The following is a 72,089-nucleotide window of genomic DNA, read 5'->3' on the forward strand; positions in this document are numbered from 1 at the left end:
TGGAACTTTTATATAATTAAAAATAAAAAGCATAAAGATTCCTTTTTGAAATACTGCCACCTGCTGGTCATTTAAAATATGTCAATTCATTCATATCTCTGCAGCTTTTAATTTTAACAATGGAGGGGGCAGTAACATGATTGGAAATCACTAATGCACTTTAAATTTATTGGCTGAATTTGAACTGAGCTTGTATTTAAGCATTAATTAAATATTTTAATGATTGTCTGATGAAGTCCTGACTAGTGAGGGACGAAAACGCAATTATTGGAAAGAGCGTTAATGTGCTGTCAACGTCGTACTTGTGGCTGTTTTTATTTCGTGGTTTATTAAATTGAGTGTACTAAAACTCTCGGAGTTGCCTTCTTGTTCCTGGATACCTATTGGATTTTTTGAGTTACCAGTTCTAGTTCTTGTTGGATTTACCCTTTTTGATTCATTTAACTCCTTCCCAGGTCAAAAAAGGGGGCCTTGCTTTCAAAGCAGGTACAGTCATCCCCAGTTCCTCAGGGAAAGGTGTTACATTTTGTGTGTGTGTGTGTGTGTGTGTGTGTGTGTGTGTGTGTGTGTGTGTGTGTGTGTGTGTGTGTGTGTGTGTATAAATATGAGCTACTTGATTAAAGTGAGTAGACCTATATATATATATATATATATATATATATATATATATATATATATATATGTACAGTCCCAAAACGCTGGTACGCGTTGCAGCCCTTAATGTGCTCAGAGCCAATAACACAGTTCCCAAAACATACTCCAGCACTGTAATGCAATAAAATGTAGCAAAATGCAAATAAATCTCGGAAGTCACAAAATACTTATTCCTCCATGTTTATTCAACAATGCAGTCCAAGCCACAGACTGTTTTTGCCCACTGGCATCAGTATAGTAACCCACAATGCATTCCTTCAGGTAAATAGTGCTACCCTTAGGAAGTCACAGTGCATGTTTATAACTTTTATATCACAAGCATTAGTGCTCAGCCTTATAACAGTTAGACATTAAGATTTGTTACATTACATATCAATTTTTAACAAACTAGAAAAACCAAGAATGTTCACCAATGGTCATTTAAGCCCAGTTTATGAAGGGCCCTCAAATTAATGATCCATCGACGCTCCTTACTGGTTAATATCTTGTGTTTTATGTTATCGTTATTGACTCTTGAGTCAACTTTATCTATACCAAGAAACACAAAATGGGCCCCCTTATGTGTAAGTTTGTGCTTAAATAATGCACTTCTAGCCCTTTGGCAATTTATATCACTTAAATGCAATGCTATCCTCTGTTTTAAGGTACACGAAGTTTGTCCTATATAAAATGCACCGCATTGACACACTGCCAAATATATGACCCAAGTGCTGGTGCATGTTCTTATTTCATAAACTTTTCCGGTGTTAACCGAAGTGAATGACTGCATTTTTGTTATAAGTTTACAATATTTACAACATCCACAAAAAGTAATACCCCCTCTAGATTGATAAGTGTGTCGTGGTATAGATTGACCTTTCTTAAAAGAAGCAAAATATTGACCCAGAGATTTGCCTTTCCTATTCCCAAATTAACAAACATTACCCAACAAGTTGGAAAAAAAAGGATTTGTGTTCAACACATGCCAGTATTTGTTAATAATATTCCTGACCTTGTATGTATTGCTGCCATAGGTAGTGATAAATCTTGGGGTATTTGAATGGGACTCTCTCTTGTCCTCAACCTCCTTTAATAGATTGATTCTCGTTTCCTTTTTAGCTTGTTCATATGCTTGACTTATGATATTTCTTGCATAGCCCCTACTAATAAATCTAATAAATCTAGATTTTAAATCCAAAGCTTGTAATTCAAAATCTCTTTCCTCCGAACAAATTTTTTTAACTCTATGGAACTGTGCTGATGGGATGTTGTGGATGGTGTGGGGTGGGTGACAACTTCCTGCATGTAAAATTGAGTTCTTGGAAAAAGGCTTTCTGCATAAATTGGTAATTATAGTACCATCAATAGCCTTTGTAACTGTTACATCCAAAAACTCAATAGTAAAAGGCTCCAGTCTGCCTATAAACTGTAAGCCATATGCGTTCTGGTTAAGATACGCTTGAAATTGTTGCCATTCTGTCTTAGAACCTCTCCACACCACCCAACAATCATCTAGATATCTACACCACATTAATAACTGGGTATGGAACTCATGTTCACCATAAATATATTGGTTTTCTAAGAAACCCATGAAGAGATCAGCATAAATGGGGGCAAAAGTTGCCCCCATTGCTGTCTCTTTCATCTGCAAATACCATTGCCCTTCAAATGTGAATGCATTATGTTCCAGAACCAGCTTCAATAGAGAACAGAAATTCCATCTCCTTTTCAGCATAGATTCCTGACTGCTCCATCCAAAATTGTACTGCTGCAATACCCCCCTCATGGGGTATGCTAGTGTACAAAGACTGCACGTCTAATGTACCTAAAAAATCTGTATTTGAAACCTATAAATCATCCGTAAGTACTAGAAACTATTTAGTATATTTTATCCTAGCTCTAACTAAAGACAAAAGACATTTTAATTTAAACTCCAAATATTCAGACAGGGGTTCAGTCAATGAACCCCTGCCTGCCACTATGGGTCGTCCAGGTGGACTTTTTAAAGATTTATGAATTTTTGGGACCAAGTAAAAATATTGAGAAACCGGAAAATCAACAGTCAGTTGTGACAAAAGTTGAGCTGAAATAACATAAGCCTCCTTAGCCTGCTGTAAAAAAAATCTATCTTATGTTTAAAACCCCTTATTGGGTCTAACGGGAGGGCACAATAAGAAATGGGATCTTTCAATTGTCTTAATGCTTCAGACCTATACTGGTTCCTATCCCATATAACTATTGAACCTCCTTTGTCAGCTCCTACTATAACAACTTGATCATTAGAAACCAATAATCTGAGAGCCTTTCGTTCTTCAACCCCAAGATTATCACCTAGAGGACAAAAAACTGAAGTCTGATTCATATACAAATCATGCATAACAAGTTGTTCAAATTTTCTGACTGTACTACGGTATGGTGGTTGAAAAGTAGACGGTGCAAAATGAAAAGATTGATTTACATTATAAACTGCATCATCTTGTTGGTGCATAAAGTGATATTTCAAATAAAGCAGTCTGCTAAACCGCTTGACATAATTTATTACATCATATTGAGAAACATAAAATGATGGTACATTTCCAAGACCTTTATTAAGCAAGCTTAATTCACGTGATGAAAAATTATTCTCAGTTAGGTTTATAACCAACTGATTCACTTCACTAGAGTCCAATAATGTTAAACTTCTTTCTGTTATTCCTGTAGTTGGGCCTGAAAGGCCTGCTTCAATTCTATTAGCATTGGATTTTCGATGCTTGCGGCCACCCCTTCTAAAGGGCTTTTGTACCTCTTGGAAGCTGATGACACACTCGCCCTTGCCTCAACCATCTCTGATTCAATATCTGTATTGGATATGCTAGATGAACCATCAGACATACTGGACATGCTGTTCCTCAGAATAGACCTAACCCTCTTCCTTTTAGGTCTATTTGAACCAGTTGAATCACTGAAACGTACCCCCCCCCCCCGTTTAGGCTTTTTCTTAACATAAAAGCTTTTCTCTGTTTACACCAATAATCTAGCCTCTGCCACCAAACATGGCACACTCATCCAATACGCAGATGACTCAACCATCATCTGCTCAGCCCAGTCCCTACCCAAACTGCAAAAAGTCACACAGGAAGCCTTTTCCTCTGTTGAAACATGGTTATCCGATGCCCAATTAATACTCAACCCAAACAAAACTAAACTACTCATCTTCCAACCCACCAAACATACTCAAAACAACTCTCACTTTAACATCACAGCAAAAGACAATACCACTATATACCCAACTGAACACACCAAATTGCTAGGAGTGGAAATAGACAATAAACTAAAATGTGACATTCACATATCCATGACCATAAAAAGTCCACAAAAAACTAGGAGCATTATACAGAAATAAACAATTTCTCACCAAAGCAGCAAAGATTTCAATAGCAAATTCCCACCTTATTGCCACCCTACTTTATGCCTCTCCAGTATATACCAACCTAAGGCAATGTGATCTAAACAAGCTAGAGACCTGCTACAACAAAATCGCCAAATTCGCCACAGGGGCATCCTAACGTAGTCACCACTGTCTCTCACTTGCTGAACTGGGCTGGCTTGAACTCCCTCACCTCCTTCAGTGGTATCAACTCTCACTCACCCACAAACTAGTAAACCATCCACTAAATGTCCCATCCCTCCAGAATCTACTCCAACCCTATCGCACCACCAGACCACTAAGATCCAGCAACAAAAGTCACTTGCAGATCACTAAAGACAATAACTCTGCTGGTGAAGCACTATTCTCTTGCGCCATAGCCAAATTATGGAACTCACTCCCACCCACAATTACCTCCGTACCATCATGCACCAACTTCAAAACTTTATTAAAAGCGCACCTAAAAACATGCTGGCTATGCCCTTGCAACTCCCACTCTAATATCATCCACCCCATCCAACTACTACCTTTCTTTCACCTCCACTAACTACCTTGATGATAGCAAGCTCAGATGCTCATAAGCCTAGTACTTATTATACAGCAGGAACTTCTCATTGTTACATTTGTTAATGCCTGTTATGTACTTCACAGATAAAGATTCTAGTTGTCTACTGATGTACTATGTTCTTCATCTGTAAATATGTTGTAAGTAATTTCCATGTTAAATTGTTAATCGCTATGTAATCCAATGTAACTACTGTCTGTTTATTTTACTGTGGAGCTTTTCTCCCCGGGCCTCCGCTGAAAATGGACCCACGTCCAGTCGGACACTCCCAGTCAACAAATTTAAATAAATAAATAAATAAATAAACAGTCTCGTTGTTAAAAGTCATTTAAATCTCTTGTATACACACACACACACACACACACACACATATATATATATATATATATATATATATATATATATATATATATATATATATATATATATACATACACATATATATATATATATATATATATATATATATATATATCTGTAGTTAGATAGATATAGCTATACATGTAGAGTAATAAATATAGATATACAAATATAGATATTTATTATTTATTTATTTATTTATTTATTAGCATTTGTTTACCGGGAAAGCTCACTGGCCCAGAATAGCCCATTTTCAGTGGAGCCCTTTGGAGAAAAGCTCCACAAAGCAGTTAGTATAAAAGTACATAAAGTTCAGAATTCAAAACAATTAGTAGATCATAAACAGTATTATATAACCAACAGCAATATTATACAAACAACAGAATACGAAGCATGTAAATCATATGATATGTACAGAATAATGCAATTTGGAAATGTAAACTAAGTAATTATATTGTTGTATGTTAAGTTATAATATAGTGATGAAGCAGTCAGATCAAAATATTTACAAGATATAGGAAGAGTGTTAGCCAGCATAGTATTGCAGCACAGCATGTTATTGACATATTAGCTGGTAGTAAGGGATAGCAAGATGGTGGGGCATAGGTAGATTGTAAGGTGTAGACAGATAGCTGTATGTAATTTAGCTAATGATTGAGGAGGATTTGAATGGGTGAGGATGTCAGTTAAGGGGAATCAGGTTATGGATGGATGAGAATTGAGACATCTACATTGTCAGTGGGTGAAGAGGTGTTGCCACAGAGATTTTTTGAAGGAGGAGATATTTCTGGAGGTTCTGATAGCTATTGGGAGGGAATTCCATAGCTTAGCAATAATAAAGGAATAGAGAATGTCACCAGCAGGAAGTTTGGGTTTGTCTACTTGCAGGAAAAGTTGTTTTTTAGATCTGACTGGCCTAATAGGGTGATAGTGGCTTAAGATAAAAGAAAGGGATGGACAGTCAGAGGGTCTGTAAATGATTTTATGTGCTGTCACAAGTTGTAGGTAGGTTAAATAATGTGGAAGTTCAAGCCAGTTAAGTGATTTTAATCAATGATGAGAAGAGTATTTTGCTTTGTTTGCAAATTTGGTGACCTTGTTGTAACAGGACTCGAGTCTGCTTTTTAGGGAAGATGGATATTAATAAGGGGAGGAGCACCATACATGAGAGAAGGCAGGAGAAAAGTTGAGGCAAGGGTTCACTTAGTTGAGAAGTTTAGAAAGTATTTATGTAGAGGGTGCCTAGGTTTGGGGGGGGTTGATATTATTGTGGATATGGAGGCCAAATGTTAGGTTTTCATCTAGAGTAACTCCTAGTAATTTGATGAAATAAACAACCTCTATGATAGTGTTGTTCTTGGAATGAATGATGAAGTCTGTCTTGTTAACCAATATGTTTTTCTTGGGAGTGAATAGTAGCACTTTGGTTTTGCTCAGATTTAGGGCTAGCTGATTATTGGCCATCCACATTTTAGTAACTGTAAAGGCATCCTGGGTTATTTTCAGAAGTTCTATTGCTGATTTAGCAGAGCAAATAATGGTTGAATAAACTGTGTATTGTATGACAGATCAGTTTTTAGGAGTGGAGCGAAAGTCATTTCTGAAAATACTGAAAAGAAATGGTCCTAAGATGGAGCTCTAGGGAACACCTGTGGAAGACTCCAGAAATGGAGAGAAAGAGCTGCACCATCTAGTAGATTATCTGTTTTTCAGGTAGTTAGTGAACCAATTTAGTGTTAGGGAGAGACACCTAGATTGCAGTTTACTAAGGAGTAGGGGGTGGCAGACTGTGTCAAAAGCTTTTGAGAGGTAGAAAAAGAGTGAGGATGCAAATTTACCAGAGTTTCTAGCTTGGTTGACTGTGTCCATAAAGGAAATAAGAGTGGTAGTTGTGCTGTGGTCTGGCCTAAACCCATGTTGAGTAGGGGAGAGGAGTTTGTTTAGTAGTAGATAGTTTAGTAGCTGAAGGTGAATGCATTTTTCCAAGATTTTAGAGAGGGGGAGAGAATAGCAATGGATTGGAAATTAGAAATACCTGTATTATTACCACTTTTATGGAGAGGAAGAATATTTGCCTTTTTCCAGATAGAAGGGACATAGGACTCTTGAAGGGATCTGTTGAGAAGTATACTGATGGGATAGGCAGTGGATTTTGCTTACATTTGGACATATTCTGTGGTAGGTTGTCGGGTGCACAGGAGCCTGGTTTCAGTTTTGGAAGTAGCTTGGTTAAAGTTCTGATGGGTATGAAGGAGAATGAGAAGGTAGGTAGTGAGGAGGTTGTAGTATCCTGTGAAGGAGGTGTTGGTGAAGGAGAGTTGGAATTGGAGTTAGATTGGGGGAAGGTAGTGGTGAGTTTAACTATTGTGTCGATGAACTGTGAATTGAAGAGGGTGGTTATTTCACTGGGTGTTTTCTCAGGGTATGGGTGGGGGTTGTTTTTGGTGCCAGGGTTAATTAGAGATGAGATAGAGTTCCAAAATTTATTTGGATTTTGTTTGTGGTTCCTTTTGAGGCTTAGATAATATTTTCTTCTATCATTAATAACTAGGCACTTTGCTTAGTTTTTGAGTTGTCTAAGTTGTAGGAGATCATTGGCATTCTCCTGCTTTTGCCATGTTTTCCATATTTTGTCCCTGGCAGTCATGATTTGCTTAGTGGCTCTAGAAAGCCATAAAGCATTATTTGATTTTACTCTTTTTTGTCTTACTGGAGCTAGTTTGTTTAAGGTGTTTAGGAATATGGAGTTAAAGAGCTCAGCAGCCTCATCTAGTGGCAAGAGTTTTAGCATATTCCAATGAATGTTTCTCAGGGTGTCATTGAAAGCTGTGGGACTAAAGTTGCTGAGATTTCTAGTTAGTTTGTATTGGTGCTGGGAAGGTATAGGGTTGGTTTTACGTAGTATATAGGCTGATAGGGGATCACTAATGCTGTTAGGAATTGTGCCTGCTGCTGAAATTTTGTTTGGATCAGAGACTAGTATCCAGTCAAGAATTGAGTGACTGTCTTTATTTCTGTTAGGTCTAATTGTTTCTGTTATTAGCTACATAAAGTTGAAGAGGTTGATATTAGCTGATGGAGAGTGATTGGAGAAATCTAGCCAATTTATGTTTACATCGCCTAGGATAATTGTCTCATTATTTATATTGTTTGCTATCCAGGCAAGAATATCTTCTAGAAGGGGAATATTGATACTGGAGGGAATGTAAATGGCTATAAGGTTTGCCAGCCTTTCAGAAGTACTGAACTGGCACCCACTCACACACCTATGAAAATAAGTGCTTAACTCAGCAACATAATCACACACACTTTCATCTGCCTTGTGTCCATGCTCACGAAACTGTTTTTTCTGTAAGTTTCAGGTGTTAACTTAAAACATTCCAATAAACATTGTTTATCTTTATCATAGTTTAAACAATCAGTATCAGACAATTTAGAAACAGCAGTTACATCTTTACCGTGGAGTAAGGGGGTCCCTGTTCCAAGTAGCTGACTCACAGACTTGGATATTTGATTTTCACACACACACACACACACACACACACACACACACACACACACACACACACACACACATACACACACACACACACACACACAATCTGGTCTGCCCAGATTATAAGGTAATTACACTGCCACCAGTCATCTGCTCTAATGCTCTTACAGGGGTAGCCAATTATACTGAGTAAAATTAATACTAATACAATGGTAGAGTTTTACCAATGCAGCAGGGCTTTCAGGAGCAGCCACAGTGTCATTAAAATAAGCATAAGTACTCTTAAGATGTTAAAAGTATTTTCTAAAAGATCAGCCACATTGAAAGGTATAGAAATATTTAATAATAAGTAATAAAATAGAAAACATGAGAATAATCAATATCTAGTTACAATAAACAACAGAGTTTCGATCACAGGAGATATAAAAAAATGACACAGTTGAATAGATTCACACAGATGCAGAAAAAAATGCTTAACTAATCTCATTATATTTTCCTGACTGACTAAAGAATTACTGTTCCCTAGTTAAGTTACTTACTACAGCAAGGCAAGATGATGAGTGTTGAGTTGCTTTCTACAGCAAGGCAAGATGAGGTGTGTGGTTGTATGAGATATCTGCCAGACATCTTGCCTGTCAGGTTCCGAAGAACAAAGTGCTGCTGCAAGAGTTCTGTTATATCTCTCACTAATATCTGAAGAATCATTTCAGTGCTGGTTATAGAATGACATTAGATCTGGTCACCTGACTGTGGTACAATACACACCCAGAGCTTTGCTAAGATCTGTTGCAGCACCTGAAAGCTATAAAACCAGCCAATTTAATTTTCAACCTAGTTGTCAAAATTAGCTTGACTGATATTAACCTCTTCGCTTCCAGAATTCTCTGTTAAAACATATACATTTAATCAGTTATAATAATACTGTCTGACAAACATGTATAGCTCTTTTCTGTCCATCAGGACCCACTGGTTATGCATTTTTAGCACAAGCAACTTTACAAATATATTTTAACACAAGCATCTGTACAAATCGCTGCGATAGTCAACTTATATGAAATTCTTTACAAAATTCCAGCTAGGCACTGCCCTACTCTCCCCGGCTCCCTGGCAAAGATGGCTCTACCTCATATTATCACAAACTATACATATAAATATATATATATATATATATATATATATATATATATATATATATGTTAGATATAGATAGACATATATATATATATATATATATGTATATATATATATATATATATATATATATACATATATATATATATATATATATATATGGTTCCCATTCAGAAGCCTGAAACATCATAAGCCTGAAAATCAAAAAAAAAAAACCAAAGCCTGAAAATTCCAGAATCAAAAAACTCAAAATCCTGAAAAACAAAAAATGAAAGAAAGAAAAAAAGAACAAAAAAAAAAAAAAAAACAAACAAAAAATGATAAGATCATTGTGGTGGCTTTGCTATTGTACCCTGTGGTGTTAGGTCATGGTCAGATGGTAGATATTAGTGTCTTTATAGTGACATATTAGCATTATTTGTGTTTTCAGGATTTTGAGTTTCAGGATTTTGGTCTTTCAGGATTTTGGGCTTTCAGGATTTTGAGTTTTCAGGATTCTGAATTTTCAGGCTTTTTGTTTCCTTATATATATATATATATATATATACACATATATATGTATATAGATATTGATATATAATGCTATAATTCTATAAACATGTTCTCTCTGCCTCACATCCACAACTGTTAAATGTTCCATCCTTATCAATGTTATATCCAGAATTTTCACTGTTGTTTTTTACACAACACAGCCACTTGAGAACAATGTTCACTTTCTAAGTTCCACATTATATTTCCGCCCTGCAATTTTTCTGTTTGCAGTCTATCTTCACTTGTCAGGAATCTTACATCTTCTAACACAATTACATCCATATCACATTTATCACACCATTCATTATCCCTATCCTTCTTGCATTTGTAATAGCATTTACTGAAAGTATTCTAAAATTGTTTATTTTCCTTTATTTCGTGTATAGTGAAATATTTTACAATTTTTATTTTCTTATTTTTATGATTTCCCGAAATATTTAATCCTTGATTCTCAGAATCAAGTTTTTCACTGGCTAGAACTTCAAAAATATTATTAGTATCAATGCCTTATCCTGACCTTTCTTCTTCCATGCATGCTCTTTCCTCATTTCCCCTCCATATAGTTTCTTCTTCTACAGTTTTTTTATTCACCTACTTCACCCTCTTCCCCAGCTTCTTCTTGTCCTTCCATGTGTATGTTTTCTTAATTTTCCCCTTCTCTTTTATTATTTATTGTTTGCCCTTGACAATCCATCCAAAAGTGCTACTTTTTTTGCACAGCCTGCATTTTCTTCTTCTTCTTCTCTCATGATTGGCAATGGAGTTTTACAGTGTCGAGTTGCCAGCCCGGTGCCCAAACTTCCACAGAAGGCACACACACACACCTAGGGCCAACTTAGAGTGTCCAGTCCACCTACTGCATGTCTTTGGGAGGAAACCAGAGCACCCGGAGGAAACCCACGCGACCACAGGGAGGACATGCAGACTCCACACAGAAAGCACCCCAGCCGAGAATCAAACCGGAGAACCTCTTGCTGTGAGGCGACAATGCTAACCGCTGCACCACTGTGGGCGCCCAAGGCAAAAAAATTGTATGCACAGTTCAAATTCCAGTCATATTAGCATAAACATTCACTTATTTTTTCTGGGAAGGGTATGTTTTCCCTTTGATATCTTGTCACATATTTTTACCCTAAGTGCCATGTGTTTTTTTTAATCCCAGTGGTTTGCAACTTTTATCTGGTTGAATTCAGGGTTCCTCAGTTTCAGTTACCATGGCTTATTCTATTTTTCCTTCATCTTAGACTGGAAAGCTCTCAGATCTATTTGCTTTTGGAACCTCAGAGAAAGGCAGTTGCATTGGTGTCGTTTTGCAGTGGCAGTCACAGCTCTGGAAATGCTTGCTAACTGCTCTCTTCCACACTGTCTTGTGTCTGATTCAGCTAATGACATACAGGACACACCATCAAATCCTCAGGCAGTATTAATTTTCTTGCCTTGTCTTTTGGATTAGCATCATTGTTTACCTCACTCCATACTGATTCTTTTCATTGGAGGATAACTGATTTTTGGGCAGATTTGCCTTCAAGAAAGATATGGTTGCCTTTGAATTAGCAAAAAGATTAAACTTGTCTCCCCATTTAATATGAAGTTCTGCCGGGTATCTCAGCTGTATGTCCATATTATTACTGAAACAGAGCTTTTGAACTTCCACATAAAACTTTTATGAGCGAGTCTTGATAACGCATCTCATTATGCATTCCATCAGGACTTATCTTTGTTCCTTTGCAGTCTGCAGCAGGAGCTCTTTATCACTAAAGTTAAGAGTAAATTCCATTCTTAATCTGTCTGAGAGAGTGGTATGCACAAACTTGGACATGGTAATCCAACATCAGTCCTAGGCCTGTTTGGTAAGTGTGCCTTGAAGGCATTTTATTCAATCTGTCCCTTCATTATTGTCTTGCAGCTCTGTTAAATAACAATTGCATCATCTTTTTTTCTATTTTCCAGATCTTTTGTCTCAGTTTTTAGTGGCTAGGATTCTGTGAGGTGATCTCTTCTGTTCAAGATGCACATTTGAGTTTAAGAGTTTTGGTTTATTACTTTATTATTTAGTCATTGCATTTTTGCTGCAGTATTTTAAAAAGCGTCATTATTATTTCTGTCATTTCCTTCATGAAGCAACTGTTTGATTGGCTCTGCTAGTTGATGAAACTTTCCATCTAGGCTACTGCCATATTGAAACTCTTCAGAGATTATTGATTTTATCAACATTTTCAAACCAAGTGTCCAGGGTCACTTTTGTTTGGTTAGTACTTGAAAATATTTATTTCAATACAGATATTGCCAGCAAAAAGAGCACTTTGAAGTTCTTTTGTCTAACAGGGGAGCTAGGTAGAGGTGTGCTTATATAGCATGGCTCTAGGTCTACCCCCCCCCCCCCCATTAAATACGCATTTTTGATTACCTTGCTCAGAAAATTCTGTTTATCTGAAAAGAAATAATGCTTTTCTTCAAGCACCTGTGCTATTTTGTTTTTTTTTTTTTTGTCATTTTTTTGTATTGCTACAAGGGACTTTGCCCACTTTTCCCCTCCTTTCAATATATTATTTTTACAATCCATTATAAAGTAGCACATGTATCATGGTATTGGGTAGAGTAAAATACCAGACTTGATAAAATTATATTATGATTAAAAATATTTACATTTTGTCATCATATTGAGATACTAATGTAATTTAATGCATTTCAGGCAGTCATATTCAGAAAATTGGAGTTTAATCATATTATACTGATTTATCTACAATAGCCCTGTTAGATATTATGCTAACTCTAAGTCTTTATTTAAGTTTTAAGTAGTAATGGCATAATTTTCCTCACTGTTGAATTGATTTTTTCTCTCTCGTTTACTAGTACCATCTACTTTTCTATCCATACAACTAGCCTATTCATTCCCAATGGACAAATGGCAGTCATGGGAGGTCATCATTCAGGCAGTCATAACGATTCTTCATAGCCCTGCCATCATGCTGCCATGAGTGACAGCCTGGTAAGTATAGGTTTTGCACAGTGCTTCACACATGGGTCTAATTGAAACAACTCTAAGCACTTTGACAAGCAGACAGTCACACCTTGACATGCACTGCAGTAGGCTTCAGTATTTACCTCCACTCTAGAGTCATGTAGCAAGCTGACGTCCCTCCCTTCCTCCCTTAGGATGTGTGAGCTAGTGCCATGCTGTTCAGTCCCACCCTTTCTGGTCGGCTGCCCAAGGGGCTGGATCAGTAGTTGATTCTAGATCATTTGGGCTACAGTCAGGGCTTTGGCCGTTTGTGCCACGGTGCTGTCATTCTGAGTCAGTATATAAAAATAATGTCATCCCTTGTACTATATTTGTCATTTAAACTCCTTTGTATTTGGTTGTTTATTTTGACAAATTAGTAATTCTAAATAGTGTCAATCTTTGTCTTTTGGAACAACACAGAATATCTTGTTTGTTCAATGACTTCCTAGGACACAGATAGAGAGACTGTGCGAATCAAATCTAGATGCAAGGAGTTTATAAGAGGTGTATACAGTGCACAATGATCTAAACATTAGGTCATACGGCTGTACCTTATGAGCACATGTTTGAATTTCCTATTTTAGCATTTGCCTATGACTGGCATAAACTAAAGGATCAGCAATGAAACCATATGTAATATAAGTATTTACTTGCATAATGTTTTTTTTTTAACATGGGTAAGTAGGCTGATAAATAAATATTGCTGGTCCACAGTGTAATATTTATTAACTGGGTAGATAGGTTGTTACAGCGTGGACCATTTCTAGATGTTGCCCAGGCTAACGGTAAAAAAAAAAAAAAGTTACATATATTTCAAGACAGACGTTTCTAATAGTACTCATTTCAAAACCTACAAAGAAAGCTTGTTATTCCTTATCAAAAACATGCAGTAAGTAGTAGCTATAATATATAACAGCCAAGATCATGTGCATGACCAAACCGTCTCTGTATCATGCATATTTTAATGAGTTTCCTGCATGGCTTTTTATGTTTGTAAATTGGATTCCTGTAGAAAATGGATTTTCTATCCTTGATAATGACATATGGATTCTGATTGGGTACCACTGATATTTTAATGCATGGTTGTATTGCACTTCCTTAACAGTGTGATTTCTTAGTTTGCCTTTTCCATTTTTCATTCAGGATTAAATGAGATGCTATGCTGAACTGAATATTTGCAGCCACTCCATAATCTGATAGAAAGGTTTTGAATTTGCACACAGTGACAAAAAAAATATGGGCCTTCCACTTTGCTAGCAGAAACTGTTTTTTTTTTTTCCCATTATTTACATTCCATGTCTAAGGTCTGTCTGCATGCAGTGACACTATTTCACACAGGTTAAAGTATTCAGGGTCACTGCATCTAATGTGCAAAGTTCCAGACTTTCTGTCAAAGCTTTATTATATTACATACGCATGCACAATCACACACCTGTCTATCTAAATCCATATGTATAAAAAATTTAAATACACAATTTTAAAGGTGTCAACTTTCATCAATAAATGCGTACATTTTAGTAAGGAGTTCAGATGATTAATTTGCAAATGTGTTTGGACACTTAAAAACTAGAAGATATAGATTCTTCTTCTTTTAATCTGTAACCAATATTGAACATCTTTGTAAGGAAGGCCATTTTTAGGATGATAAACCATCCATTTTAGGTATGGGAGACAGTCTGAGGGGGGTCTTCTTATGGTGGACAGGGAAAGAGACATTGCTCGAAATGAGATATTTTTCCTTTATCGGTCTTCCTCCAAGGATTTCCCTAGGAAAAAGAAACAGAAACTTATCGTTGTGATAACAAAAAGTGGTATATGTTTGTAAAAGCGATGTTTTTCCCTTTGTCAGGAGTTTGTTGCAGATGGTCAGTACTGGGTACACAGTGCCTCTTTTTTTACATTATTCCTACATTCCCAGTGATGAGGATGCTGTATCAGATGAGTCCGATGTGGTCATAGATAGAGTTTTCTCTCATGGGGGCTCAGTAGCCCAGGACTCTTGACTCTTTAGGCAGGGAGTCTGAAAATATACAAACAGAGGCCTTTTTCCTCCTAAGAGACTGTCTCTAGGCTAAATGATGTGTTTTCATAGGAACAAGTGGATGTGTCCCTTGAAATGGGTAGATACTATGATTTATTAGTACAAGAAGTCCCTCAACTGCCTCCATTTATCCTATTCTACCACACATGGAAATGCTTTCACTACCACTTGTAATTCTGATTCCCAGCCATAAGTCCCTAAGAAAGCAGATAGACTGTACAAAGTCTCTCAAACTAATAAATGCTTTTTGTCATTTTAGAGCTGATCCTGTAGCTGTGTCTTCTACTGCTCCTACAGAAAACAAGCTCCTTGCCACCTTTTACCCAGTCCCTGTGGATAATGAGGGTAAACGTCTAAACAGACTTTAAAAAATCTTTAGAATATTCAGTTATCTAGTCTATATGTGGAAGCTTATGCTGAAATGTGCACATAGTTTTGAGACAGTTTTCTGCTTCACAACTACCTGAAGATTATATTTTGAATTAGAACATATCTAAACTGCCCCAGGTGCCTAAACATGCCTTAAAAGTCTGTATGATTGCGATGATGTTTCTGGGGCTTCTGTTTCAGGTGAACTCAGAAATGGTGAATTCCTCCCCTTGAAAGGTTTTAGTTGGGCGTTCTGCTATACAGGCCCTCAAAAAATGTGATGTGATGTGAGGGGTAAGTTAATGCACAGCATATGTAGGATTTTTCAGGTTCCTTTGCTCTCTACCCCTTCAAAAGACAAAACAAGCAGGTGGTGCCACCTACAAACAGACACCTGAAAAGAGATGTCAGGAGGGATCAAATAAAAATCCCCAAAACAAGAAGCTTTTCAAAAAAAAAAAAGGTTGGACAAAAGTCTTTCAATGACTATGCCAGAAATCTGGTTACTTTCCATTCCTCTCCTGCCCCAGGACCTTCCCATTTCTCAAAGTCTGATCCTCAATTTTCCTTTGTCGCAAAAGATTGTCTCAGACAAATGGGTTTTGAAAGTGATCCAGGAGGGGCAATGGATAGAAAATCCCCATCCTTCAAGGAGATCCCTTCATGCCCTCCCAATAAAGTTGTTTCTCCAAGTGCTCCCCCACTCTTTAAAGGCAGAAGTAATAGAGCATTTTTCTGCAGAACAAACAGGCAAAGGCTTTTACTCCAGAATGTCTCTGCTACCAAAGAAGAAGCACTCCTGGAGACCAGTAATAGAGCTTTCTTTTCTCAATCTTTTTGTGAAAGTTCCAAAGTTCTGGATGTTGACCCTTCAAACAGTCTTAGTTTTTGTTCCATCGCAGAGTGTCATGGTACCTTAGATATCAAAGATGGTTACCATCGCATTACAAAAGCAAACAATTTCAAGAGATTGCTATGATTTTGTGTATCTTGTTCACATTATGAATTCTCTCTCTCTCTCTCTCTCTCTCTCTCTCTCTCTCTCTCTCTCTCTCTCAGCATTACACTTTGGGCTGTCCACTGCATCAACAGTGTTTACAATGTGTATATGGCCAGTTGTGGCCCTTTGCAAATTGTAGGCAATACACATTTTTTCCTTTATTTAGATGATTTGCTTATCTATGCAGTCTTTTCCTAAATGTCAGGAGTCATTAACAAAGGTTTCTTCTCCCCAAAGCCATCTGTGATTCTAGATAAACCAGCAAGTATCCTCCATCCCTCCTGCCATAACACAGGATTGAGTTGCTAGGCTGCCTAATAGACACTGTCATGTAAAAGGCTTTCCTCCTAAAGAGAAGGTGGTTTTGTATCTGGAAATCTTACCAAATGTTTCTTGTCAGTCTCGCTCCACTACCAGAGAATTTCTCAGGATACCAGGCCTCATGGCTTCTACGATTGTCATGATTCCATTTGCCAGACTACATATGAGAAAGATTCAGTGGCACCTCAAGAACATGTGGACTCAATATTCTCTTCCTTTGGAGTTTCACATCTCATGCCCAGAATCCAAGTCCTGCTTTTTCCTCCACACATCCCAACACAATCTGTAATGACCGATTCCTCAGATTTTGCTTTGGGAGCAGTTTCAAAGAGGCAAAATTACAGGACTGTGAGACAGTTCAGACAGACCAAAGTACATCAATATCAAATAAATGTTTGCTGTTATTCATGCCATAAAGTCTCTGCATCATCTATGGGATCCAGGTCCTCAACAGATCATTAGAGACAACGCCACACTGATGTGACACACAAACAATCAGGAGACACCAGCACATAACCCTCTCTGTTATCTGGCAGCAGTAGCTTAGAAGTTAGCTCTTCAGCATTTTTTTAACTCTCTGGGTATCTCACATACCATTTAAGCAGAATACAGTGACAGACAATCTGAGAAACATTTGGTAAGATTTTCCTGGACAGACCCTCATGAATAGAAGCTCACTCAGTGAAGAGGTTTTCCAGGGAATAATCCAGACATGAGGAACACTTCAGGTAGAATTGCTTGCCTCCTTTCAAAACAGATAGCTAAGACAATTTTGTTCCTGGATTCCTTGTAGGCAGGCCTGGTGAACAGTTGGTCAGGCATGTTCCTATATGCATTTCCACTCTTTCCAATGATTTCTAGGGTAAAAATGAGGATTCAGAAAAACTGTCCAAAATTATTGTGTTGGCACCATTCTTCCCCAGGCACAGTTGGTACTCCCTTCTTATGAAATTATTTATTTATTTATTTATTTTACATTTGTTGACCGGGCTAGTCTAGCTGGATATATATCCATTTTCAGTAGAGGCCCGGGGAGAAAAGCTCCACACAAATACAAACAAAAACAAAAAAAAACAAAACAAAAACGTATACAAATAGAAATATATCATTACATGGTAAAAAAGGATTAAAAACCATATGATACAGTGTAACATTTCAGAGATCAAAGACACTTCAGAAAGTTAACATAGAACATAATCTTTCTTATAGAGGTGAATAGATGCACTCTAGTAAGAGATAAGTACAATAATTTACATCAGACTTGAGGGATTTAAGCAATACATTGAATAACGTTTGGTTTAGTGATAGTCTTAGTTACACGACTAATTATTAAATGTTAGGAAGACGGTAAAAGAGGAGAAAAACAGGGTATAGGTGTTGATTAGTCAGGTTTACTACAAGGACATAGCCAGTGACTTTGGAGGTAATTTTTTTGAGTTTTTGTTTGAAGAGTGGCAATGATATAGTTAGTGTTATATCACTAGGTAGCAGATTCCAGCTCCTTCCTGCTGTATTAGTAAATAGAGAGTCACCAGCTGTGTTATTAGACTTTGTTAAGCTGGCAATGAGTTTACTAGAAGAGCGAAGGGAGTTGAGATTATTATATGGGATTAAAAGTTTTGAGAGTATAGGGGTATTATTGGGTTGGTACAGTATTTTGTGGGCAATTGTGAGTTGGGGGATTAACAGATGGTTTTGAAATTCCAGCCAGTCTAGTTGTTTCAGGTTAGAACAGTGGTGAATTCTAAAGGGATTTCCAGTAGCGAATCGGGCAATATTATTGTAGCAAGTTGCAAGTTTGTTAAGGTTAGTTTTCTTAAGGTTAATGAAAACAAGTGAGGCATACAGAAGAGTTGAGATTAGATGGGAATGAGCGATCTTGGCTCTAGCTGATGTGGTTAAGAAAGACTTAATTCTATATAAGGGTCCTATTTTTCTGTTGACTATTTTAATGGTGTTGTTAATATGTTGATCAAAAGAGAGATTATTGTCAATGGTTATTCCTAACAGTTTGGTAGTAGAGTCAGGTGAGATGACAGTGGCATTATTTGAAGAGATTGTGAAGTCTAAGGGGGAGGACCTAATAGTGGGAGTAAAGAGAAGGAGTTTAGTTTTTTTGGCATTAAGTAGGAGGTAACGTCTGGTAAACCACGTTTCTACTGTGTTGAAGATGTTTTGAGTAAGAGAAGAAAGTTCAGTTGGAGAGGTAGCTGAGCAAATAAGGGTGGAGTCATCTGCATATTGAATGCAGGTTGCTTGAGGAATTGCTAAATGGAGATCATTAATGAATAAAGAGAAAAGAAGTGGTCCAAGAATGGAGCCCTGAGGGACACCGATGGTGACAGGTAACAAGGAAGAAATTTGATTTTCCCAGAGAACTGCCTGTTGCCTATTGCTGAGGTAAGATCTGAACCAATTAATGGCTAGGTTATCAAAGGAGAGAGATTCAAGAATGTTAATTAGGATGGAATGGTTAACCATGTTGAAAGCTTTAGAGAGGTCGACGAAGAGAGCAGAAGAGAGAAGGTTGTTGTTGCGGTTTCTATTGATAGTATCTGTAAAGGATAGGAGGGTGGTGGTAGTACTATAATAAGGCCTAAAGCCATGCTGACAGCTTGCTATTATGTTGTGGAGAGAGAGATACTGTAAAAGTTGTTGGTGAATGCATTTCTCCATAATTTTTGCTAAGGGTGATAGGAGAGCAATTGGTCTATAGTTAGAGTAATCAATAGAGTTCCCACCTTTATGTAAAGGGATAATGTGGGAGACTTTCCAGATGTCTGGGATGGTTCCTTCTTGGATTGTCCTATTTATAAGTATAGATATAGGGTATGCAATTACCTTGGCTGCTTTTTGGAGATAAAGAGAAGGAAGCTTGTCAGCAGATGGGGTACAAGGCTTTAGTTTATGAATAAGTCTATAGATGAGAGAGGTAGAGATGGGTTGTAGTTTAAAGTTATGAGAGGAGTGTGCTAGGTTGATTGGAAGGTTGGAGTTATCAGTGTTTAGTTGTCTAGCTAGAGATTGTATAGTGTCAGTGAAGAAAGAGTTGAAGGTATTTGCAGTTAGGTGGGGGATATCTGGATCAGCATCAAGAAGGGTGGGAGTTTTAGAGTTACCTGGGGAAAACAGTCTATTGATACAAGACCAGAACTTTTTTGGATTATTTTGATGAGTTTGTTGAAGTTTACAGTAGTAGTTTTTTTTGTCAGTAATGATTGATTTTTTAGTAGTATTTCTAAGCTGGCGGGAATGACGAAGATCAGAGCTATTTCTATGGCATCTCCATTTGGCCCAGACTTTGTTTCTAAGTAGAATTAGATTTTTAGTTTCATTAGAGAGCCATGGGGCTATGTTGGACTTCATTCTGATGGTACATTTGGGAGCATGTTTGTCAAGAATGGATAAGAAAGTTATATTAAAGTATATTACTGCATTTTCAAGAGGAAGAGATTTTAAGGGGTTCCGATTGCATTCTCTGAGTTCAGTTTGAAATAAGTCTATGTTAAAATGTTTGGTAGAGTGTATTATTCTAATGGTGGGGAGGTTAGGAGAATCTTTCTTTTCTCTTGTAATATAAGTCAAAGAGTGATCACTGACATCATCTGGCAGGGTTCCTACTTTGTAAGTTTGTTTAACTTTGTTTATGAGTATCCAATCTAAGATACTCTCTTTTTTATTAGGTTTATTAATTCTTGTTGTTGAGGTGATGGTTTGGGTGAAACCATGGAGGTTGATGTGAGAGGTAGGATTTTCAGCATTGATACATTTCCAGTCTATGTTGAAATCACCTAGGATTATTGTTTCTTGGGGGTAAGTCGTAGATACCCAGCTGAGAAAGGCTTCTAAAGTGGGTATATTATTACCTGGTGGTAAGTGAATACAGATAATGTAAAGGGATTTCCTGGTGTTAAATTGGAATTTAGTTATGAGGACTCCTACTTTGCTATCCTGGGTTGGATAAGCTGGAAGGGTGGAGATATTAAGTTCATTCTTAAAAAGAATTGCTACTCCACCACCTTTACGTTTTGATCGGTCAAGTCTCACTATATTATAGCCTTGGGGAGTAATCTCATTGTCTTTTGTATCAGGTTTTAGCCAAGTCTCAGTGAGGCAGAGAATATCAAAGGAATGGATATCTAGGAGGGCATGAAGGTGAGATACTTTAATATTGATGATTTGAATGTTCAGATGTCCTATTAGGAGGGAATTATTGAGTTTAGGGTTAGTTATTTGAAAAGTAGGGTTGGTAGGTCCAGGGTTGGGGTGGATGTCTCCATCTTGTAAGGTGGGATTATTTGGTTTTGTTATTAAGTAGATTTTTAGATAGGTTTGAAGTTTCAATTTTTTATCGGTGGGTAGGACATGATTAATGTGGGAGAGTCTGTGGTATTTAGGTAAAAGGTAGCTAGGAGTGGAAGTAATATTGGAGTGTGTAGTTAGGGGTGTATATGTGCAAGATGTAGTTTGTTTGTGTGAGTGTATAAGCTGGACATAGTGCAGATTTTCAAAGGAGGTAAGAAGGTAGGCTGAGAAGAGTGTGGTTAAGAGTAAAACTGAAAGTGTAAGCATGGTTAGAGTATAGGGAGCCATCTTTGTGGAGATGTAAAGTTGTAACTAAAGTGAAACGAAAGGTAGAGGAAGTGGGATTGGAGGAGAGAATAAATAAGGAACCTGCAAATGTAAGTGAGGGGATAAAAGGATATTTAAATTATGAGTAGAGGGTTAAGAATAGGGGTATTTTAGGGAGAATATTACAGAGAGTAGTAATAGGAGGGTAGGGGTGTGGTTAAATTAAGCGGGAAGGGTGAGTTAAGGGATTGGTTGGTTGAGTTAGGGGGTGCGAGGTATAAGTTTAGGACACCTGGGGGTGGGTGGGAATTGGGGGTAGGGTAGGGGAGCGGAGTGAGCCCGCAGGGCGAACAGAGCGGGTAGAAACAATTGAAGGAGAAACTGGAAAGGAGACTATCAGAAATGCAGGTGATTATAGGTAAGAGAGGTATAACAAAAAAAGGAAAAGGTTTAGAATGACCAAGTACACCATCGAAATGACAAAGATAAAGGAGGGTTAAATCAGTGTTTAAGCATAAGGTGAAAGAGAGGAGGAGCAGGTCAAGGAATAGAAAAATAATTAGGCATGTTTCAGGGGTAAAAAAACAAAAAGAAGGGAGACAGACAGAGAGTACTGGTAAGGATGAGGGTGAAGGGGGATAGGAAGACCAATACTAAAATGACAAACGTAGGACAGTTAGTGCAAGAGGGAGCAGCAGTGAAAAAAGGAAGGGGTGAGGGTGCCACCTAGTGGATAAAACAGGTATAGAAGAAGGAGAGTGGGGAAGCTAACTAGTGAAGAGATAAAGTAAAAACTAATTATAAAAGTAGGAAAGTTATAGGTGCGGAGGTGAGAAGGTAGAAGAGAGGCTGTGAAGGAGAGGTACCAGCTGCTAGTGGCTCAAGCTCAGGCAAACTGTAAGACCCTTGTAGATATCCAAAACAGAGGCCTAGTATACCAGCGGGACTATGCCCATAACCTACTTTCTTCTTTTCTTGATAGAGGGTACAAAAAGGAGGCAAGCAGATGCAGTCACCGGAGTTTGGATGGGTTCTTGTGACACCAGATGGGTTGTGGCTAGGGCAGGAATCAGAGCAGAGTTGAGCTAGGTACTTTGGGGAGAAGGGAGGCAAGTAAAAAGGAAATGGAACAGGGTTAGCACAAGTATCAGGTCTGTAAAGTAGTAAAAAATACAACATTAACAATCAGAGAAAGGTAACACAATATTACTCTAACTAACACATATAATCCACTTTACAAGCTACAAAGCAAGGCAGAGTATTTACAAGCCTTTGTTGAGCGAGAGAGCAATTCCTTAAACAACAAAGCAAAACGCTGCAACACAGTGTTGCCCTTATTGATAACTAAAACTAAAGAATATGAATGCAGCTTCTAAACCAATTATGGCAGGAGTTTAACAAATATTGCAGAATAACATGCAAAAAATAAACAAGAGCTAGGTGTAATATAACCAGATTATAGACCAAATTAGCCAGGGGCAATAACCACAAGCTTCCCCACAGACTGGATCTGCTCACATATGACAGTGAGAGTTTGATATACCTCAAACAACTTCAACTGACTGCCTGGATGATATTGGTTAGGCTTCTTTTCATGAGGATGTGCAACAGGTACTGAAGGGGCCAAGAAAGCCGGCTACTAGAAAATCATTTGCTAGCAAGTGGAACATATTTTCTATTTGGTGCCTAGATAATCAGGAGGCCATCAGGAATTTTGTACCTCTGGTGCTCATATATTTGTGTGAATTACTATAAGCTGACCTCTTATATTCCCTTATAAAGGTTCATTTTGCAGGCATTTCAGCATGTCTATCCATAGACCCCCCTTTCCTCTCTGTTTATAGTGAAATAGTTCCTGAAAAAAGTTTTACACCTGAGACCTCCACCCTGGGATCTTAATTTTGTGCTGGAGAAATTGACTGTATCACCATTTGAACCTGTCTGATCTGAGGTTCATCACTTGGAAAACTGCTCTTCTAATTATTCTGACATCTGCAAGAAGAGTATCGGAGTTGCAGATCCTCATGGTGAGTGTACCCTATCTGGTATTCCATAGGAGTAGGGTTACCCTATGCACAAACCCCTCATTCATGCCCAAAGCCATTTGAGAGTTCATGTTGAATCAAGCCATCTATCTCTCTGTTGTCTATCAATCATAAAATCAAGAGAGAAAAGATTCTTCTTACTCTGGATGTGCATAGGCAACTCAGGTACTGTCTTGACAGGACAAAGTCCTTCAGGAAAGCTAACCAGCTAGTTATTTATTTACTGATGTATTTATTTATTTATTTACTTACTTACTTACTTACTTATTTATTTTCTGTTCTGGTAATAATAAAGTTCAATCTGTTGTCAGCTGCTATTGTGTTTTGTTACTCTCATCAAGGCAAAATTATTCCAGGCAGTGCTAGTCACATTCCACTAAAATCTTATCTTCTATGATGGCATAATGGAAAATAGTGGACTCTAGAAGCATTCTAGAAGCAGCAACTTCTATTCTTACATTTACAAAGCACTACAAACTGGATTCCTATTCCAGGTCCATGGGCTCCCCACCCTTTACCTTCCTCCTCCTTCCAGGTTGGATAAGCTATTGTATTTTACCCATAGGCTATTGCAGAGATATGAATGATGAATATAGTACAGTTATGTAAGCTGCAGTTACCTGTAACAACAGATGTTCAAATTCTCCACTGCAATGGTAGCCATACCCACCCACAATCCTCTTTTGCTGTTTTTAGTTTGATTACAGAATGTAAAGTTTGAATTTGTTGTTTATATCTTTGTTAAGTTCAGGTTGAGTGACCCTTATTTGGTTAGGGGCAAGAACATCCTGAAGATTTTTAGTCACTGTTTTACTCACTGCAAAAGGGATTAGTCCATAGGCTACTGCAGCAGTGATCTATTTGAACATCTATGGGTTACTGCAACTTACACAGCTGTACGTTCCATATGTATAGTGAGCCACTTTGGCTTATTTCTGAAGTCTCACCTTCCTTTTTATGATTTTATTAAAAGAGGTGTCCATTTTAATGCAGAACTGCTTGGTACATTACATGTCTGTTCTGTGATGGAGTCTGGTTTGACTTATATAGTGACAGTAACCAGTGGGGCAGAGAAATGATCCCTTTCCTCCAAACATTATCAATAACAGCACTGATTTTAATAATTTGAGGGTTGTGTACCTACGTTCAAGCCTCCTTCATGGTGGTGCAGAAGGATTTTTCCCCACACAACAAGTTATATTGTTCAGTAACTTTGCTCCATTAATGTTTTTGATGTGTACATCTTTGATTTTTTATTCAATGAATTTCTGATAATGTGTTTGTCATAAAGCTTGAGTTTGTTCAGGCTGAGTTAACCCATTTTATCTTGGTCTTCTTTAAATTGTTTCTGCCATGTTTAGTTGCTGCATAAAGGTCTGAAAATCTGTGCAATATTTCATTTTAATACAGTTATGTATTGAAAATATTCTGCTGTAGGCAAGCTTTCTGGTGAAATAGGTACTGCATACAATTAGGGTTCTGCAAAATAATAATTGATACCTATACACCATCTGTTATATTTGAGTCACATCCACACCAACTATTCCAAATCCTTCAAGTGTGTTATAATTCAAGACATTGTATCACTTTGTATAATTATGGGGGCTATTAAAGGCTTTAAGGGTCTCTATGCTAAAGTGGTTTCTTGGGAAGGAACAGAAATTGTGGCAGATCTTGAAGGAAGTCATCAGGGGAGAATAGTGAGGCCTAAAATTGCTCTAAAGGAAAGAAGAATAAAGTAAAATGATACAAGAACTATCATTAAGGCAGGTAACCAAGACAAGATAGAGGGAAGGTAAAGATCCAAGTGAGGTCTGTAGAAAAGCAGAGCCTGCAGTATTACCCAGTGACACACAGAACAACACTATGTGGGGGAGACTAAAAGCAAGAAGTCAATGAATGATGAAATAAGGCAGCTGTAGACAATGCCTAATATAACAGAAGTAATGTAAGGACATTCAAGATCAAAAAGGATTCCTGGCGGTAGTTCCAGCATTGACAACATGGGAGACAGAAACTAGGCAGTTACTCAAGAGTCCAAGATGGAGCAAGAAAATGCTGGAAGGAATTGGTGCAGAAATGATCAGAATGATACAGGTAATATGAAGTGACAAGAGAAGTAAAGCAGGAAGTAATGAAAACTGTGATGAGAAGAGGAAGAGGCAACTTTGTGCAAAGTTAATAGTTGCCAAGAAAATAATATGTTGTTAAGAGGATAAAGATGCTGTTAGTAGTAAAAGAGAGAGTAATATAAAGTAGGTGGATGGGCTTCTTTGACCAATAAGAAGCACTTGACAAGACGAAGAATGCAGAATCATATGGGACACTCCTTTAAGGCAAACACACATTTTATTAATACTTCACATGTGGCATTCTTCTTAATTCAAAAGAAGAATGAATTGTAATTGGAGTACTTATACTGATTCATTAAGTACTATTCTGACTTTACTAGGTGTGGCAATTAATGTACACAGGAAAAAATAATCAGTAGAAAACAAGTCAATTGATTTTGAAAGTCCATATTGACATTTATAAATAATGTAACCTTTCATAAGAGAATGGGCTTTTAAGTCAGCCTTCCAGATTGAGAATATTTAAAATTAATAACTTGATTAGCACTATTACTTTTTATCAGTTTCAATGTCAACTGAATGTATTTTATTATAAGCATCACACTCATTCGTGAGTGTAAAATGTTACTGAGATGAATCATCGCCTTTCTTAATATTTTTTTACTCAGAGAAGATGGTGTTTTATCCTCAAGGACTGGACTAGCCAGTACATCTTCATTTTCTGAGAGAGCTGGTTACCTCTTGGATATTGTAGTTAATTGAATTGTGTGTTTTTCTGCAAACTTGTATATCTGAACCTTGCACTAGATATGATATTGAATCTACTCTAGAAGAAAATACAGGACCTTCAACTGAGATTTTAACATCAGACAAATGTTGATTTTGGTCTAGATTCAACTTTACTCTATCCCCTTTCTAAAAAAAAAATGAAAGATTTTTGGATGATTGTCAAAGTAATCTTTCTGCTTATATTGACTGTCCAGTAGCAGCTTAGCAATTTGCCTTCTGCCAGGTAGCACTGAAAATGGGTTAATTAATTGTGATTATAGACATCTACCCAGTAACAAATGAATTAGAAACAGATACATAAATATTGCAATCTTGTATTTCAGTATTCAGCAACAAAAATCCATCTAAAACTCATAAATTCTCAAATTTTCTAAAACAAGATTTTAACTGTTTGGACTAGTTATTTCACTTGCCTATTGATCTAAGAATATTTATTTTTGATATAATGTGAACTTCCAATGATTCATAAAGCTGCAAAATTCCTGGATTACAATTTGAGGACCATTATCTCATATCATTTCAACAGTATTTCTGTTTCTTGCAGCGACTGATTTCAATAATACTGCAATAACAATTTTATTTGTGGTATCCCATAACTGCACAACTTCTGCACAGTTTAAGAAGTAATCTTTACATGAGCTATAATGGGCTGCCTTGTATTGAAATAAGACAGCTTACATTTTCGTTCAAGGTAAAGAAGGAATGATAGCTGGCATCATCTCCTGCTTTTAATTTTGAGTTCTCAACATATTACATTATTTATATATTTGTATCTCATGTTCTGTTTGTTCTGAAATACTGATCCAGTGTACAATATCACACTTTTCTTTATGATTACACATGCTGGTGACTCATGAACTTTACTTAGAACATTTTCTCACACATGGGTAGGAATTATGACTCTCAACTTTGAATAATAATCCTTGAAGACAAGAAATCTCATCTGCATAAGGAAAATAAGCTTGAATAATGTAATGCAGAGGCACAGCATCACCTGGTCATCCCGACATAATTATAACATGCAGTAACTAGTTCATAATCCTCCTGTGTACATGCTTTAAATTCTTCTAGCTTATTTACAAACACAGGACTTTGAGAAGTAATTCACCATGCTTTTAGATCTCTGTTAAATACATTTTCCTTCCATTTGTGCAGATATGTTCTATTAAAGGTTTCAACTGTGTGCATTACTTTATAAGGGTTTATTGACCTTGTAAATTATGTTTTTACAATGATAATATTTTCTGAGGTCTTGAAGGTGCTTCATGTAAACATTTCTTGAATATGCTCTGGAGTACTTTATGATCACATAGTGCAGTAACTCATTTACCATAGATATAGCCATGAGACTTTTAACAAATGAAAACTATGGATAGCATATTTTGTAGATAAGCTTAGTATGTCTGAAAACAGTTAGAGCCCTAGAGCTATATAAAATACTGACCCACCTTCCTAACATTGCTATCCGTCAACTGCTTGTGTTGTAGTAGGTGATGATATATCATAGAACTGAAGTATAGATGATGAACTGACCATATATTTAAGCATTTCAAGACTTTTCTCTTGCTCCATTGACCAAAATCTTGTAATATCAGTTCCCTCCATGGTAATGTTAAATTTGTTAAGTGGGAAAAATATTGCACTACACCTAGCAAACACATAAGAGATGATTTGTCATGAAGTTTTTAGTATTTATAACCACTTTAACTTTTTCAACATCAGGTTTAAGCCTTTCTGAAGTTAGTACATATCCAATGCACTTGAATGAAGTTAAATTTACTTTAAAGATTGTTTTTTTTTTAATTTACTTTTGTTAATGTTTAAGACTCTTTCCTAAAATCTGTATAATAGTCTCAGCACAAGTAAGTCATGTTTCTGCTTGGTCTCTCCATCTCTCCCCAGATAATAATGTCATCAGTTATGTTGACTATACCATCTACCGCTTCAACTATTTTTGCCACAGCTCTCTAACACATATCTGGAGCTAAAGAGATTCCAAACAGTACCATTTATTTTATTTATTTATTTTATTTTTATTTTACATTTGTTGACCGGGATAGTCCAATTGGATACATGTCCATTTTCAGTGGAGGCCCGGGGAGAAAAGCTCCAAGGTAACCAAATTAGATAAAAAATGCAGTCTATACAGTAGTTGACATATATAAGCAAGCAATAAGGTTAATGATTAACAATTTATGCCGAGGTTGCATATCTAGGCAGATAAAAGTAGTTCTGGGGTAACGTAATTCAAAGTGTAGGTCTTCATTAAGTTGTTCAAGTCAGGAAGCATATTGTTTTTATATCATACAGTTATTTACAGATAAAATATTTACAGTGGTTACATGCCAAAACACATTAGAGTTAGACAAGGTAAGGGTCAGGATAGTGCAACAGATAACTAATTATTTTAGCCTCATTGTCAAGAAGAGTTAATCGGGTTTACTACATTGACATAGCCAGTTTAACGTCAAATGTTGTTTAAGTCTAGTCTTGAATTGACTCAGGGAGTTGAGCAAAGTAATTTCTGTTGGTAGAGAGTTCCAGGTTTTGCTAACAGAGTTTGCAAAGAGAGAGTCAGCGGCAGACTTTTTAGTTTTGATAGACTGGACTAGTAATTTATTAGAGGATCGAAGTGGCCAGTGATTGTGATAGGGGGTAATAATATTTGTAAGAGCAGGAGTATGATCTGGATTGTAAAGTATCTTTTGGGCAGTTATCATAAGGTTATATTGGATCATGCTGGGTAGCTCTAGCCACCCAAGTTGGTTTAGGTTAATACAATGGTGAGTCCTATAAGGCAGGCCGGTGCCAAATCTGGCAATATGGTTATAGCAGATGGAGAGTTTGTTGAGGAGAGATTTGTTTAGGTTGATGAGTATCGGGGATGCATACAATAGAGTTGAAAGAAGGTGAGAGAGAGCTATGGCAGCTCTAGCAGGAGGAGTTAAAAAGGCTTTTATCCTGTACAGAGAGCCTAGTTTTTTATTGATGGCCTTTATAGTTTGATTAACATGTAGGTCGAATTTGAGATTATTATCGATTATTACACCTAGCAGTTTTGTAGAGGAGTGTGAGGAGATTATTGTGCCATTGTTAGATTTAATGGTAAAAGTGAATGCAGTAGACCTGTGGGTTGGTGAGAATAGGAGTAGTCTGTTTTTTGTGGGGGATTCAGGATCAGACGCCGTCCAGAAAGCCAGTTTTCAATAATGTTAAAGGTGGTTTGTGTGGCTGACCACAGTTCGTTTGGAGAAGTGGCCAAGCAAATCAGGGTGGAGTCGGCAGCATACTGGACACAGCTGACTGTAGGGATAGCAGAATAGAGGTTGTTAATGAAGATGGAGAAAAGTAGGGGCCCTAGTATGGATCCCTGGGGTGCACCTAGTGTGTTGGGTAGTAGATTAGAAAGCTTATTTTTCCACAGGACAGCCTGTTGTCTATCTTTCAGATAGGATTGGAACCATTGGATGACTATATTATCTAGGCAGAAAGTTTTCAGGGTATGGATTAGTAGTTGGTGATCCACCATATCAAATGCCTTGGAGAGGTCCAAAAAGAGGGCTGAGGATAAGTTATTGTTGTTGCCATTGTGGTTTATGATATTAGAGAAGACTAGAAGGGCTGTGGTAGTACTGTGGTGTGGTTGGAAGCCATGCTGGGAGTCTGCCATGAGGTTATTCTGAGTTAGGTGATGCATCAATTGTCTATGGATACATTTTTCCATGATTTTTGCAAGTGGGGATAATATTGCTTTTGTCCTATAGTTGGATAGTTCAGTAGAGCTACCTCCTTTGTGAAGTGGGATTACATAGGCTATTTTCCAAATAGAGGGGATTCTAGCTTCTGGTATTGTTCGATTGATTATGAGTATTGAGATTGGGTAAGCAATAGCATCAGCTGCTTTTTGTAGATAATCGTCAGGGAGTTGGTCATCGGAGAGAGTAGTTGGTTTCAGTTTTTTAATTAGGGTATGGATGAGGGAGGTGGCAACTGGTTGGAGTCTGAGTGTAGGTTGGTTACTGGGGGTGTTGATTTCATGACAATGGGGGCTGGGAGGTAGTTGACTTGCTAGGGATTGAATGGTCTCAGTAAAGAAATGGTTAAAACTGTCAGAGACTTCCTCGGGAGGTTTATCAATGGAGGCTAAGGGGACTGGTGTGGAAGTTTGTCCAGGATGTAATAGCTTGTTTATACCTGCCCAGAATTTCTGAGGCTTGTTGTGATTTATTTCCTGTAGATTATGGTAATTTTTTTTGTCTAGTAGAATGAATTTTTTAGTAACTTTCCTAAGTTGCCTATATTTCATGTGGTCTTGGGGGTCTTTAGTAGATCGCCATAATGCCCATACCTTATTTCTGAGGGCAATTCCAGGATTTGTTAGCTTAGACAAATAGTGTTGTAGAGTACAAGGGGTAACTGGTTTATTTAGGGCAGGAGGGAGCCAGATTTCTATGGGGCAGACTATAGGTGCTTTAGACCCAGGTCAGCAGTGTACATTTGCAGAGGATTACAGGTTTATGTAGGATTACAGGTTTAGGTATTAACCTTATCAGTTTGTTGTGGTCTGACTTCGGACAGGCACAGTTTCTGTAGGGTAGCGGTCTTCAGGTTGGAGAGCCTTTTTAGTCAGGGTATTTGAGAGGGACTACCTTATCAGTTTGTTGTGGTCTGACTTTGGATAGGCACAGTTTCTGCAGGGTAGCGTTCTTCAGGTTGGAGAGCCGTTTTAGTCAGGGTATTTCAGTGGGACTACCAAAGTGGAGAAAGAGGCTGCCGACTGGGTCTGAAAGCACCGGGGATCAAAAATTGTGCATATATAGAGTTATATTAAATGTGCACAAGAAAGAGTGGCATCATTTAACTTAATTTTCCAGAATGCTTGATTAGCACCAAGTGCAAAAAAATAAGGTGGTATTATGCATTGTTGAAACTGCATCTTTAATTGACAGACATTGGTATTACACATTGGTACTGAATGCCACAAGGTTCAGAGACAATTGCACACAGTGGGTTAATACTCTATATGCACTATTTCAAAATCTGAAGCCATAGTTCTCCATGGACAAGCTCACATGCTAATGAACCACCTCACCCTAGACTGTATGCAATTCAAAGAAAATAATAAAATAAGTAACAAAGGGCCACAGTTCCAAAGGCAAACCAAAACTGTAATATATGAGTGCTTTAGTTCACTCAAATCAAATGAACTTCTTCCCAACTACATATGTTACAGGACCAGAACTGATATTTCTAAGAAAGATGTCGCACTGCTAACTACAGCAATCCTTTTTCCCTGCTGATATGTCTGTCAGCATATAGATCTGCATATTATACTAGTCCTAATTGTCTAAATTAAATAACAACTAACATCTCTATTGCCCAGTAGAAATATTCTTCCCCCAGGAAAGATCCCTGTGGTTCATGCAAGCTTGTTACCACAACTACAATTTCCCTTTCCCCACACAGTTGTGCTAGTGAGTTCCCACTAGTTGAATGCCCCACATTTACCATATCCTTTTTCTCTATCATAATACGGTAATGACCCTAGCACCATCATCATGCCTAATGAGTGAAACTTTTTTAGGCAAGATGGCAGAGCAGTGCTCAAAAGTAATACTAAATTAGCAAGGCATAATATATATTAATAAACAATACCAAGAAGCACTGGTAAGGTAGATTAGAACTAATTAATCGGCCGCTCTTTGAAGTGCTGTTATGCTACACTGTGAACTGTTCACACCTGTATGTCATTCAAATTAGCCAACAAACCTCTGCACACTTCTCATCATTGCAGTGATCTTGTCTATGAATTGTTGCAAAGAATGGTAGCATGCTAAAAATAATGCACAGACTGGACTTGTTCAGCTGCACAATATATTTATGAATACACGGAAAGTGCCATTTTAGTTTAAGTTCTGGAGATCTACCATATCCTTAGTTTGTCCTACTTTATGACTGTTGCAATATTTATCCATTCATAGACTTCATTAAGTCTTGAGTTCATGTTTCTCCAGAATATTCGGGATGTCCCCTTCAAGATCGCCCATGTCTATGCGATCCAGGATCTGGAACTTAAAACCTGTGTGTCTTTTATGAAGAGAAAAGTGTTTGGCTAGTGCATTATTTTTACATCCAGAGCGGATTTCTGACATAAAATCCTACGCTTGAGTTTATTTACAGTCTTGCCCACATAGAATGCATCACATTCATTTTACTGTGCCCTGTAAATTACTTTTTTAGTGTTACAGTCACCCCCATGCACTAGTTTTAATGATCTTCTTTAAATAAGGGCAATAAAAACTATCACCTTGCTGTATAAATATACAAAATGTACAATTAGTTTCGCATCTTTTAGTGCTTTTCTCACATGGTCTAGGTTTAAATTCAACAAAACTTCTAATGTTCCTGGCCTTCCTATAAACAAATGATGGGGCTTCAAGTCAGATGTTAATCAGAAAAGGGTTTCCTGTGACAATGTCCCAGTTTTCTTCAATAATATTTTTGATACTGTGATAATCCAAAGTGTATGTCAGGATGCAGCTATTTTTGCATTTGTTATTCTCTGTGGAATTACTTAACATTTTTCTACTGGGGAGGTTGAGTGAAGGTGCTTCAGTCCTTTTCAGTTCTATAATGGGTTCCAGGATGTTTTTTAACATCTGACTTTCATAGCCTCTCACTAGAAAATCATTCTGACATCCCGAATATTCTGGAGAAACATGAACTCATGTGGCAATTAAAGCTGAACTCTTTTAGGAAGCCTGGACTAAACTACTACTGTTCAATTAAAAGTGCACTGGAACTTAGAAAATTGCCACATTGTTTACATGACTAATTGTATTTTATTTTATTTTATTCTACAAATTGGTTTTAAATACCATTTTAAATCAGTTGAAATTTAAGTGCATATTTTGTTTCCATCATCATACAGACATTTTTTCTTATTTTTATTTTTTTCCTGGTTCTTTTTTCCACTTTATTCAAAATGATGTGTAATAACAATACTAACTGATTATACAATTATATAATTTTTTAGGTTTCTTGTACACAGACCTGAAGAAGTCTAGAAGGACAAAAGCGATCTTGGTTAACAATAGGTTAGGAAAATAGAAATTGATTTTTACATGCAAAATGTATACGTATATATTTATATATATTTTTTGATTGCCAAATGAACTAAGGTTGATATATTTCCAGCCACGTAGTACATTGTCTTGGATAAAATCACAGACTTAATAATCTACTTAATTTATTGTTGTTTGTCTTTCAACCTTTCCCGGTTAGGGGTCGCCACATGATTGGCATTTGTTTTTTTATGGTTTCGAATTGCCAGCCTGATGCCCAACCTTCAATGAAGGCACACCCATTCAACACATGTCGTTCAAACGCCCACTCAACCGCGGGGAGGACATGCAGACTCCACACAGAAGGCACTCCCAACCCAAGACAAGAATTGAACGTGAGAACCTCTTGCTGTGAGGCAACAACGCTACTGCTGCACCACCACAGAAGTACCTAATTTGGTTAAATAAGAGGTACCACATCATTATATAATTTTATTTAAAGTACATAAGGGTTATATATTATTATGACAGCTACTAAGTAGGGCAGGACCAGCTCGAATGTCACACTGATGGGGGAAGGGATGTGAATTTAACATGTGTACCAATAACACTTTGTTTTACAGCACAATAAACCACTCCCATGCCTGATAAAAGTATATATATATTTAGAAAGCTTGTGAGGAAATTATTAGTCTATTTTTGTTTTACTTGGATTGCTTGTCTGTGTACTTAATAAAGGATTTTCGACTGGAAACAGACTGCCTGCCTTGCTTGGATTACTTTCAAATACTTAGTAATGCAATTATATATTTTCTATTATTACTTTTTGTTTTGTTTTGTTTTGACTTAAGACGAGTTTACGTTCGCTACTTCTACTACTATTGTCTGATCTGAGTAATATACAGTGATTAACTAGAAATGTATGGACTGAAAATCTTCCACACAGAGAAGTTTTTTACACTGTTTTGATTTTGGACCCACTACACTTTAGTGAGTTGTTTTGAGACTTCAGGGATACCACAGAGATTACTTGTTTTATGATTAATGTATTCTGACGCTGTGTTCCAGCGGGCAGGAACAAGTTTGGAGAAGAATATTTCACAAGTGGCAATTGCAAAAGTAGGCCTCAACAGAAGAAGAGAAGATCAGATTTAGAATTATATAAGGAGTAGGTAGAGTCTAATGCCTAATTTATGAAGAAAACAAGGGCTATAACTTTGGTTAAGAAGTTTAAATGTCACTGTGTTAAGCAGGAGTGGGTCTGTCACTTACAGATAACTATTTTCCTTTGCTGAATGTGAGGCGCTGCTGTTCTTATTTACTGAAAATGTGAATAAATCTAGGGATTTGATTTTCAGCATTTTAGTGGATAGTAGTATCATTAGAAGTACCCAAAGCTCTGATGTGCAGTCCATAATCATGACTGGGGAGATGAGCATTAATGGCTGAGGCATGTTCAGTTACTAAAGTAAGATATTGAAAAATCCTGTAAGAAAAACGTATCTGAGATGGCACTTCTTGGGTTTCAAAGTAAAGAATTTTAAGTAACTTTCCTCTATAATATAAGCTGTGGGATATTTAATGGAAATATTCTTAACCAGCTTAAGGTTTTGGTATATACCAGTGATGGCAACCTTTTGGGTTTGGCATATCAAAAGCTGCTGTCACAAAATAATTCAGTGCACTTCACATGAGCAACAAATGCAAAAGCAGTGTCTTTGGTAACTTGGGTGCTGGTGATCGATGGTGTGTCACGCAACACGTTGTGTGCGTGTCACCTTTGACACGCATATCATAGGTTCGTGATCACTGGTATATACCAAACAACATTAATGAACTTTTACAGTGTTGACTATAATGTTATTTTTATTGAGCCAATCCCAAATAGACAAAGTCAGATTGTAATGGCCAAATTTCCCCAGTCAGTATGATTACCACTTTGGATGTCCTGGAGAAGAGGCCATTGGTCACATGGAACTAACCTAGCCAACAAAGAGTACATAAATAAATATAGTCCTTATAGTGAATACACAGAGGCAGTGGCCCTATTATCTTTAAGGCGAATAATGTCATCAGTGTACAGAAGACAAGTGGTATGTGGAGATCACAGGAAACTAATTTAGGAATAGTAAAAATAGTAGTAGACCCAGAGCACAGCCCTGTAGCATGGTTTTGTTAGATGATGTTGAATAAAGAGATAGAGCTTCCAACGTCTCTTGGTAGCTCAGGGACTTTAGGCCTGTTATCTTTTGAGTTAGGAACCTTTGGGGTATTTCTAATTGTCTGATATGTTTAGTGGCATATGTTCAAAAGGGGACTGATGTACTTGATAACTAGTCTGAGCAATACTGCATAGAAGTGGGGGGTGATTACCTCTTTAAAATTGACAATATTAATTTAGCAGTTAGGTGGACTAAATAAAAGGATTTGTTGACAAGAAACAAATTTTATCCAGGGGACTTTAGACCTATCTCCTTCATTAATACTGATGCCAAAATTCTAACATCAGTTTTTGTAAAGAGGATAGGAGCAATTCTTCATAAACTAATGAGGCAGGGTAGAGAGGGTTTGTTAAGGGAAGGACAGATGAGGAGAGTTGAAAATAGTTGAGGAAGTTTATCACTCAAGGGACACGAGATGGGTGGAACCAGGCAGATATTATCTTTTTTGACATTCCAAAAGTATTCAACACAGTTGAGTAGCATTTTTTATTTAGACTTTTGGAAGAGATTGGTGCTGGTCCAAAATATAGGTGATGGAACAAAGTACTATATGACTCTCTGGAGGTGAAGTAGTTGCCATTAAATGGTGACTTGATGAGGGCAGTAAGGGGTGACAGTGGTACAAGGCAAGGGTGCCTGTTATTTTCAAATTTATTTGTTTTAGTAATAGGCATGCTAGCAAAAAGGGTAAGGAATATTTGAAGGGGGTACCATGTAAGTGAAAATATTTAGTCTCTCCACAGATGATTAAATGCTGGCAACAACAGACAGGACAGATTTAGTGATGGAATGAATACATATTAGGGATATTTGAAGAATTTAAAATATACATTAATGCTTGATCACAGGAACAAGACTGTGCAGGTTAGAATTGAAATGGGGAAAGACTGAATAAAAAATCAGTTGATCAGCAAGAAGGATCTGGTTCAGTATTTGGTTGTAAGAGTTTGGAGGACTTTAGACCAGATGCTACAAGAAAATTAAAGAGGTGTTAACCCAAATTGCAGCTTATTGAGAAGATGGTTTAGTGAATCTTATGTGCTTGTAGAAAGACTAAATGTGATAGAAGAGATGCTACTTCAGAGGGTGTTATATATGATTAGGCACATTCCATCAAGGGAAGATACAAAAATGGTTCAGAAGAATACAGGGGAGTTTATGAAACAATAAGAGGAGTAGAATAACAAAAGAACATTTTTGATTGAGAAGACAATTGGGAGGATGGGGTATGGCTAATTTTCAGATGTGCTTGCAGGCAGCGAGGTTAGCATTTGTAATAGCTACCAAGGAAGAGACTGAGAATAGGGATGTGTAGTAGGAAACTGATAGGTTAAAGCAGATTCTGAAGTTATATAAGGCAGAAGGATGTGAAGAGAAGACATTTAGAGATTAAATTAATGAGTGTGTAGAAGAGCTCTGTTGTTAAAATGCAAGGCAAAACTTTGACTTGGAAGAGGTGGAGAAGTAGAGGCCTAAAATTTAGACAGTGTCATCTACAGAGTGGATGGAGAGGAATACAAATAGAAGGTTATACTTTTGGAGGAGGGGACAGGAAGTTTTGCTATGAAGGAAGAAAGGTTAATGTTTGCAATTTATGCAATTGAAATTGCCTATTAAGACATGGTTAGTAAGGATAGATGTGGGAATTTACAGTTTGAAGATAAATGAAAGAAAATGTATGCACGATTAGAAAAGAATAAAGATGGACAAGTGATGTAAACTTAAAGAGGTGGGGTGGTGGTGGAAGGTGTAGATATACTTCAGGAAGAATGGATTAAGGTGCTGTGAAGATATGATAAATTAAAAGTTGTACCTGCAATTTTTGATTAATATAATGCATGGTTATACAGATGGTTTAGATCACCACTCCAGTTGCAGAGATCTAGGAATTTGGTAGAAGCGGAAAGTTGGCGATGTGGAGAGAAGGAGCCAGGAATTTTTTCATATGTCTGGAGAGTACCAGGCAAGCAAGTACATGTGGAACTGTTATATACAGGAATCAGCAAGGATATATGGAAAGCATGTTCCAAAACTGGGAAGTTTATACTCATTGGTTTGGGTGAAGAGAGAAAGAGAAAGTGGAGTTACTTTACATGGGAGGATGAATGAGGAATCTTATAGCTAAAGCATGGAAAGGGCAGGTAAGTTGGAGGGATGAGATGGTGAAACCCAATAATTTGGTGACATATACAGTAGCTTGCAGCTCGGGGGGGGGGGGGAATAAGAAAAGAAGAGATACATTTTGGAAGGAATGTGGAAAGTCCTAGATAGGTATACTGGGTGATTCATTTAATAAGAGGTTTATGTTAGCCTAAAGAAATCAAGTAGGTGTCACATTTTCTGTTTCATGTTGCATTAAAACATTTGCTCTGTCAAGGGTTGGTAGTCTTTTCCTTAAAAATGGCGGGCTGTGTGGGAATACAAGTGTGAAGTTAGGACAAGGAAGATTAAAATAAAAAAAACCCTGCTACACAGCTATACTAATTTTGAAATCACTGTACCTCAAAGAAATTGAATTTCTCATAAAACAGCATTTTGGCTTCTAATCATACTTAACCTTCTGTCATTGAACATATAACAAAAAGCCAACATCAGCAATCCAAAGCTACAGTCATACATAATCACAACTACAATGAGATAGGAAAGCGTGCACTAATTATGCAAGATCTATCCAATTACATGTCATTCATAAGTATTATCCTTCACAAATCCTCATGCAACTTTCGGCACTGTAAGGGTCTCCGTGTTTCACAAAATACAGTTTGCAAACAAACATACAGTTCCCAGAAAATGTACTGCAGATCCTGTCTATAGCCATTGCATTCATGCTATGGAACTTTGGATGTTTTCTTAATCATATACAAGGAGGAAACCACAACATCAGTCTTAGACCAACCACCTAAAGAATTCCACAGCATATTCTGAAAAAAATCTGTGCTGGGTGAAAAACCTGGCTACAGCTACCTTCTTGCCAAATATGCATGTAAACAAAGCTTTTGATAATCATCCCTAGACAGCTGACATGCAGCTGTACAACAAATATACTGTACGGCTATAAAACAGGAACATTCTCAGTGGAGTTCCAAGGAACAACAGGGAAAAGTGGAAGATGCATGTTTATTAATTTCAGGGAAGCAGAGCAGCATCCATGCATTTCCCAGTATGCTGGGCCTACTGTCCAGATGCCAATGGAGCTACAAACCTACTAGACTATGTAGCATAATACAGTTTAATTTAAAACCTATGCCACTGCTACATGAATAAGAATTTGAAACAAAAAAAATGATGATGTTCATCATTATGATCACTGCTGCAGTATCATAAGCTATACGAGTTATATCTTGCATAGGATATAACAGCCAGCCAGCCAACTTCCAAAGCTTCAGGGCACCTTCCATATTCATAAACCATTAGTCAGCTTGAGATGAGTTGGCTAACAGTCTGATCTGAGGATCAAGCCCTACAAAGCGTTCCTGCTGCTGAGAAGAGTGCTCCACTGCGGGCTTTCAAGGACCGACTATCTGTTAACGCTGTTCCATTGCCAGCCAGATAAGTTCCCCTTCAGGAAGAACAACTTCTACTTTACATTTTATCACAGAAAACTTACTTTTTCTATAAAATAATTACTTTTTTCTTTTCTTTTCTTAATATTGGGAGCTTTTCTTCTCTACTGTTTTTAATGTAGGGAAAAAAAGAGTTTTTGTTGACTTAATCACAACTTTTATAAACTTTTAAACCAGAGCATACATTTTCCTTTTGTGCAAACACTTGTTAAAAGCTGTTTAAAACTACTTTTTGGTGGAGAAACTGTTATTTTACTTTTTTAGGGATAGGGTAAGCATTTAAAGTGCTTTTTACTGTATTTGTGTTTTTTCTGAGAAACATTCCCTGGGATTCAATAAACTCCATGCAAGAATAGCACTATTCTTGCACGGAGTGGTTCGTGTCCGTATAGCTCAGCAACACAGCTTGCATAATCATGAAGGCACACTATTGTTCAACTTATACAGACACGAACCATGAATGAGTGCAGGGGGTGTGTTCAAGTAGTACAAGGACATTGAACATGGCCCCTGCACTCAGAAAGTGCTGTACGGCACTTTCTAATAGGACCTGGCATAATATTAGAGAATTACTCTAATATTATGCCAGCATTAGAGTGTCCACAGAAATATACACTGCATCAGGAAAGCAATGCAGGGGGTGTGTGACAGGTTCTGTGACACATACCCTGCATTGTAAAAGTGCCGTATGACACCTTTGCAACCTGCTAAAGTAGGAAATGTGTTCAAATGCACAAATAATGGGGGATAAATCCCTCAAAAGGGACACAACATACATATTACCCCATAAACTTAGAAAGTTGATAGAAAACAGGTCATGTATTAACATGAATTACCGAAAGATAGAGGTCTGAAGCAAATGTATGGCAATATTCCCTGACAGCAGTCCATGTGGACAAAGGCACAAATAATGGGAGGAAAGGAAGAAAATAGGGACACCTCTGAAAAATTGCCCTCACACACTTAGAAAGTTGATAGAAAACAGGATATGTATTAGCAGGAGTCCCTGAAGGATAGAAGCCTGAAAGCCAAATGAATGCCATTATTTCCCAATTGCAGTCCGCAATGCCTTGTCAGAATACCACAATACTCACTTATATAACATAATAATATAATAATAATATTATATTTTTTTCTAGGCTAAGGAATGTTTAAGCATAGCTAAGTGGGCATCCCATAAGAGATAAATACAAACATACAGGCAAATGTTCCAAGCCACGATAGTGTGGTGGTTAGAGTTCTGACTTTGCATGCAGGCATTTGCAGTTCAAGTACCAAGATAAGCAACTTATTGTTCTATGGGAAAGTAGTGTTAAAGTTATTTTTGTAAACTTAAATTATGTAGCAACTGTTTTTTTGTCAACCAGGGTAGTGCAGCTGGTATACAATGTAAGTATGAGTGCATATAACATATGAAACCATCCATGTACATACACACAAGTGCCCCATACAGTATAGTCACACCCCTTGCCAATGTAAGGAAAGCACATAGAGGGATGTCATGTAAAGTATATGATATACACTTAAATGAAACCAGTCCTCTGATATATTTAAAAAATTAAAAGTGAGCAATGGTTATCAATGCTCAGCTTTGCTTAGCAAGTGTAACCATTGCTAAGATGTGAATGCTAAGCAGCAGGTAGCTCAGCTAAGTGGATATGTGCACAGTTAAACACTGCTCAACAACTTCTCCTTTAAGCAGTGTTAAAACCGGCTCAGCAGATTTGCGCACTGCTTAGCAGAGCTTAACCTTTTCCAAATGGTCCAATGATAGAAAAGGGTGGGAATATCGGACTATTTGAATGGGGCAGGCTGGAATACAGCTATAATTTGTTATAGTCCATCTGTGCAGATACAATGGCTGGTGTTGGAGAAGGAATGCGCTTTTGAATGCAACACTGGAGCACTCGGGAGTCCAGGGTCATGGCTGGACTCCTTGTTAAAAACCATAAGGAGAGACTGCTGCAGGGCCAGTACCAGGGTTCCCAATACAAAGCGTAGGACTGGGACCCTCTTGCATGTGAACTCCTTAGTGCTACTTGTATCCCTCAGACTGGTGAGCAGGTACAGCACCACTATGTCGACCTAAAGTGTAGGAAGGGGGTGCTCTTAGACCAGTGGACCCAAGATGGACGGTCCCAGAATGCTCCAGTGGTGTGTAAGTATCACTATCAAGTAGTTTGCAGCAAATACTAGCCTGAGAATGTGATACACAGATATGCATAATGTGTTAATGTGTGTTTTTCTCCCCTTCAGCTGCAGCAGAGAGGGCTAGTAACGTGGAAGCCCATGGTTACAGAGTGCTGAGGATGTGCCGACAGGCTGGTGAGTACAAATCTATTTAGCAGTATTTGGTTAAAATAGCTAAGAAGGAGTACATTGCTTACTACTAGTAGGTATACTGCTATTGTGTGAACTGAATAAATAAAAGAATATGACTGACAAATATTGAAGTCCAATAAAGACCTTTAGAAAAACTTTTGTATTTATTCTGGTATGTTGTTGAAGATATACATAGAATGTATACAGGTTCTTCACAGCAAATATGGGCTGAGACAGCATACATTAACTGAGGTGCATCTGTGAATAAGCTGTTAGGAGTAACTGTAGATGGTGTAGCTGTAAAATGACATATAAATGAAATGTGAAATATATACTGCATTAAGCTCTGAGCCCTGAATAGTAATATGTCAAGTTTGAAAGTGTATTCCATCCAGCATTGCTTTGTGTTAACCTTTGCTTTCCCAGTTGTAGTAATCCAAACGAGTAATGCACAGTACAATAACCATTTGTCATGCATGCATCACAGAATTACAAGTTTAGACTATCTAACCAAGAGACTATTAGGCAGAAACCATTAAAACAAGAAATAGTAGTTCCCTGGTAGCTCAGTGTGATCAGAAATAGCTTAGTTGTTACTTTTGCACACCCAGATATGGTTCGAATCCAGGGAGTGGTACTAAGATGTGTGCATATCTACACACAAGGAATCAGGAATAAATGTAAACAGATACTTTTCCCACAGGTTTTACAGGTAAGTAAATGTTGCAAGTAGCTGTATGAAGGGTATATTAATAAACTGTGTACAACTGTTCAATTGCCCCATCACATGCCTGCAAATGACAGCAGGGTAGGTACATACAATATGCACTGTTCATGAATCATACTTCTCAGCTGTACAGATATTCACTGAATGTCCAGATATTTGTCTCAGATTTGTCGTCCATTTTACATAAAGTAGAGGTGTCATGGCAAATCAGTGGCAAACCATTATAGACCAAAGTTAGAAAATAACGATAGACATACAAGTGTCAGATGTCATATCCATCAGAAAAGCCATGCAAATGCAATACCTGTAATTTTATCACCTTTCTAAGTTTGTAAGAGCAATATCTAAAAATTGTCCGTATCTATGGGCCTTTGTCCCACTCGTATGTATGGCTTTGTCCAGATCTCATGCTCTAAAAGGTTGAGAGGTATGTTTCCAATACATGTCTCTCAAGTGTCATGCTGTCACGGCTAGTGGTCACTGCTACAAATAATCCTGGATACAGATAGGAAACCAGTTGACATATGCCTGTAGCAAACTCACATAGCAGTCCAGGGTACCACTCCTGTGCCAGATATGTAACCCTGACATGTATGAGTCCCCTCTAGTCATGTACCCAGAGTTTGCCTTATACCATTCCAGGCTGAAAGTTTAATAGGTATGTTTGTACTACAGAAGCTATGGCCATAGATAGATGTAAAGTGAGGGCAGACCCATAGAGTATTGAGCAGGCAACAGTACATCCTACAAATATCTGGACATAACATTACATTAGGGAAACTACACTCAGCTGCTAAGCATGTCACCAAGCACTATCCAAACTACAGTCAGACTGATACAATACTAACCCAAATCCGCTATGGGGAATTACACATGTATTGGCAAATATAGCAGGCACTACAGGGATGTAACAGCACTGAAAAACAGACACCGGTGTGAAAGTGCATGCCCACAACCAATTCCACCACAGTCACAGTAACATACTGGTAAGCCAAAGGAACAGTACGGTATAAGGACTGTGTGAACAAAAACATCTCAACATGTTTTCCACTCACACACTCACTACTCCTACATATACTAGCCCAATTCACAGTGTAGTATGATGCCTGACCATGGTATGGGACATGTCTCAGTCTGTCCCTACAAACATATACAGCCGATAGACCACCAGAAACTGGAGCAGCATGCACAGGCAAATAGAAAAGGAGCTATAACACATATACCAAATAACATTGACACTACACTGCTACACAATCCTGACAGTCTGTCAACAATCACCATAAATACACAGACCTCTCAACTGTTCAGAGTTCCACAGAATATCCAGGCTTTGTCTGCATATATAAGGCCTCTTACACATAACATGTCTGGCAGTCTGCTACATCACTGAGATGGTATCAGGAATGAAGGCACTAAATAATGATATACCCTACCTATCACCCTCTTACTGCGTGACATCTGGACAAAGCCTGACATACTTGGGGGACAGAAGCCCCAAAACAGGGGCATATGTGAAATATTGCTGTTATAAACTGAGACAGTTGCTGGTGTAACAGGGTTTGTTGTAACATATCTTTTCTGATGGATATGACGTCCAAAACACAAATGGATGATACCATTTACTGACTGCAATCCCCACAGTATGCTACTGATTTTCCAAAGACAAAAAATGTCTGAGGAACACACCAAACATGAAAGTCCCAAATCTGGCCATTCTGCAGATAGCCCTATAGTTGAGAGTTATGTCAACCACATAACACTGTCAGACTTAAAATCACGCAGAAAAGCCATGTCCACACAAAACCTGTTAAACTAGCATTAATTCAACTGTATAACAACAATACTTAAATTCTGTCCTTATGTCTAGAACATTCTCCCCCAGCTTGTTGGGCTGTCTCCACAGTTTTTGTTGTAAGAGGTATTTCCAATTACCTTCTGAGCTGCTGTTGTTCACACATCTCCATGAAGTCCTCCTCACAGGGAAGGAAAAGGGGCAACACCCACATGAAGTACTCAATTATAGGAGTGTGTTGCCATGCCATTTGCTATAGGAATAACTCCACAGCTGTTCTGCATTCAATTAGCTAGTGGGGGGACACCAGTTGGTGCACAGGACATGAGCATTACCTACAAAAGGCAAGCTGCTGCCTATGCAAAACAGATATATACCCTACATCTGGGAGAGAGAGAGACACACACACACACACACACACACACACACACACACACACACACACACACACACACACACACACACACACACACACACACACACACACACAGACCAAGAAACCAAGCTACACATATTGGAATAAAACCAACCATACTTGGAAAAATAAATGTATGTCAAACAAGTAAGCATGTAATGGAATGCAGTGGGGGGTATGTAATAACAGGAAATAGGAAGTTCAACAAATATGTCTCAACAAGACTTGCTGTACTGATATATTGCTGATCAGAACCTATGGTCATAACAACTGGGTCTGTCTGCCTTGACATAGATCACAGCTCAGGCCCCTGAGTCACCCTAGGAAAGAATGGCTCACATATGACTACTACTGGATTGTGTGTGGAACAATACTAACTGTGACACTGCTAGGCCAGCTACTGGGATGTCGGAGATATCATATGTTAATTGTGAATACAACTATGATATACACATTTGTCACAGAAATGTGAGAGACCTATACAGGGTATGTGCATAGTGAAATACTGTTGTAGGTGTGTGCGTTGAACTGCATGTGATATACTAAGCTCATGCCATTCAACTGTCCAGTGCTATGCACACTGACCATATGTGTGCCTCAGATTTGTAGTCATTTACCCATAGAGTTGTGTTATGGATGGCAAATCACTGACAACTTCTGAAGACTGACATTACAACATCTCCTTCCCTTTCTTTTGGCTGTTCCCATTAGGGGTCGGCACAGCAGATCATCTGTCTCCATTCCCTACTGTCCTCTGCATTTTGCTCTGTCACACCAACCACCTGCATGTCCTCTATCACCACATCCATACACCTTATCTTAGGCCTTCCTCTTTTCCTCTTACCTGGCAGCTTCATCCTTACCATCATTTTCCCAATATACTCAGCATCCCTCCTCATCACATGTCCAAACCAACATAATCCCGCTACTTTCTGGCTTTGTCTCCAAACCGTCCAACTTGAGCAGACCCTCTAACATACATATCCCTAATCCCATCTACCCTTGTCACACCCAGTGCAAATCTTAACATCTTTAACTTTACCATGCTGGTCTCACTACCATCTTGTAGACCTTCCCTCTCACTCTTAATGGTACTGGTCTGTCACAAATCACTCCTGACACTCTTCTCCACCCTCCCCATCTTGCCTGTACTCTCTTCTTCACCTCTCCCCCACACTTATCATTACTCTGAACTGTTGATCCCAAGTATTTAAACTCATCCACCTTTGCAAATTCTACTCCCTACATCCTCACCATTCCTCTACCCTCCCCCTCATTCACACACATATATTCTGTCTTAGTCCTGCTGACCATCCTTCCTCCCCTCTCTAGAGCATATCTCCACCTCTCCAGGGTCTCATCAACCTGTTCCCTACTCTCAGTACAGATCACAATGTCATCTGCAAACATCACAGTCAACGGGGATTCCTGTCTGATCTTGTCTGTCAACCTGTCTATCACCACTGCAAATAAGAAAGGGCTCAGAGCTGAACTCTGATGTAATCCCACCTCCACCATAAACACACCTGTCACTCCCACCACAGAAGTCACCGCTTTCACACTACCCTTGGAAATATCCTGCAGCTCTCTTACAGATTGCTCCACCACTCTTGACTTCCTCATACAATACCACAACTCCTCTCTAGGCACCCTGTCATATGCTTTCTCTAAGTCCGCAAAGACACAACGCAACTCCCTCCAACCTTCTCCGTACTTTTCCAGCATCACTCTAAGAGCAAACATTGCATCTGTACTGCTCTTTCCTGGCATGAAACCATACTGTTGATCACTAATTCTCACCTCCCTTCTTAACCTAGCTTCCACTTCTCTTTTCCATAACTTCATGCTGTGACTGATCAATGTTATCCCTCTGTAGTTACTACAGCTCCGCACATCACCCTTATTCATATAATCGGTGCCCAAACATTTTTTCTCCACCCCTCACATATCCTCTCACTTTCCAAGATTACATTGAACAGTCTGGTTAAAAAGACCACTGCCTTTGCTCCTAAACACTTCCATGCTTCCATAGGTATGTCATCTGGACCAACAGCCTTTCCATTCTTAATCCTCTTTATAGCTATCCTTACTTCCTCCTTGCTAATCTGTTGCACTTCCTGATTTGCCATACCCACATCATCCAACCTACTCTCTCTCTCATTCTCTTCATTCAACAGCCCCTCAAAGTACTCTTTCCATTTGCTCAACACACTCTCCTCGCTTGTCAGCAATTTCCCTCATTATCCTTTATCACCCTTATCTGCTGCACATCCTTCCTAGCTTGGTCCCTCTGTCTAGCAAATTGGTACAGGTCCTATTCTCCATCCTTAGTGTCCAGCCTTTCATACAACCCTTCATACGCCTCATCCTTGGCCTTTGCCACCTCTCTCTTTGCCATGCACCTCATCTCCTTATACTCCTTTCTACTTTTCTCATCTCTCTGACAATCCCACTTCTTTTTCACCAACCTCGTTCTCTGTATACTCCCCTCTATGTTCTCATTCCATCACCAGGTCTCCTTGTCCTCCTTCCTCTGTCCAGATGTCACACCAAGCACATTTCTATTTGTCTCCCTTACTAGCTGTGCTGTATTTACCCAGATATTCGGTAACTCTTCACTGCCTGTCTTAACTCTTTCCTGAACTCAACCTCACAATCACCCTTTTTCACTTTCCACCATTTGATCCTGGGTGCTGCCCTCACACTCTTCCTCCTCTTCTTGATCACCAGCGTCATCCCACAAACCAACATTCCATTTTGCCTAACTACAATTTCCCCTGTCACCAATTTACAGTCTCCAATCTCCTTCAAACAGGCCCTCCTGCATAGGAGATAATCCACCTGTGTACATCTTCCTCCAATCTTGCATGTCACCCTATGCTCCTCTGTCTTGTTAAAATATGTATTCACCATAGCCATGTCCATCCTTTTTGCAAACTCCACCACCATCTCACCTTCTGCATTCCTTTGCTTAATACCATATCTAGCCATCACCACATCCCCTCTGTTCCCTTCACCAACATGCCCATTGAAATCTGCTCCAATCACCACTCTCTCACCCATGGGTACAGACATCACCAAATCATCCAACTTACTGCAGGATTTTTCTGTCTCATCCATCGCACATGCAGCTAGCAGAGCATGTGCACTAACAACAGTCATCATTACACCATCAATTTCCAGCTTCATTAACATCACTCTATCTGACACTCTTTTCACCTCCAAAAACACCCTTGCCATACTGTTCCATCAGGATAAACCCTATATAATTTCTCCTCTCATCCACACCATGATAGAACTATTTGGTCCCAACACCGACACATCTAGCCTTACCCCCTTTCCATCTGGTCTCTTGCACACACAATATATCAACCTTCCTTCTGTCCATCATATCAGCTAGCTCTGTCCCCATAGCAGTCATACTGCCAACATTAAAAGTTCCTACTCTCACTAACACACTCCTAGCCTTTCTCCTCTCTTCCTGCCATATGAGCATCAGACATTCTCCAGGGTATGTCTGTGAATACAAAGGCTACTGTGCTATCAAATGACTTAAGTGTGTTACAGCAATATTAAGAAAGTGTCACTAATTCTGGCCCGTCATCGACCCCCCCCCATGTATGTGTGGCGTCCTCCAGATGTCCTACTCTAACAGGTTGACAGGACTGACTGAGCAGCAAGAGTGTAACTACAGTGTGCCATACTGACATAGAACGGAAATGTATATTAAGTATTACCTGTGCACATCTATGTATGAGTAGCTGTACCTGGCTGCCTCATAGCAACAGACATGGGATGCAAAATGTCAGGTAAATAAGCTGTACATGGTGTACACATGTGTAATCTCAGTGTCTGTGCATCTGATAGAGTGAGATTTCTACAGCTAATGGTTGTTGCATTGCCCTGACACAGACATGGGTACTAGAATAAGCATGATTATCAGGTTGAAATTTCAGAGGTGTCCAACTGTGTTATGAACTTGTGTCCATGCCTACTACAAACAGCCATATGACCACCAGCATACATGTATGGAATCAGCAATACCATACCTGTAAAACGTGTCTCCACCAAAGTAGAGCAATCCCCTTTGCTGGACAGCAGCAATACACAAACCAGATAATTGGTCGATATGTCAGCTGTGCAGGTCAGAGTAGGAGCAGGCACCAACTTTGCAGTGAGTCAACATTTGTCTGAGTGAGCATATAAGGTCACGGGTGGATTACTGTAAGGCAAACTATGAGTACAAATTGAACACATCCACCAAGGGCAATCACAAGGCCGCCTTCACATATGTCTGCAATCTCAGAGGCAACAATCAAACCCACTCTGTAATGGCGGACAATCACACCACATACACACACACCATAGCTATAGCCAACCTGCTGCAGACAGGTTTAGGTCAAACATCACCCCCCCCACCCCGGCTCACCATCAGTGTAGGTGGATATGCACAGCACCCACACCCCTCCCCTCATCATCAGGGAGCAGGTGCATACTGCCAAATCAAAGTCAACAAAAGCAAGTCTCCATGGGACCTGATAACATTTCTGTCTGCATCTTACATGAACTCGGGCATATGCTTCTAGCTCCATTACACACTGTATGCAAGCAAAGCCTGTGCACCATTGACATCCCATCTGCAAGGAAGATGCCCACCGTCATCCCCCTACACAAACGTGAATGATGAATGGTGGTTTATGCAATGTACTGGCCCTCAGTGGGGGGAACATGACACATCAGGACCAGTTGTGCAATGCAGGTTCATACTGTGATGATAGATGACAGGGGTATGATGTGGTTGTAAGTGGTGGCTAATGATAGGCAATATTGATGTGTTGGCTCTGTAAAGAACTCTGGGCAATGTCTGAGGTCCTGTGATGTGTTTCCCTGTTTATCTCTTCCAGGTGGCATGCAGTGTCAGCCGGCATACACTGCAGAGGAGACTGCAGCTATTACGGAAGCAATAATACAGCACCATGTGGTGCTGTTTGGCCAGAGCCGACAAAAATCTGTGGGAGCAGACTGCCCTGTGGGACAACCTTGTCCACAGAGTGAACACCTTGGGCCACCATGGCCGCACATATGATCAGGTCAGGCATTGGGCAACTGACCTGATACGTTGTGCCCGGCAAAGGGCTGCTGCATTGGCCAGGTACCGTACTGCTACGGATGGGGGTCCAGCCACACAGGCCCCACTTACGGCAACAGAGGAGCTCCTTGACAATCTTGGGGCAGCCACCACACAACACCCAACACATGAAACACCAGTCGTGGAAGTGGGTGGCACCCAGGCAACAGGCGAGGAGTATTCAGGTAAGACCACAGTGCACATCAATTTATTCATGTAGCAATCATACTGTCTTTAGTAGAGTATCTAGATGAATATGTCAGTTCAAACTGCATTTGTGGGTGGGGTTGATTAATGCACACAAGTGTACATCTATGGTGAGGAACAGCAAATTGTGCACTATCATGGCTTCTACTGTACCTGTGCAGACACGTAGCATTCATCTTGTACCAATGCCAAATGTGAGTCTGCCGACAATACCTTTCCCCCACAACAACACAGGTACCTTTGGTCTGCATGTGGGACAGCAGCCTGAATCCAGTGAGTATGGGATTTTCCTGTTGTGGCTCACCAGTACCCCAGGCATGTTAAGGTCATGAATGTGACCATGCACACAACTGTTACTCTCAGCTATTTTGCAATATTTGCATGTTCACTTGTGGTGGGGTTAACTGCATTGTATCACAGTGGTCATCACAGGGCCCTATTTGTAGGAGGTGTCACATATCTGTAGCATACCTCACAATCTGTCATTGCAAGAAATCTGGACAAAGACTGACAAAATGGAGGGAGGCCTAAAACTAGGGACATATTTTATAAATTAGTGTTATACAGTGAATATAAATATTGTACATTTATTTTTTTGAAATGCATTTGTGCAGTTGTATGTTTGTACAACTTTAAATGCCGAAAAACAAAAGTCCAAACATAACATGATTTCAAAAATGGAAATCTGGAAAACCAGATTCAACCATTTTCTAAATCGAAACATCTACACACAGTGTTATGCAGAGAGGCAAGCCCCCCTGCACCCCTCACACCCCCCTACTTTAATATACAAACTCTGAGATCGCACTACAGTGAGGGAAAGGGTTCCTTTCCCGATCCCAGCTATAGTGCGATCTGCACCCAAAATGCCAACTTTGAATGAGCGAATGACAATGTGCATTCGCTCATTGGAAGTCGCACAATTTTTTTTCGGCATTTGAGACATCTGGAGGTTGTACTTTTGCACTTTGGTGAATCATACAACCTCCTTACAAAAAAATGAATGTATACCGGTGTACACACACCTGTAAGAATGCCAGGTATTTGTGAAATACAAAAAGTAGAGCACAATAACACATTTTCGAACCCTTCCAACCTGTCATGTGACCTATAACCTGTACAATTCAATTGTAAAACAAACAAATCTGTTAGGGGGAACAATTATGACACATAAAAAACTTACAAGAAGCTAAATGTATACATGTGCATAGGCTGAAGCAAATACTGTGTTGAAGCAGCTTTCAATATTATTACGGCATTACGTCTTCTTGAGTACACACCTGCCATCAATTACAGAGACTCTTTGATTAACAGCAAATAATGGTTAACTGTCCTATCAGGATTATCCTAAATTTACTCAGTTGCCTGCTACAGCAACAGCCATAGTCTGTATACAGCTTACAAAGCAGCAAAGGTCATTTGTGAAAGGTATTAGCCCAAAGAAGGGTGCACACACACATTTCCACAATATTACATATACCATGGAACACAGTGAAGACAGTCATCAAATGGTGGTGGAAATATGGGGCAACAGTCACATTGCAAAGAACTGGACATACCTCTAAATGTGTAGAAAAGACAAGACCCAAACTGGTCAGGAAGGCTGCCAGGAGATACCTACAGCAACACTACAGGATTTGCAGGAATCACTGGCAAGTACTGGTTGTGCACTACATGTGACAACAATCTCCCGTATTCTCCACGTCTGGCCTATGGGGTAAGTTTGGAAGATGGAAGCCTTCTCACTCACAGAACAACATCCAGGTCTGGTGAATTTCTCAGGAAAAATACATCAGGTCCCCAAATAGCATATGGAGGAATGTGTTATGGTGTAATCAGACCAAGGCTGCACTTTTTGACCACAATACCAAAAGGTTTGTTTGTCACAAGAAGAACACCATCCCCATGGTGAAGCATGGTGATGGCAGTGTCCTGCTTTGGGGTTGCTGTTCCTAAGCTGGAAGTGGTCATGTAGCCAAGGTGGAGTGGATTAGGAGCAGTTCAAAATACCAGTCCCTTTTGGCAAAAAATCATCATGTGTCTTCTAGAAAACTTTGGATGGAGAGGACTTAGACCATTCCAAACTGCACTGACCCATACCATATATCAAAATCCATAAAAGAATGTCTTCACCAGAAAACAATCAACGTTTTGGAATGGCTCAGCTACAGTCCACACATACATCCAGTAGAGAACCTGTGGGGTGCCCTGAAGAGGCCTGTGCAGAAGTGATGCCCTCACAATCTGACAGAGTCGGAGGGCTTCTGCAAGGGAGAATGTACAAATATTGCTAAGTCAATATGTGCCATGCTGATACATACCTTCCCAAGAGGACTATTGTATGTATTTCAACTTCTGCATGTTACCCCTAATTGATGTGCTTGTTCTTCAATTGGATTGCACAGGTTATAGGTCACATTAAAGGTGGGAAATGTTATAAATTATTTTTGTGGTCTCATGTTATATATCAGACAAACCTGGCATGCTAATAGGGGTGTCTACACTGATAATATCCACTGTAAGCTTTGAAGGCTTTTAGTGTAACCAGTTCTGTTGTAACATGCATGTACTGCAGGTTTTGAAGTGTGAGACTCAAAATATGTCATTAAATAGTGAAACCAGTCCTCATATCATCCCAGTAATGTGTCAGACAAATACAGAATTTATGATGAACATACCAGAAATATAAGCCACACATGTAAACATTCAACGACACTCTGCACAGTTGAGAGGTATGTTCTGTAGGAGTTGCCACTGTGCTATACAGGTGAACAGCAATTATGTGTACATGGGTGCAGTGTGTGCTACTTGAAGGCCCATCACCTACTAACACTACTCACATATCACAGAGGTGTATATAAGTTGTAACAGGAAGTGGAAAGGGCTGCACTGAATGATGTTGAGGGCCTGTCCAGGGTGTGTATGTAGTGGTCTGACTTTGTTGTGAATGTCACCAGCTGGATATTGTGAGGTCAGTGTAATGCCTGTCTGCCACCTCAAGTGTATGCATTTGTGTGCATGTGCATGTGTGTGCATGTGTGTGCATGTGTTTGCATGTGTAGCAGCAAATGGTATAGTGCAGGTATGAATTTACATAAGTTGTCTTTCCCCCACAGGTGGTCATGGTGGTTGCAGTCCCTCCCGCTCAGTATCTCATGTCAGTGTCTCTGCTGACTTTGGCAATGATAATGGTTATATTCAGGCATAGGTAGTATTGTCAGGGGCTGAATCTGTGCCATTGGTTGGCATCCCACAGTCATCCACAATGTCCCCACACACAGTCACAATGCCCACACCTGCCCCATCCCCATCATCCACAGATGATGGACAGTTGGCAGGTGGTGGCATGGAATAGGCTAGTGTGGTGACTATGGCAGGTGTGAGTGCAGACAATGTCCATAGCCAGAGTGCAGGCAAGGTCCCACACAGGCAGATGTACAGGGGTGCTCGCAGGAGGACTGCTGCTTGTCAAACTGCTGTCACAAGTGCCACAGCAAATGTCACCAGAAGCATGTTTTGGGCTGTCATGGATGCACAGGCACATAGTGAATGCAACACCAGACAAATACTCAGAGTAGTGGATGCGACTCTTCCTGATTTACATGGTGAAGTACATGACCTTGTTGAGGTCACATGCCAAAATACTGAGGTCATGAAGAGATGGTGGGGTGAGACCTTGGCAAACCTTGACTGGGGCATGTCTGTATTAGAGCATGTGGTGGGAGATGGGCATTGGCCACATGGATGTAGGTCAGCACCAACATCATCTGAGAGTCTATGGGGCTGTGCACCTTCACACTCCCATAGTGGCAGTGACACCAGCACTACAGAAGGTGGGTTGCTGTCCATATCACAGTGGAGCAGGCCATGGGCACATGGTCCTGGCTGGTCCTGTCAGGGACACAGATCCAGCAGACAGCAGTCACCATCAGGAAGCAGTACTGCATCTGGCCTTGGGCCTGCTGGTACCAGTGAGACCCCTGGGAGGACCAGTTCACATGTCCGTGGCCAGAGATGGTGAACTGGACACCCTGCCATGTATGGTCCACAGCTGACCAACATACCCCTGTGTAGGTCAGCCACGTGGCATGACTGTGACCGTAGACACACACACACACACACACACACACACACACACACACACACACACACACACACACACACACACACACACACATCTGTATCACAGCCAGGTCACCTCCAGAGACACACAGCACCTCTGCACAGCCCATCTATAGGATACTCCTCCAAACATGCACACATGGATGTCAACTGTATGGCCCAGCCTAGGCCTCTGGCAAACCCACACCACACCCTGTGCATATGATGATACCTGTGCCACATCCCTGTCATCCATACCATTGATGCAGGGACATGCTAATATGGGTCTGATGCACAGGGTGAATATAGTACAGTGCAGCTATGTAATACTGTTTAAGGCACTGTCTGCTTGCAGTTGCTATGGGTACACATAAAGGTGTGTGTACCTTATTAACTCCACAGGCCAGCACACAATATAGCTTCTTGTTCAGATTTGAAGTTTAATCAAATTACCAACAGATTCCAACCAAATTGGAAGCACATAAAAGCATCAGTTCCAAACACCAACAGGTGAAAAAAGCATACTGGTTTCAGCGTACAGCCTTCATCAGTGCTAACTAAGTGTGCTCCCAGGTAACAAACATATAAATGAAAAATCCATGATATCACAATTTCATTCATTAGTTACAATTGCTCATTAACACCAGGGGAAATCAGAGCCCCTAATTTAATTATCCTTGTGTTCCTTATAATTGAAAAGGTAATGCAAACCCTCCTGCTGCATGTATTGCTTCTGAATTATATCAATAATAGTGAAAGAAAATTTAGCAATGGGATGTTGTAAGCTATGTTTATATAGGGCATTGGTGCTTCTAGCACACCTAATATCACTTAAATGCTCAAATATTCTTAACTTAAATGGACGTGATGTCTGCCCTACATAAAATGCTGAGCAGGTAGATTTAACCATATATACCACCCAATCACTGCTAAAATTTCCATACACCAAAATATCAAACACTTTAGGACAATTGAGGGAGGTAATTTTGAGACAAACTTACAAAAACTACAATGTCCACAAGGATGGCAGCCCATTAATTTGCTGCCATCCAATCTCATCTGTGTATCAGTTTGTACCATTTTGTTCCCTTTCTTATAATGATTAAACCAACCACTCATACTCTTGCCTTTCCTTTAGGAAAATCTACATTTTCCTGGTAGTAACTCTTTTACCTTATCATCCATTTGTATTATGTCCCAATGTTGATATATGATGTTCTGCAGAAAACCAGTATTGTTTCCAAAGTCCATAATAAACCTAATAGGTACATTTTGTGTCTGATATTTGTCACGATATTTAAGTGCCTGCTGTCTGTCAACTTGTTGGAGGTGTGGTGTGGTGCAAGTGTTTACCTTCTCCTCTTTACTGTCAAGTTTAGTCTTGGTTGGAGAGAGCTTTACCTCTGGTTTGGCTAGATAAGTGCATCTCTCACAGGTTGTAGTGTTGGGTAGTAGGTGGAGAGGGTTGTCTGTGTACATGAGGCAATTTCTACATTGCCTTAGATAGACAGGAGAGAACACTGGGAGCTGACCCTTGGACATGCCTGAATAAAAAAACTGTTTTCCTCTATATAAGCGAGGAAAGTGAGTACAAGAGCTGTTTTTCTCTAAGCAGGTGAGTAAAGTAAATACCAAAACTGTTTTCCTCTAGGTAATGAGGAAGATTGAGTGCTGTAGTAATTAATAGGTTATTTAGTGCTTACAACAAGTCCTGAACAAGTGCTGATCACGAATAAGCAAATTCTAAAATTAAGAATCTGTATCTGGACTAAACTAGTTACAGGAAAGGGGAGAAATAAGTGCAAATGCGGGCTTTTAAATCAGAAAGTTGAGAGAGATGGAAAAACTGCCCAAAGGGCCAATAACTACAATTTCTGGGCCAGAACTACTCCTTATGTGGTAGACAGGTTACCTAGTGTGTACCACTCCCACTGATAATCTAGAAGGCTTCCCTCCAACACAGAAAGCTTGGGAGGCTCAGAAGCTTACATACAGTCCTGGATACAGCAAATCTGAATCTGAACTGCACTAGTTACAGGAAAGGTAGGATACAGGCTTAGATTTCTTTTGTCACTAGTATAATGCATAGCATAAAAATAGTCACTAGTATAATTTGTATCTAAGAAGTATTGTATTTCCAAGTCCAACCATGGTTTAAACTCTTTTAATTTAGTGAAATATGCTGGAATTCTTTTGGTAAATGTCAATCTCTTAAAATCTGCTTGAATTTGTAAGAATGAGTGAGTTATGGTCAGATAAGGGGCAGGGGATTATAGAAGAATGTGATATTTTCATTTTTAAATCTTGGGATACAAATATTTTATTAATTCTTCTTTGGGTATTGAATCTATAGTCACTATGAGAAAATAATAATGAATTATCTTTTTTAAGACTAAATGAGTCTAATAATTGCAAACTATCTATCCATTTTTTAAGAGTTCTCCCTGCAGAAGTAATACGGAAAGTTCTTTTATTAGTGGTCTACTGACTGTCTAAGATACAATTAAAATCTCCTCCCAAAATTAAATTGCCTTTTGAAGTTTTATTAATAAGATCTATGTGCTTTTTAACTGTTCCTACTCCTATACCCGGAAACCAATATAAATTCACCAAGGTCCAAATTCTGTTACTAAATCTTATTATTACAATTGATAAAAGACCATCTTTATCTTCATAGTTATAAATAACTTGAGGATTGGTAACATTTTTCTTCCATAATATTAATACTCCTCTGTTTTTTTACTATATGATGAGTTAGATAGCCTTAGGAATTCATTTGGATTCCAAATGAAATTATCATTAGCTTTAAAGTGAGTTTCCTGCAAAAATACCACTTGCGCTTTATTTACTTTTAGATATTTAAGTAAGTTGGATCTTTTCCTTGGGTTATTTAAACCATTTACGTTTAAAGAGAGTAGTACTATATCCATCCTATTAATTTATTATTGAAGAGTATTTGATTGGATATAGTGAAAAGATATTTTGTTATTCATTTGCTCTGTAACTTCCATACATTTATTAAGTCTAATAAATAGATTATTGATTCCTTTTGAATTATAAAATTTAGAACTTTAAAGAGGCCAAAAGAAAAAAATAAACATGTGTACAGTAGATAATCTCATACATGTGTACAAACAGAAGCTTAAAATAACCTTTTAACAAACATGGAATGAATAACATTCCCAATCTGACAGAACTAAAAGGTTCAATCAGATTAACCCTCATTACTAAATATGAACCAAACATTAATGAGAGGTTAGAGGCTCCATTGTATGTTACTCTGGAGATTGTAAAGTAAATCGATCCAAGCATATACAACTAGATTGATCAATGACACACATGAATATATGCCCGTTATGTAATAACGCTTAATATAGAATTCTGACATTAAAAAGTTGTCACAATTTACATTGTATATGGTATTTACTTATTACCACAATCAAATCCAAGATAAGGGAACTGCTTTTTCCGAAGCCCACTTCCACTGGAATGTTTGTCTAAAGTGTTCAAGAATTGCATATTACTAAATTGTGTTTTCCATTTTTTTTAAAAAGATAATTTCTGAATGATATTTAGAAATGATAACTGCTACTGACTATGACGTAGCCAGTGCAATGATGAATATGAGTTTTCACACAATTCTTACTTTATACAACACAATTTGAAATAAGGAAATACTATAGTCACTCTCTCCATTAACAGTGAATCAAATCAGTTTCTATAATCTACATTCACTCCAGTGAGGTAGTTTAAGAACAGGAATCATAGTATTCTATGTATATAGAAACTCCAAGGTATAATACAAATGCTACCTAGAACAGTGCTGTACAAAAAAGCTGCATGTAAAAGAACTTTACATCATACTTATTACATTACCCTGTACTGCAATGGAAAACTAGCTTGTCGTTAATTTGAAGTGAACCTTAAATAGGTTATTGCATGTGATAAGATGCAAGAATTTCTATCCAAAATAGGCAAAAGTCACAGGTTATTGGTTCACAGACATGCAATATCAATTCAAAAAATCAATACTATTTAATGCTGCATCACAATAACTGAGCATTGACAGTAAGTGGACTTTACATGATGACAACCATTAAAAGGTAGGTAAGATATCCATTCTGTCAAGTTCCTAGTAATGGTGACTTTACAACCTAGTCTATTCTCAGTAGAGGAAAATTCCATTAGGTGTGTAGTCCTGAAGCTTAGTATGGCTGTCTAAATTAAGTAACATGTTAAAGACTATTCATTGTTTGCACTCTACATCTGCAGTGTCAAAATGTAGTTTTATATTTCTGGTGTAAAGTTTCTCATAGTATATGCCTTAATAAAAGACCTAGTACCAGCTAATACCTTATACATTCTTTTCCCATCTATCATGTAGTTATTTTTCAATTCCTAACAAATCATTCCTTGATACATTACTGACTATAATAACACACAGGCATCCTAAGGGCTCATTCTTATTTATTTATTAACTAAGTTATGCATAATCATGAGAAACTTTTAATATATCTAATAAATGGGGTTGATGTTAAGTGGTTCATCTTCACTCTCTATGTTTAAATGATTCCAGATGCATATACCTTGTTCATTTTATGTCTTTTCATCTAGGTTCCCTAGTTGAATTATTTGTGTATAAAGACCAATAATTGTATGTGTTGTCAGTTAATAAACTAAACACATTAATTAAACTTGAAATTTACTTACTATCTTATCCTTTAAAACAACGGATGTTCAACTAAGTATATCCTTTAAAAGAACTACTGTCCCTTTAAGGAACTGAGGAAGTGTGTTGGGCATGTACAGTTACGTCGCTAACTTGTATTCTTTTCAACTCATGAAAGAAGTTTATGTAGGACTTTTACAGTGTTCCTTTGCTATTTTATGATACTATTCAGTAAATGGACAGAAAGACAGCTTGGACCGCACAGCACGTTATGCTATAGATGGTTTCTTAACGTATGTACAGAAAAAAGGAAGGTAAGTAAATTTAAACAATACATCATCGTATCTTTTAAATATATTCCTACATGTTTAATCTAACTAGAAAGCTGTGGTGACACAAATGGAACACTTTAATTTGGAAATGGTGCATTTTAAAGTTTAAGGTGGGAAACGAGCATGCTATGTATCAGCTAATGCGCACAGCACAGTAGCAAGCTCACGAAATGTAAAGGGAAGATTACTCGCATGTCTCGAGTACTGGAAGGGCTTTTCTTTCTTTTTTTTTTTTTTTTAAAAAAAAATGTCATTTAACTGAAATTCAAGACAATGCTTGACACAATGACTCCACAGAAACTATGCACAGTCAGGAATAAGCTAAATCATATTTCAATACATAAATGAAATAAAACATGCTTATAACTTGTATGTCACTTAACGACCAAAGCTAAATGGAATAAAAGTATTTTTTGTATAATCAGTGTTATATTTCAAAGTACAGTGTGTGTTAACTGGTTTCTTCCCTATACATTGTTTCCTATACATTCCCACCTCAATTAAGTGTAAAATAGTTAAGTCAGTTAGACTGCTGTTATTAAGCTGTTGTATATAGATTAACAATTAAAGCTAAAGTATGTATATGGAATATTAATATTAGTGAGAGGTAATTTGTAAAATACTTGAAAGAGTGTATAGACAATACATAGTTTATTACCATTAGCATGGATTTTTAGTTTTAGTTGAATCTTTGAGAGAAGCAGATGAGGGAATACATTTTGAATCAGTTCTTTGTTTTTTTTTTCTTCACATCAGTCCAGTTATTTTTCTCAGGTGATCTTTTCAGTGAAGTAGTTAAAGACCAATCCATCTCCTCTGGAACTGTCATTATATTGTTGTTTTTAATGAAGGTTATTGCTTCCTCAATGTCATTGAATGTCCTTATTTCATTTGAAATAAAAATCCTTATTTTTGCACGGTATGCTAGTTGGGCTTTTATTTTGAGTGGCCAGGATTTCTTTCTCATTTCTAAAACTCTGGAGGAAAAGGCATTGTCAAGTCTGATTAGATTTTGCTTATACTTCAGTGGAGCCTTTCTCCAAGCACATTTAAGAGCTAGATCTTTGTCAAGACAGGAAAGAAATTTAACTACAATAGATCTAGGTGTGGATGTTGATGATGAAGGAATGTGTTTCCCAATAGCTCTGTGAGCTCTTTCTATACCATATGAGAATCTTTCTTTTAGATCTAGGATGTCAGGTAACCAGGAATTAAGAAAAAGTAATACCATCACCTTCGGACTTCTCAGGTAACCCAAAGATTCTCACATTAGTTCTCCTTTCTCTATTTTCCATATCATCCAACTTGTTGGTAAGTAACTTATTCTGTTGCTGAAGAAATTCACCCTGGATTTCCTCCTCTTTAAGCCTTCCATCTATATCAGATAAGGACTCTTCGATGTTTAATATTTTGGCATGATGTTGCTGAAGTGGTTCTTTAAGGGTTTCAGTTTGATTATGACAACTTTCTCTTAAATTTTCTAAGTTGTCCATGAAACTGTCCATTTTGAAAGATAACTCTTTTAGCGTTGTAGGCATCAACTGGATTTCTTTCCTCAGAGTAGTTTCTGCATGTGAATTCGTTGAACCACTCATCTTCCCAAATCAGTTTTAAACTCCAGATATTTCTGACAGGAAATTTTTGAAGAATATATTCCAAAACTGGCATGATGGTAGTAAAAATGTTGAAGAACGATATTTAACTATTTTGTTCTAAAAAAAAACAATTATTTTCCTGTTATTTAAAGTAGTTTTAAGGAGTTCTAAAAAAGTGTTGCTTTCAGAGTGCCATCTAGGCTCCGCCCCGCAACAAGGCCATTTGTGAGGTGTGGCTACAGCCAGTTGAGTGATGACGTGCTGTGTAAACAGTCCAGCAACCTGGTGATATACTGGCTGGGGATCTCCTGCTTGTGTGGTATCTTTCTAACCTGAGATGTCATATCCTTTGTGTGGGCATACCTCTCACCTATACATTTTTTGGCAGGTTGTCCAGGTATTTGGCTAGATGTTTCATCCTGTCTATGTAAACTTGTGTTTTTATGGCAAGTTAGTTACATATAATTGAAGAGTGATGTTACAAAATAATGACATACATTACTGTTTCAGACTACATAACCTTCAGACAATTCCCGCTACTGCAAACCCCTCTCCCTACTAACTTTCTCAATATGTAAGGGCGATATTTACAACATATGCCTATCATTGTGCCTTTGTTCCACTTTTATTTCTGCCTTTGTCTGGTGTCAGAGGCTGGGAGTTATGGGTGTGGGTACAGAGTGCATTCTACTGTGCAGGCATGTCCATTATATGTAAAACCAAACATAAGAAAAAAGGATTATTGAGAATAACCACTGGCAACAATACCAAAAAGCACTTATATTCATAAAAGCCTTGGCACCTCAGCTACACATCCTTCAAGATGTGCTTTATATGTGTAGTATATTCCACATAGCACTGTGACTTCCAGGTATGTCAGTAGCAGAGCAGTGGGAGTCACTGACATGCATAACAGTTGGCACTGCAGTTATCTGCACATGGCCCTGTCAAAGACAGCACTGTACCTAGGGCACTACAAGACGACTGCCAGGAGAATGTGCTGGCCAGATCCTGACAGTATTAACCACACATACACATAGCTCACTGACCCCTGCATATTGTGGACAAACAACATGTTTTCATGTGTATTGATACAGCCATGCCAATATGTGTGCTATGCTGCTATTTCCCTACAAACATACATGTTACTGAATTTCTGTGGGTATATCGGGGCACACCTGTCAGCTGTACACATTTGCACAGACTGTGCTGAGATTTGCTTTACATTTTGGTTCCATTTACCATACTATTGCGCCCTGTCTTGGGGACTAAAGGCATATCAGTAAAGAGCACAGGTCAGATTGTAATGGCATACATTTGAGTTTCAGACTTTTTACCCTTCATAGCCTTACTGCAACTGTGAGTCCTGTTATGCTATCACTGTGTGAGTCTGTAGGGGGGGTAATTCAACATTGCTGCCACTTGTGTGCCTTTACCAGACATTTCTGTCTGGTTTTCTATAGCTGCCTTGCTGTATGGGTGTAAGGGGTGGGTATTGGACCCCCACACTGACATCCATGTCTGTGATCTATGACCCCCAGTTAGTTGTCCCCACACATATACTGTAGTGGGATTTGCCACCTTGGGCACTACTGCATAATGTGTGGAGGCTAGTTTTGGCCAGACATTTCTTTGGTGTCCCACATAGCTGTCAGTTGTGTGCTGCTATCCCAGTAGGCCACCCCATTCCCTTGCATGCATTCAGCATTACCATAGATATGCTAGCAAAACATACTAATCCATTAATTTATTGTTAAGAAGACTGACTTACCTTGTGCCTGCAGCAGTTGTGAGGATGGTGCTTGAGGGTCGCCTATGTTGGATGCATACAGTACACTGCCTATACATGGTAAGTTACAGGTAATGTGATGTGTGTGTCATCCATTTTACTGTGTGTGCAAGTCAGAGAGAGGTGTCAGGCCCTGGGGTCCCTACAGTGTCAGTGTGTATGCTATGTGTTGCCTTTTTTCCTAGGCCTGAGCATACTGGGCATGCCTCCATCTGCCTACAGCAGCAGCCTCAGGGCCCTCCTTCTCTGAGTCCCTCTGTGCCTGTGGGGACCTTGGCAATGGTGGTGGGCTGTGTGGCCCTTCCCCGTGCTGTTCCTGCTGCAGCTGTTTCCACAGGATCCTATTGTGTAGCATGGCACATACTATGAACATGTGTGCACATGTGGCTGGAGAGTACTGCAAGGCTCCACCAGATATGTCAAGACAGCAGAACCATGACTTGAGCATCCCAAACACATGCTCTATAATGACCCTGGTTTGTGTGTGTGCCTCATTATGGCATTCTTGTGTGGGTGTGTGTGCATTTCTGATGGGTGTCATCATCCACGGCTCCAGTGCATAACCAACATCCCCCACGAGATGGCCATATGGGATGCCCCCACTGGTAAATATCTGATACAGCTGTGACAAATGCCAGATGTCTGAGTCGTGATAGCTTCCAGGGCTGCCAGCACACACATTCATGATAATGCCCTGGGCATTGCACATGACCTGGCAGTTGATGGAGGGGAATCCCTTGCAGTTTATGTAGATCCTACCCTGTTCACTAGGTGGTGCTTTGATGTGGATGTGCTTGCATTCTATGGCACCCAGTACCTCCAGGTATTCTGCTACATGGTGGAAGAGATGCATATTGCTGGTCCTCTCCTCACGGGTATTGGGGAAGTAAATGTGGTCACTGGCATGTTGTAGCATGGTATCCAGGAACTGGTGGAGTATCCTGGATGCAGATGCCTGTGAAACCCCCATGATGTCCCCAATAGGTCTTTGGAAAGTACCTGTAGCTAGAATTCTTAAGGCTACATGTACCTTGTTATCCACTGGGATGGGTTCCCCTCTGTTGGCTCTAGGTCTGAGTTGAGGCTGGCACAGCTAAGTGATTTGCTGACGTATGTCTCTGTCCACCCTGTAGCACTCTACCATCTCAGATCATGTAGCCCCAGGTAAGTTACCCTGGGTCTGAACACTCTTCTCTCCTCGGTCTGTGGTGGTTGTCAGCATTATCTTCCTCTCTGCCCTCAGCCTCTACCACATACTGATGAATAAAAGCAATGGCAGTCCCTAACATTTTTCTAATTAAAATTCCCCCACAGGTGTACACCAATGGTGCAGAGTTTGTGGGGAAAAAAGAGACTGTAATGTGTTTCAATAGTTTATACTGCTGTGCTGCAGATGTTGTCTTTATGATTGGCTGACTATGATGCATTCCACCTGCCAGCTATGTAATTTGTTCTTGATTGCTTTTATTCTGCTATTTTCCTTTTTTTCCTTTTTTTCCCTTCCCATTTCCTCCCCTTTTAAGCCCCTAGGTGCGCCGCGCAAACCCGGTGCCCAAATGTAAACACTCCTGCTATTTCTGGGGTTTTTTTTCTTGTTTTAGACCAGGTGATGCTGCATAAACCCATTTAGATAATGTAAACACGAAGAAATGGCTCTTCCTGGATGCGAACACGCTCTTCATTTCATGGAATAAGTCGATATAGCCTCAGACACACCCCCTTGCTTAGCTGTGCTTAGCTAAGATTATCTGTGCGCCATAGGGCTCCAATGTGCTTACACCATCCATGACACACCCCATTTTCATGTCTGTTGCTCCTCCTACTTATACAATCATACTATAGCACCTACATGGTTAGGTGCAGTTTGGCACTTGGAAGATTTTTGTGATTCAGTAAATTTCCCCTCATTTGCATAACCCACTGCCTTAGTCCATAGTTACTGCACTACCCCAGAGCCTTTCCCCTTGACAGCCACTGTTCCCTGGTATTGTTTTTATTCTGCATGCCATAGACTATAATGGCAAAATGCAGATTTCCCTTAAAATTGAGTTTTCACATTTTTTTTTTCGGCATGATCCCATTTGCTTGCTGCTGCCCTATGCTTAAATGGCCGAGATCGGCCAAAAAAGAAATAACTTTTATTTTTGTAAAAATAAAACACTTTTCCATGCCAATGCATTGGCATGTCTAAAGAGTATAATACATGCTTTTTTTGAGCTGTCATGCCTCCATTTTCATTTTTGCAGAAATGTATTTGGCTAGTAGCTGAATAAATTTCTGCAGCTAACACTATTCTTACACGAATGCCTGCCTGCTTGCTGAATCGCTAATTCACCTCATTTGCATGGTTGTCACCAGCAAATAAGGTAATCAGCATTAGGCAGTGGTGTCCATGCAGGAATAGTGTAGGCATACTCGTGCACATCAAAACAGTAGTTTACTGGTTCCTCAGATCACTAATCTTTTTCTTTGGCTCCCTCTGGTGTAGACCCTACAGCCAAACATGGACCGATGGTAAGACACACCTCTGCAGCTGTTAGAGTTCCCTTAGAGGGCAAGGGATAGCAACTCTTGTCAGTCTTAGGAGAAGGGGCAGGGATATTGCCTCTGCTTCTCCAGAATATTGTGCCCATCCCTGGGGAAGTTGTTACTTGTTATTCTGGGCTTTGTTTATTCAGAAATTCCTGTCAAAAAGAAACAGGAAACTAAAATGTGTCTTCTCTATCACTTACACTAAACAGGAGTAATGTATTATGCTTGGCTCAGGGTCTAGTGCAGGATGTTGACCTTTCTTGTAAATATGTTTCTGCTAAGAGAAATAGGGATTCTTCTTTCCCTAAAGAGGTTGAAGAGAATAAACCTATTGGGGGAATGTGAAGGGACAGATGCAGTTCTTTTTCTCAGGTTTCTGATTCAGATTTTGAGATGAGTGTGATATCTGTGTCTCCCTGTAAATCACTCTTTATGTCTGAGACTATTTCCAGGATTATTCCTTTTTTCAGTTTGAAAACAGCAAGGTTTCTTGATCCCTTAGAAAATATTATCATTTGTTACAAATGAAATTTCCAAAGCCTTCACCTATTCCTCCAGTTCTGCCTGTCTTGGAGAATGTTTTTGTCACAACTTGTAATTTTCCTGAAAGCCAGCCTGTTGCCCCTAAAAAATCAGTTAGATTATATGAAGTTCCTCAGTGTTTTAAGTTTTTATACACTAAATCAAGACATGACCCAGCAGATATTGCTTTAGCAAATCCAGGTAAACATTATGTTAATTGTAATCCCTCCCCTCTGAAAAAAAAATGTGAAGGCTTTTGACAAGTCTGGGACTAAGTGCATGCTTCTGCAACATTACTTTTGCAGAATTCACAATTGTCAGGAATACATTTTTAAGTTTGTCCTGGCTACCTGAAGGGCCTCACTGAGACAGATGCCTGGTGTTAGAGACATGTCCGCAAGCTCAATGCCAAAAAGTGCATTGCCATCCCCTTTGGTAAAAACTCTGTACCCTTTAACTGCCACATAAATGGCAGTCTACTTAATGCCAAATGTGTGACAAGAGACCTTGGGACCTAGGTGGACAGTAGTCTCTCCTTTGATAATCACATCACCACAGTAGTCAAGAAATCCTTCTATGTGGCACACCTCATCACAAAAGGGTTCTCATCCAGGAAAAAAGAGGTCATTGTTCACCTCTACTCAACACTCATTAGACCCATTATAGAGTAGAATGCCCCTTCAGGAATGTACCTCACAAGACATCTGCAGCAGCTAGAAAGGCCACAGAAGTACCTCACAAAGAGGATTACTGGCCTCAAACAGATGCCCTACACTGACCGTCTCAAAAAACTCCAGCTGTACTCTGTAGCATATCGCCTACTCCGAGGAGATCTCTGCTTATCATATAAAGCTATGTTAAACCCAGAGCTGTTGGACATGCTACACCTAAAGAAATCCCAATCCCTCTGAGCTGCACACTCTAGGGACCTAAACCTTGTCACCACAATAAACAGGACATGCTGGAGGTATAGATTAATGTCCCAGACACTTCCTACACTCTGGAACAAGCTACCCATCTATGTCAGGCAAAGTTCCTCATTAGCACTCTTCAAGAAAAATTTTGATGAGAGGATGGGAAATAGGAAATACACACTGGGGATCACTTCTGTGGCTCTGCTCGACAGGGGCACAGGAAATTAACTTTCTTGGGTGGCATAAGCAAGGGAACCTTGTTGGCTAGGCTTACTTAAGCCCTTGGGCCGATAGCCTAGTACCTATCTATGAACCTACAAACCTATGAATGTTCTGATGTCATCTTGTGAGAAGAAATCTGCTTTGTGTAATTTGTTTTTTTTTCAGTTTGCCAAGTTACTACTCATTGTATAAAATGCATCTATGACTTGGTAGATACCACTTCCAGAGCTGCTGCCACTGGAACTGTTTTGAAGAGGTTTGCCTGGCTGCATTTTCAGAACCTCCCAGATGATGTCAAGAATTAAATTTTGAATTCCCTGTTGACAGAGATCTAGTTTTTGGACCTTCTGCTGTAGAAGATATCAAAAAGTGTGATGGGAGAGGAAAGCTGATTCAGGAAATATCTCAGATTTTTCTTCTCTAAGTTTTGCAAGGGATTCTCATCTCCCTTGTCTAAGTTTAGCAAAAAAATAAATAAATACATAAACAGTCCCAACATTAATAAGCAATATCAGGTAGGTTCCAAAAAGAATGAAGTAACCCCACCCCCAGAACAAAGGTCAGCCCAATAAGTCAGAATGCTTGTATACAACGGATCTTGTCCTACTCCATCTCACCCTGGCAGTCCCTATAAAACTTCCAAAAAGCCTTAATCTCCACTTTCCTCTTTGGCAATAGGTTGTTTCAGGCACATGGGTCCTGAACATGATCCATCTATGCCACTTAATGCAATTAGAGGTTCTCTCTCCCATCTAAGGGATTCTTCCTCATCCACCAGACCAAACTCTGCTCTTTCTTCTGTTTTACAAAATATGCTGTCTCGGGGAGTATTAGAAGCTGTTCCTTCTCCTCTGTCAGGAGAAATATGTTTTCAACAATGTTTGTAGTACCAAAGAAAGATGATTCTGAGAGACCATTTCTGGTTCTTTCTTTCCTGAACCACCTTGTGATTGTGCCTGTGTCCAAAGTGCTTTCACTTCACAGCTTGTTGCCTATTCTTCTTCCTCACTTGAGTTTTTTTAGTGACCTTAGATTTAAAAGACGCATGTTATCACATTGATATCCATCTAGATTTCAGGAGTTTCTTAATATTTTGTGTGTCCTGAACACACTATCAGTTTTCTTTGTTACCTGTTTGGCTGCCACTGCTCCAAAAGTGTTCAGAAAGTGTCTAGCTCCTGTGATAGCCCACTGCTCCAAAAATGTTCACAAAGTGTCTAGCTCCTGTGATAGCCCGCTGCAGACTACAGAGTATCCACATGTTCCTTAATTAAACAACTTGCTTATCTTTACAGAGTCCTTTTCAGAGTCATGAATCTCTCTCTTGTGTAAGGTACTTCCTACACAGACTGGGATTCCAAGAAACATTCAGAAGTCTTTTCTGACTCATTCTCAAAGAATTTTATTTTCTGGGGTGCATGATAGGACACTTCAGTAAAGGGCATTTATTCCACAGTATTTTCCACTCGGACTTCCATCTTAGCAAGGAAATTCCTCATGATTCTGGATCTTATGCTATCCATGATTCTCATGATACCTCTTACAAGACTACACATGAAGAAGATATAATGGTATCTAAAATCTCCATGGTCCCAGCACCTATACCCATTGACTTTTCAAATTCCAGTCTTAGGATTTGTGAAAAGGGAGATCATGTAGTGGTATGACAAAGGGAGATACTGTCAGCACAGCTATCTGGAATTTAGTAAATAATTATGTCATTTGTGAATATCAACATGATTCATATAAGATGTTTGTGTTACAAATGTATTAGAACTGTATGTCATGTGTATATCAAACTGCTGGTACAGAAGTGTGTGTTAAAAAGGTTTTTGAAAAGTGCTGTTTGAAATATAACCACAGTGTGCCCTACTGGAATAGAATGGGAATGTACATGCACTACTATTGTAACTGTTTAAATGTATATATTTTAACAGTGGAAACTGGAATACATGAGTTTAACTTCAGAAAAATAGCTGAAATTCAATTACTTTATGGCTACACAGTAAAAGAAGGTATCTTTCAGTTTTCATTGCAGCTACAAACACGGAGTCTGTGCTGAGAAAATTTCTGTATTGTCTTCAGAGTGAACTAATTACTACCTCTGAAAGTATGAGGGAAGACAGTTGTTTTATGACTTCCATCATCTGCCAAAGATCTGAGATCTATGTATTTTTACAGGTAGATGCTAAATACTGCCAGCTTCCAGCAGTGTGAGTTTCACCTGGAATACAGTCAGATGACAAGAAATTATGTAATTCTGCAAAGTATCTCAGCAATGATATTTAAGATATTAATTTGAGAAGTCTGTTAGTGAGGCAGGGCATTCTGCATTCTGTCTTGGACCTGGCAACAACAGGAGCCATTCACCACACATCCACCTTGCCCTGATGAAGTAAGTTACTAGGGAATAGTATAGGTTTAGTTTAGATATTTTTATTTATTTATTTGAGACTGTTTTGCAATGTTGCTTTAAATATTTCCTGTGATTTTGAACTCTAATGGCACTGTGATTATATCCTGAGTATTTTCTTGTTCTTTTATTATTTATTATTAAATATATTTAAACCTTTCACTGTGGCTGATCTGTCTAGAGATATTTAAGTTTTGAAAGTACTTGCATATTTATTGGGTGACACTGTGTGAGACACTCCTAATAGCCTTGCTCTTGGTCAAACTATCATTTGTATTAATAACAATATTAATATTACACAGTAAGATTGGACACCCTCTGTTAAGGGTCTTAAAGTAGTATAAGGATTTGGCTCATAGCAGTGATTACCTTATAGTCTAGGCAAAAGGGGACATAGCTCATAAACCTGTGCCAGCCTTCACAGGTGTGTGTGTGTGTGTGTGTGTGTGTGTGTGTGTGTGTGTGTGTGTGTGTGTGTGTGTGTGTGTGTGTGAATCAAACTTCAAAGAGTGTGTGTGTCAGCTACTTGGGCAGGAACACGAAGCACTGGTTGGACAGACAGGGTGTTGGAGGTTTTGGCTTGGCTACTCAGCTGAGATCTCAACTCTATAGCTGTGCCAGTGAGGAGTCTTATTGGGGATCTGAAGAAATAGGGAGAAACTTGCCCCGGACTGACTGTGGTCTCTGTGTGCTCTTAAGGGAAATTACACTTGATGCAGAGAGCTGCATCTATAAATACTGTGTGTGTACTTGTTATCCTCCCATTGTACATCCTCCACTGTTGCCAGTGGTGAGAATTGAGGATCCTTGATTACTGGTGCAGTGGTGGGTCATCACAAGTGGAAACATCAAAGTTCTCAGCATCCAAATCTCTCATTCTCCTCTCCTGCTCCAGCACATTCAGTTACAACTGATGACTCAGATTTTGTTTGGGGAGCAGCGGCAACTGGGGTAAAAGTGCAGGGTATTTGGAACAAAAAAAAAATAGAAAGCAGTCCAAAACACATAAATATAAAAGAAATGCTAGCTCTTATCAAGGCTCTCAACACACTGAATCATCTTTGATCCCAAGGACCTCTTCAAGTATTTCCAGACAACACCACAGTCATGTGGCACATAAACAAGGAACAGGGAAACAGATTTTACCACCTGTGCAGACTAGCCATGTTAGCATAGTATATAGATTACAGCATAATCTCACTCTACAGGCTGCTTATATTCTATCAGAGCAAAATTGTGTGACAACCAAGCTGAGCAGGATAGGGACAGACCCTCACAAATGGAAACTGAATCATGGGGACTTCCTGCATTTGATCCATCTGTGGGTAACACCTCCAGTAGGTGTTTTTGCCTCCTGTCTAAACAATCAGTTGGCAAAATTATGTTCCAGGACTCAATGCAAGAAGGCCTGAAATACTGATGCCATTTCTTTTCTTTGGAGAGGAATGTTCCTGTATGCTTTTCACCCTTTCCACTCGTATCCAGTTTATTTCTGAAGATTTAGAAGGAATCCCTCAAGATCATTGTGGTGACTCCCTTCTGCCACAGGCAGTCATGGTTATCCCTTCTTTTGCAAATGGCCAGGGGCAATTACCACAAGTTTCCTCACAGACTGGATTTACTCACAAAGGATCAGGGGTGTTAAATAAATCCCAACCCCAAACAACTGTGATTGCCTGCCATCATGATATTATTTTAATGCCTCTAGGCACCTGTTTTCTGAGGTCATGCAGCTGGTATTAATGGATAAAAAGAAAGCCTGCTACATAAAAATCATATATTAGCAAATGGAAAAAGGTTATTTGGTTCATAAAAAAGAACCAACACCCATTTAGAGCTAATGTTTCCTCTGGCTTTACAATATTTGTTTGAGTTACTATCCTTTGGCCTGTCTTACTCCTCTTTCAAGATTCATTTGTTGGCCATTTTAGCACGTCTGCCTATGGATCTCCCAGTTTCAGTGCATTCTCATGTCAAAATGTTTTTCTTGGGATATTAATTTTGTGTTGCATTTAAACCATCTCATCAGGATGACTTGAGGTTCTTAACATGGAAAATATATTTACTCTTTGCTTTGACCTTTGCAAGAAGAGTATCTGAGTTGCATGCTCTTATGGTGGGTCAACCTTATCTCATTTTCCAAAAACACAGAGCCTCTTTAATAATGAATCCTTCTTTTATACGTAAAGTATTAGCTGAGTATACATTAAGCCAATTTATCCATCTACCTGTCTTCTTTCCATACCCTAAAAATGAGGGAGAAAGGATACTTGATACCTTAGATATCTACAGACAACTCTGGTACTATCTTGCCAGAACAAAAAACTTTCAGAACTTCTGATCAGCTGTTCATTTCTTGTTAAAGTAAGAAGAAAGGACAATCTTGTTAAAATAGAGTGTTTTCAAATGGTTGTCTCAGGCTTACCTTTTGTTATTCCCACCAGTACAAAACTATTTCAGGCAATGTCAAAGTTCACTGTGCTAGGGCCTTGGCCTCATCTGTGACCTTTTGGAAAGAGTTGAACTCTAGAAGTATTCTAGAGGCAGCAACTTGGTCCTCTGTACATGTTTTTATAACGCACTATAAACTAGATTCCTTTTCCAGGTCTAGGACAGGCTTTGCTGGGACCATTCTCCAGGGTTCCTGGACCCTTTCCCTTCCTCCACCCAATTCTTGTAAGCTATGGTATTCTGACCATATAGTTTAGGCTACTGCAGCAGTGATCATAATGATAAATATAGTACAATCATGTAAGTAAACTTACCCAAACAATAGATGCTGGAATGATCACTGCTGTAATAGACACTCCCTCCCTCACTCCACCCCTTTATTTTTTGTTGAATTTGTTTGCTAGGGTCTAGGCATGTATTTTTTTCTTTTCATAATATTATCTTCTCTGGGCTTTAGACTCCCTCTCTCTGTTGGCATGAAAGCTCTGAAGGGCTTGATGCCCAAACCTGAATTTAAGTCAGCTCTGTTCAAGCTGACTAACAGTTTGATCATGTGGAAGGTACCCTGAATGTTTGGAAGCTGGCCAGCATTGTATGTTATGCAGAATATAACCCATATAGCCTAGCATAGTGCAACAGTGATCACTCAAACAGCTACTGATATGGTAAGTTAATAAAAATAGTACTAGTACTGATATGGTAAGTTAATAAAACTACTACTTGATATGGTAAGTTAATAAAACTACTCCTACTTCTGATACGGTAAGTTAATAA

Source organism: Protopterus annectens, chromosome 11.part0 (genome assembly GCF_019279795.1).
Source record: "Protopterus annectens isolate FY-2018-M chromosome 11.part0, PAN1.0, whole genome shotgun sequence".
Lineage (NCBI taxonomy): Eukaryota > Metazoa > Chordata > Ceratodontiformes > Protopteridae > Protopterus > Protopterus annectens.